Raw genomic sequence first — 64,441 nt, forward strand, 5'->3', positions numbered from 1 at the left:
TGAAGTCTATTCATCTTCAAGCGGCCAAGACTGAGAAACATTGGTTTAATGCATTGTGTCAATCTCCCCTAGTGAAATAAAATAACTTAGTTTTTTAAAAATTGTGCAGTAGTTCATATTTTGATGGATAGCAAACATATTTGGGCTTTAACAGGTCGGTTGAAAACCTAGGATTGATTTGCACAGCTTGCAAATCTTGATTAATGTTAACCTTGGGAAGATTTTACAGCACTAGCCCAGTGCTCTTAATTAGCTTCTAATTCAATGAACAGCATGAATCTAGCAGAGGTGCTAATTCAGTAAATAAGTCAAAATTGTTATAAGAACTCATTCATTGAATAGCCTTAATATTCTGGGGGAATGGAGAACTGCAGAGAGCAAACCCTAGATTGATTGATTGAACAAAATTATATTAGCTGCCCAACTCATACACAAGTGACACACACATCACACACATATGAGGTTAAACCTATTTTAGGACTTACAACTTGGCCTTTTTATGTTCCCACTTCAGTGTGGTGAGAAAACTGTTGTTGGTTTTTGACAATCACAGTCAGAAGTTTATTTAGCCCATGAGCTTCCGAAATTCAACAATACTGTTGACCCAGCTCAGAGGCTCAGCCATGAAATCTCGTTTAGCTTCTTTTGATCGAGTGGAACTGTCTTAAGGTGCATGACAGAAGTGCTGAAAGAATTCTGTTGCTTTGTTTTATGTATCATTTTTAGAAATTTATTTATTTCTTTATTGAATGGCCACCCATCTTATGAGAATATCTAAGACTACTGAATATCTAAGAACAATGCACCCACTAATTTTGGGGAAATGGTTGCTTTGGGCCTGTCATATTGTTTGCTCATTCTTTTTGTGTAGAGATTGGCCAGATTGTTCAGTCAAGAGGGTAATGGAGCATTGCTGATAGATGATTTACTTGAATGATGAATGAGGTTAAATGTTCAATAGTATTGCTATAAGGGCAGAGCTGTGATTTGGATCTGTTGAAAGGTTTGGATTATGTGCTTTGTTTACTTCTGTGAATCAAGAAAATTGAAAAGGTATGAGAAACTAATGAATCCAACCAGATATGATGGACTCCAGTGCCACCTAGCTACTAACCTATGGTAATGCACTATCCATGCAAAGTGGGTGAATGAACACAGAAGAATGGTGTTTAAACCAAAGTTTGTAGTAAAGTGTAAGGAATGACTCCACCCACTCAATATTCAACAAAAACAAAGTGATTGAAATAACATATTCAGCAGCTTTGCCTAATCCCTGTATTTTGACCCTCTGCTCTCTTTGCTCCCCAGAGACCAGCCAACCTGTCGACCCCTTCAGTTATGGTGAGTGGTGTTAATTGAAAGGTTGCAGATATTGGTCTACCTGGGTGGAATGAAGTTTGGCGTTTCTTCCTTCCAGGAATGAAGAAATGTGGCATGGCTTGAGGTGATGGGTGGGCAATCCAGGGTGTTCCTGATATGAATGTGCTGGAATGGTCATGAATATCTGACTTTTGAACCTCCATATTTCCCCTACAGACTATGATACGTTGCGCTTGGTGGGGATGATCCTGGCCTCCATCATGTTTGTGCTGGGAATCTTGATAGCACTGAGTGAGTCACCTCTTCTAGATGCCTGCATCTTTTATGCATGCTTGGATCTAACTTTGATTGGCCCCTAGAAATCCCACCCTGAGTTCTTCTCATATTCCTAACTCCTGGATTCCTTAGAAAAAGATCCTACTTTGTATATGTACGTATGGACGTGTTCATGAGTACCATTTGCAGACTTATTACTGACATACACAATTGTTGCCCAGTGCAACGTAGAGTCCCTTTCTTTTGTGTTTCTTACTAAAAGAATGTAAATGGAAAAAACAAATCTTTTTGCTTGCTTTTTTTTTTTTTTTGCATTTTAAGTCTTACGGTGCTCCTCTCTTCCTTCCTTACCTGAGTTTTCTTTTCTTCCTCTCACTCTACCCCTTTCTCTTTTGCAGGTAAAAAATTAAGATGCAAAAAATCAGATCCTGGGTAGGTATTTCCTTCCTTCCTTCCTTCCTCCCTCCCTCCTGTTCTGTTACCCCTGAAATATTGTTCCCTTGGCCCACGAGTGTCAAACCATTGCCTGAACTGGGTGGGCGGGGCCTCCATATGACGCAACCAGCCCACAGGCCAGCAGTTTGACACCCCTGCCTAACTTCACTCGCTGATTCCCTTTGTGTTTCTTCTCTTCTGCAGACTGTCAGATCCCAGGGCGACAGGCAAGAGTCCCAGTAAGTGTCGCAAGACTGAGGGAGAGGAAGGCCCAGGCAAAGGGGGCCTTCACTGGCATGCTTGCATAACTTTTGCGTAATTTTAGGTCACTTTTTCAGTGCTGTTGTAACTTTGAACGGTCACTAAATGATTGGTTGTAAGTCAAAGACTGCCTGTAGGGCACTGGTAATATTAAGCAGTTATTGGGAAAGGTTTCCATGTTTTCGTGTGATGAAACCAAGGTGAACATTGGAATGTCTGACTGTACTAGCACCATTATATGACATCCCTTTTTAAAAAAAAAATAAAATATTTCTGGTAGTTTCTCTGTTCCAAGAGCTGAGTTCCCCCAAAATGGAGAACATACAACAATAATTCACTTTTTCCTTGGGCGGTTTTTTTTTTTAAAACTCCTTAATAATTTCTGCTTAAAAGTAACCCAGGGATCCTACCTTAATCAGCCTTTCTATTCTGCAGAAACTAGGTTGGGCATTCATGTTAATGTAAGGTTAAGATAATGTAAGGTTAGGATAAGATACCAGATACAGATGTCCTCTCCAGAGCAGGCCTATCATCAGTTTACACTCTGTTGATGAAAGCCCAGATGCGCTGGGCAGGCCACGTTGTAAGGATGCCAGACCATCGCATCCCTAAACAGCTCTTCTATGGTGCGCTGTCTCAAGGAAAGCGATCGCACGGGGGACAAAAGAAGCGATACAAAGACACGCTGAAAGCCTCTCTCAAGTCCCTGGATATCGACACCATCTCTTGGGAATTTTTGGCGCATGATCGACCGACATGGCGTACCCTGGTTTACCAGGGGTGCCAGACATATGAACACAGAAGGACAATCTTGGCACAAGAGAAGCGAGCACTCTGTAAAGCCAGAGCTGCAAATGCTGAAGCAACAGTGTCCACATTTCTCTGTTCAGTATGTGGCAGAACATTCCGTGCTAACATCGGTCTCATCAGCCATCTACGGACACACCGCTGATGGCCCATAATCCATAAGATGTCAAGGTCTTCATCGAAATCGATGGACAAACAACAACAAGGTTATCTGTTCATCCTTCGCTAAACTTTCTTCTTGTGAAGAAAGTCAGCCACTGCCTGGAGCTCCCACACCTGAAGTCACCTCCCACCCACCTGGGGTTACCATGGAGCTTCCTTGACATTGCCAGGAGAGCTGAAGACTCTATGGTGATGCCGTGGCAACGGACCGCACGGTTCCTTGAGGAGCTGCAAAGTCCTTGGGGAGAGTTGTTTTCAAAGGCTTCTGAATGGCAGGACATCTTTGTTCCTGCTTAAAAGATGAGAGGCTTTGGGGAGCAGGAAAGATGGGATGGGGATAAGGTACAGAAAAGAACGGGGGAGGGGGGGACAGAATTGTTACCATGTACCGCAAGTCTAAATCATACGCATAAAATGGGCAGCTACATAAATTCAATAATTAAAATTACATGCATGAGATGGGCAGCGATGAATAAAAATAATTAAAAGGAAAGAAAAAGGAACCTGATTGGGAGAATTTAAAAAATTCCCTTTTTTCCATGGCTTTTTTTCAGTTGACTTTTAGCCAAGTTTTATTCTTCTGAACTTCATTCCCTCCCCGCTTTCTCTAAGGTTTTTCTATTTTGTGGGTTTTCACATACAGGTAGTCCTCAACATAGGACTATAATTGGGCCTAGAATTTCTGTTGTTCAGCAGGGAGGTTGTTAAGTAAGTCATGCCAAATGTTAGGAACCAGATTCTGATCTTCATGACCATGGGGATGCTGCAACCGTTGCAAGTCTGAGGACTGGCTGTCAGTCACTTTTTTACAGTGTCGTCGTAACTTCGAACGGTCAGTAAGCAAATGGTTGTTAAGTCCAGGACTACCTGTATTTACTATACCTTAAATACTCATATTCCTCCCTTTCTCCCTCCCCCCCTCTTTCTCTTCCCCAGCTCCAGCTGGCACCGTGTAGGCACCGTCCTGAAGATGTCCTGCTCCCGAGTGGCTGGCAATGAACTGCGCCCGGGACCTTTCTCCGGAGACCTTGGCACTGACTGCCTGGGTGGGGGAGGGGCTCTCCTGTCTAACCTCAAGGAGGGAGGGGCACTTTTATAACCAGTTAGCTCTTGCGCTTCCATTGCATGATGGGAGCAGGCCACCCGGGTGGGGTTAGGGCACAGAACAGGCCACGGGGTGTGATGCAGCCCATCTGCCAGTCAGTGTCAGCTGACTCCCGACTCTACTGGGGGCTGGTTCTTATAATCCCCCCCCCTCTCTTACACAGGGTCCTCTTGAAATGCAATAATGCTGCCTGCTGCTGCTCTCTGGGAAAACAAATCACCAAGATGCTTCCTCGCTATTGGGCATAATATAGCCCTCCATTGCTGTTGCTGCTGCTGCTGCTGCTTTGCTATCTGAGCCTCTTGCTGTGCTGTGAACGCCATTAGCCACAAAATGAGGTGGCATAGTCCAAAGAGGGTCCCCCCCCGCCTTGTGGGAAACTAGCCTTTTCTTGGAGTGGGGCCACTGTAATGGATTCCATCCATTCTAATGGATCGGACTCCTAGAACTAGGATATAATATTACTGCTGACCACTAGAAGGCGGCAAAGTGAAGAGTTCTACAGCTTGTTCCTGCCATCTAGTGGTACAGTGTGGGTTTGCAGGCCTGATCTAGTACCGTAGTTGGGATGATGAGTAAGCAAGCTAGGGAAGAATTGTTAGAAAGGGAAGGGTTGCTTTCTTGTCATTCGGTCCTATTCCTGCCAACCGACGCTGACCCCAGCTTCTCCATGCGGTACCATCCACATCTCCATGTCGCATTCACACATGGAGAAAAATTTGACCAATGAATAAAAATCATGGTGGTTTTTTTAAAAATGAATCTCTTGGTTTGGTGATTTATTTATTCTTACTCTGAAGAGTTTACTATTCCTTAATTCCCATCTTCAGACTCTTGGGCTGATGGTGAAGAAACTATGGTCTTTCCTAGCTTCCCTAATCTTACTTGGGATGGCTGGGTCTACTTAAGGTTGTAATTTTGCTACATTTAGATATTTGCAAACCTGATTTTTATGGGAGGGAAGACGTGAAGCTATGTAGCTCGTATTATTGAGTGGAGAAATTGGAGCTCTTAAAATGCAGAGATCTTTTTCAGATATTAGAAAATTACCTCTTTCTGGTAGATTTCTCTCTGTGTTGATAGCACAGACAACACTCTGGCTATAAAATTATGAACAGTTAGCATGTTTGTTACTCACTAAAGCCTCTGCAACCCTTTTTGGCAAATACCCCCCCCCCCACACACCCTACCTCTCCCAAAATGTAGCCATGAATAGTGATTGATTTCGAATATTTTTTTCTAACATTTAGCTATAAGAAAGCAGAACAAATGTCACATAAATAAAATCAAAATACAAAATACAACGCTTTAAAACTTTATAAAATGGTGATGGGATGCTTCAAATAACACATCACATTATAAACTCAATTCTAATGTGCTGTGAAAAACAACTGTCCTTTCTTCATTCAGCTTGTCCCCCCCCCCTTTTCTGCAATTGCACTATGGGAAATAAAGAACAAGGCGTGTGTAATCTACAGGCAATTGTGTGTGACGATAAAAGAAAAAAAAAGATGAAAGTCCCCAATAATGTGTGTCATATTTCTCAACCAGATTGCTTGTTTTTCAGAAAGATATGTTGCAATGCAATAATAGTGTTTTGTCCTATGGTGGGCCACATCTTTTATAGTGCCTTCAGGGGAAGGGGGGGTGTTCATGATTTATTTATATATTGGATTTTTATCCCAGCTTTATTACTGTATAAGTAACTCAAGGTGGCAAACATACATAATACTCCTTCCTACTCTTATTTTCCCCACAACAATCCTGTGAGGTGGTTTGGGCTGAGACAGTAACTGGCTAAAAGTCACCTAGCCGGCTTTCACTCCTAAAGCAGAACTAGAACTCACCATCTCCTGGTTTCTAGGCCAGAACCTTAATCACTTGCTGTACAGGTTGTATGGATGGGGTCAAGGTTTGAAATGGAGAACTTAGCTTTGTTTTAAAGGCTATGATGGGACTCTTGGGATACATGATTGCTTTTATGTTTCTGCTTTAAAATGGAAGGAAAGTACCCCCAAATCATACTACAGCTTTATTAAGGAGATTGACCAGACACCCAGTATAATAAAACCTAATCAAATACAATAGGCAAACATCAGAAAACCTTTAATTTAAAATTGAAAGGTGAAGTCTTGACGCTGATGCTACTTCTTGATTTGGACATGGATTTCAATGAGTTACTTAAGGCAAGTCTAAGGATTTTCATGCCCAGCTTTCTTTCTTTCCTTGTTATGTATCTTTTCTCCTTAAATGGTACCCAATAGATCATTAAAGTACAAAATTGTTTAGCTTAAGTTAGGTACTCAAGCTTTCTTGTTCCTTCTTTTCTCCCATCCTTTTTTTTTTTTTGTATTATGCCTTTTAGATTTTAAGCTTTTAAATAAGGATTATCTCACTTCCCTAACTCATTGTGCAATATAAGCCTTTGGGAATAAGGTGCTCAGAATAAATTAACCTTCCTCAAGCAGGTGCCCTTCAGGCATATAAAACTACAAATCTTATAACACCTGCAGCAAGACCAGTGGGAATAACGGCACAGCACATCTGCCAGATTAAAGAAAGCTGCTGAATTTAGTGAAATGGCCATTAGCAATGGACTCGGAAAAGGGAGGCTGAGGAATCCATAAATCACTCAAAATTTAATCCGTCTATATTTGGTGAATATATTTTTTACTACAATACTGCAAAATAAAAGTCTACAGTTGAATTCCAAAGGTAGATCATTTAAGATGGAGTCTCCTTTCATAGTAATAGTCTATCTCCTGCCACTTTCAGATTGTTTGGAAGTGGCTAAAAAAAAAAAAAGAATTTGTTCAGTTTGGCTATTTTTACTTTTCTTTTTAAGGAGCTGAAAGAGAACAAACATGGTTCCCTTTGCTAAGTAGCCTCCTTTGGAGTTCAGAGATGATCCAAAGGTATTACAGGTAGTTCTTGACTTACAACAGTTCATTTAGTGACCAAAGTTACAACATCACTGAAAAAAGTGATTTATCACCATTTTTTACACTTATGACCATTACCGCATCCTCATGATCATGTGGTTTACATTTGGATGCTTGACAATTGGTTCATATTTATGATATTTGCAGTGTCCCAAAAGATCTGAAAATCTTTTGTGACCTGACAGTCAATGCAAAAGCCAGATTCATTTAACCATGTTACTAAACAACTGCAGTGATTCACTTACAAATGTGGCAAGAAAAGTCATAAAATGGGGCAAAACTCACCTAACAAATTTCTCACAGCAACATAAATTTTGGGCTCAATCGTAGTCATAAGTCAAGGACTACCTCCGTTATATATTCAAGATGGACAGTGTTTAATATTCATGTGTATATGTAGGGGTGTAGGTCTATACATATGTTGTATATAGTATGTTTAGGTGTATGTCATGTGTGTGTTCACTTTGAGAACGGGCAACTAAATTTCATTTTTGATGTGTGTTGTGCCCACAGTAAAAAATGACAATAAATGACAATAAAGGTTAAAGGTTATTTTTGAATTGGGCTGGTAGGGAAGTAACATTAGCCCCGATTTGCTTAGGAACTAATCAATTAACCACAATTAATAAAAACACAGTAAGTATTGTATGGTGCATCACATAAGGAATTCAACTTCATATTTACATCAGAAAGCAGTCCATAACCTTAGAAAAGAAATCTATAGTTGCCTAATACCCATACACATTACTTTACCAACTCATTTTTGGTTTCCAGCTCAGTCTCCAAGTCTTTATGACAGTGGTTCTCGAACTTTTTAATGCTGCGACCCCCAACTGGTCGTAAGTCGAGGACTAAACCGGTCATAAGTCGAGGACTAAACCGGTTGTAAGTCGAGGACTACCCAACCGGTCGTAAGTCAAGGACTTTCCCTGCCTGGGAGCGCCGCGCATGCATGGTTCCGCCCCCTGCGCTGGCCGAGGCGTTGCTGGCAAGCGGCAGAGACGGAGCAGGCCGACCACCAGCTGGCCCAGCCCAAGGGAGGTAAGGCACCCGCCGGAAAAGGGGAAAAAAAAATGGCGGACAGCCTTGCTTGGCGACCCCCGTGAAATGGTCGATCGACCCCAAATGGGGCCGCGACCCATAGGTTGAGAACCGCTGCTTTATGACTTTATTTCTGCTGTTCTTGCTTCTGTTTTAAAGATTTATTCTGCTCCTCTTGTTGCTGGATCTGCTCTAGCAAATCAGGCTGTTTGTTTTGCCAGTGTTCTATCTCCTTGGTCCAAGTTATTTTCTAGGTGTTCTATCTCTTCTGCAAAGACAAGCAAGCCAAAAAAATGATGTCTAGAACCTGAAGGAAGGAAGATTGTTCTGGGTTTATCAGATTGTGAGATCCCTTTTATGCAACACCAGAGGAATTATGAAGTTAACAAGGAAAAAAAATAAGCATGTAACATTTCATCATGTACATGCTGTGCTCACAGGTGTTGCTGGATTACAACCCCTGGCAGACCCTGCCACCATATCCATTGGCAAGGAGTACTGAAGTCTATAGAGGTGCAATATCCGAAAGATCAGTTTCACCATTGCAACTTTATTCTAACACATGACACAGAAAGCAGCTGATTTTGTCAATACCTAAGTGGGTTTGCCCAACACAAGGAATCAGTCACTCACTTCTAACTCAGGGTGCTCTGTGAAAGTAGGCCATATGGGTAATTTATAGTTCATTGTCATTGAAGGACAGAAAATCTGGCTAGTTCCATAAACCACATTTAAACCATGAATAAAGTATAAAATAATAAATGTGTTTCTACTCAACCAAGACAGCCATTTATTTATTTTGCACTTTTGGACAAGCACCCCCTTTGAAAACATTTAACTGGGGATGGGGAGGGATGGTAGAGTTCCTGTAATGGAGAAAGGAGGAAACAGTTTTGAATTTGGGTCAATTTCTTTCACTTTCAGGGGGCTAAGACATCATGTATGAAAAACTCCTCAGTTTGTATCCTTTAAGAAGAATTCTTAGAAAACACACCAAAGAAAACCAGTCCTGGAATCTTCTTTTAAAAAAAACTGGAAAAAAATAAATTCAATCTTTGCACATGAAAATAAAATCAAGGGCTGCTTGGCAAGATTGTAACACGGTGGGAAAGGTGCAAGCAAAACACAAAAACACAGTAAAAAAAAACCCAGGCTTGAATTTTAGGTGGGGAGGACCCAACAGCTAGAGGGGCAATCTATTGCAAGAGAGATAATCCCCATCAGCCCCCACCCTGCAAAGCTAACTAATGGGACCTGTAGTCCAAAGCATTTCCTATACTCTGTGTGTGTGTGTGTATAATCATAATTTTATTTTTTTATTTATTAAATTTTCAGATTTTCTTTAAACAATGAGTATTTTGAGGGGGGGGCAACCTGTTCAATTTCTTGCTCTCTGTTGCAAGAAGGGACACACCCCCACCCTGAAGGTGGGTTATGGGACTTGTAATCCAAAGCATCGCCAGTATAAGCCCTAGTCTCCTTCTGATTTCTCAGTCCTCAAAGCATCTCTGCAGAGATAATAAAGATAATTTAAAAACTGGACCTTTGCAGCGGGGGGGGGGAGGGGAGGGAGGGGGGAGGGAGGGGAAGGCAGCCTCCAACCGAAGAAAAGCTAACATTAGCCCAGCCTCTCATGCAAAAGGGCGATGGCAGCTGGCGGATGGGATTGGTAATGCAAAGGGTCCCCAGGTGGGGCGAAGCCTAGAGGAGAAAGCAGTACACGTGCATTACACGTGCCTCCAATCGCCCTCACCTGTGCGGCCGCGGCACATCTGTCCATGATGAGCCGCTTCCCGTCCAACTCTCTCGGACCGCCTCCCGGCCCTTCTCCTCAGCTGTGATTGGCTTCTTTTAAAACCTATCCCTTGGATTGGCTGGGTGGCCTTTCTTTCCCCTCCTCGAGGGGTGGGGACCATTTAAAAAGTCGGCGGGCTCCTCAGACGGAGGCAAAAGAGCGAGCGCGTTGCAGAAGCAGCAGACGCCGCTCCTACTGCATCTCTTGGTCCTCGAAAGAGACGCTGCTGCGGGGCGCGGGAGAGCGAAAAATCTCTCCCAACTGCGCCTCCGTAGCCAAAGACTTCGCACCTTAGACCGGTACGTAGCCTCTCGCGTTCTGAGGTAATTCTAGCTGAGACTCTTAGATCTTGTGGAGTATGGAGGGGCGGTAATTAATAATATATTTTCGGGGAGTAAGGATAGCACCTGTGGTAATTTTAACTACGGTGTATATTAGGAGTAAAACGCCAGTGGTGGCTGAGGCTGTCTCAACAGTGCCTTATTTAAAGGACTCCAATACCACAGCTCACCTATGGCGAGTTACCTCAGTCCCACGAAGTGGTTTCCCTCAGGGAATAAGGCAAATTTCTGGGTCCTGAACAATTTTAGCCAAGGCTCAAGTTTTTAGGAGTAAAATATTGGTGGAGTCTGAGGTAATCTCAGCCAGGTCCTGTTAAAAGAACCAAACCACCACAGATGAATAAGAATTAAAATTAGCTTAGGAATAAAGCTGAGGCAATTTTAGCCAGGTGGAGTTAAAAGGGCTAAACTAGCACAGGTGGATAGGTTAAAATTAGCTTAAAGGCAATATTGCTTCAGTCCAGTTCAATGCAGTTGACCTTATTTTCTGGAATAAAGTCAATTCTTGGGACCTGAGGAAATTTTAGACAAGGTTCAAGTTGTTAAAAGAAACAAAACAGGTAGAGGACTAGCTACTTCAAGTAACTAAAGGCAAAAGTTAAATTACTTTAAATTACATGAGTTGACCTTACTTTCTTGAAATAAAGTCAACTCTTGAGGTTTGAGGTAATTTTAGCCAAAGTCTAAGTTCTTAGAGTAAAATACTGATAGAACCTGAGGTAATCTCAGCCATGTCCTGTTAAAAAGGACCAAACCACCATAGTGAGTCAGATTTAAACATACTTTTAAAGGTAAAATTACCTCAGGAGCTGACCTTGCTCTCTGGAATAAAGTGAATTCTTGGGACCTGATGTAATTTTAGCCAAGGTTCAAGTTCTTAAAACAAATTTATTGTGTGGCTGATCACACTTGGCCAATAAAGCCTATGCTATGCTAATGATATGCTATGCCAATGCTATTCTCCCCTGCCTTCCATTGTCTGTTCTACTCTACTCTAAACTAAAAAAAATCAAAATATGTAGAGGACTAGCTACTTCAGCTAAGGCAAAAGTTAACCAAAAATTACTTCAAGTCCAGGAACTGACCTTGCTCTGGGGAATAAAGTCTATTCTTGGGATCTGAGGTAATTCCAGTCAAGGCTCAAGTCCTTAAAGCAAAACATGTAGGAGACTAACTACTTCAAGGAAATAAAGGCAAAAGTTAACTAAAATTGCTTCAAGTCCAGGAACTGACCTGACTTTATTGCAGGAAAGTAAATTCTCAGGGCCTGAGGCAATTTTAGGGATGCCTTCCTATTCCTGGAGAGTAAGAGAAACTCCTGGGGCTGGAGGCCATATCTTTGGGAACAGTAGAAACCTGTAGTTTGAGGGTATTCTCAAGGGCACAACATTTTGATTCATTGTATCTTGCTTCTTTCATTCCTAGGATAAAGCACATAAAAGCCCTTTCATAAAATTGCTGAATTGGCTTTCTAGTCTTTGAACAACAGGTGAACATTTGGTGATGTTGATTTTTTTTTATTTCAGAGGCACTCACTGTGTGGCATCAGTCAAAACTGAAGACATCAAAGGTAAGTCAGTTTCATTATACACACATTTAGCCAAGAAGCCTGACAGGTACTGTTAGCAACATGTGGTTTATTACTACAAAAACGTTTGGACCTTGCTAAGCTTACCTTAAGGCTTGCTTTAGCGAAGTTTTGCAAAAAAACAACATAAAAACTAATGATGGCAAAAACAGTAGGCAATATATGAGACAAATGTATCTAAAACAATTTCTAACCTGAGTTAATTTTAGCCATTGCTTGTGATTCTTAGAACCAGAGAAGGCCCCACAAGCATTCTCCATACCAACACAGCGTGGAGATGGGGGTGATGCCCCTACATTGGAGGTCATTCAGTCCCTGAGCTTCAGTCTCTGACACTCAGACTGAATGAGCCTGGGAGTCAGCTGCTCCCTGTCTCATTCAATCACTGCACACACAAACACCCTGGAAGACTCACACTGGATGACCTCTCTGGGGCTCCACTGGGTAACCCTTTCAGTCCCTGAGAGACCAGTGAGGGCGAATCACCCAGGAGGAGTCAAGAGCACTTAGCTACAAGCCTCCTCCAGTACCTGAGTACCCTCAGTACTCCGACTAGAAGGGAGTCCTTTTGGATGACCTCCCTCCCACCATCAGTGCCGGTAGAGTACCAGTCAGACTTCTTAGCACCAAAAGTAAACCTGGTGATGCATTTTATAGTTTGCTTCCCTGGCGTAACTTTGGCCATGGCGATGGTTTTTAGAACCAGAAAGAAGACCTCAACATCCCATTTTAATGCTAGGTGTGGCTGTTGAGTGATATTAGATTTTATAGTTTGCTTACCTGGCGTAACTTTGGCCATGGCGATGGTTCTTAAAACCAGAAAGAAGAGCTTAATGGCCCATTTTAATGCTAGGTGTGGTTGTTGACTAATAATTTTTATACATTTTCTTGCCTGGCATAACTTTGACCATGGCGATGGTTCTTAGAACCGGAAAGAAGAGGACAATGGCCCAATTTAATGCTAGGTGTGGCTATTGACTTATATTAGATTTTATAGCTTGCTTGCCTGGCATAGTTTGGCTATGGCGATGGTTCTTAAAACCAGAAAGAAGAGCTCAACCGCCCATTTTAATGCTAGGTGCGACTGTTGACTTATATTAGATTTTATAGTTTGCTTGCCTGCCATAATCTTGGCCATGGGGATGGTTCTTAGAAACAGAAAGAAGAGCTCAACTGCCCAATTTAATGCTAGGTATTGCTGTTGACTTATACTAGATTTTATAGCTTGCTTGCCTGCCATACCTTTGGCCATGGCGATGGTTCTTAGAACCAGAAACTAGAGCTCAATGGCCCATTTTAATGCTAGGTGTGGCAGTTGACTTATACTACATTTTAGAGCTTGGTTGCCTGGCATAACTTTGGCCATGGCGATGGTTCTTAGAACCGGAAAGTAGAGCTCAACATCCCATTTTAATGCTTGGTGTGGCTGTTGAGTGATATTAGATTTTATAGTTTGCTTGCCTGGCATAACCTTGGCCATGGCGATGATTCTTAGAACCCGAAAGAAGAGCTCAACATCCCAATTTAATGCTAGGTGTGGCTGTTGACTTATACTAGATTTTATACCTTGCCTGCCTGGCATAACTTTGGCGTTGGTTCTTAGAACCGGAAATAGAGCTCAACATCCCATTTTAATGCTAGGTGTGGCTATTGACTAATAATAGATTTTATAGATTTTCTTGTCTGGCGTAACCTTGGCCATGGCGATGGTTCTTAGAATCCAAAAGAAGAGCTCAATGACCCGTTTTAATGCTAGGTGTGGCTGTTGACTTATACTAGATTTTATAGATTTTCTTGCCTGGCGTAACTTTGGGCATGGCAACGGTTCTTAGAACCAGAAAGTAGCTCAGTGGTCCGTTTTAATGTTAGGTAGGGCCGTTGATGGGTAATAGAGTTTATCCTTTTCTTGCCTGGTGTAATTTGGCCATGGCAGTTGTTCTTAGAACCAGAAAGTAGCTCAATGGCCTATTTTAACATTAGGTGGGGCTGTTGATGGACAATAGATTTTGTTAGGTATTTTGCCTGGCATAATTTGGCCATGGCGATGGTTCTTAGAACCAGAAAGAAGAGCTCAATGGCCCATTTTAATGTTAGGTGGGGCTGTTGATGGCTAATATAATTTATAGTTTTCCTGCCTGGCGTAACTTTGGCCATGGCAATGGTTCTTAGAAAGCTCACTGGCCCATTTTAATGCTGGGTATGGCTGTTGATTGCTTATATAGTTTATACTTTTCTTGCCTGGCGTAATTAGGCCATGGCAATGGTTCTTAGAACCAGAAAGAAGACCTCAATGGCGCATTTTAATGCTGGGTGTTACTGTCGATTGCTAATACAATTTAAAGTTTTCCTGCCTGGCATAACTTTGGCCATGGCGATGGTTCTTAGAACCAGAAAGAAGAGCTCAACGGCCTATTTTAACTTTAGGTGTGGCTGTTGATGGACAATAGATTTTGTTAGGTATTTTGCCTGGTGTAATTTGGCCGTGGCAACGGTTCTTAGAACCAGAAAGCTCATTGGCCCATTTTAATGCTGGGTGTGGCTGTCGATTGCTTATACAGTTTATAGTTTTCCTGCCTGGCGTACCTTTGGCCATGGCGATGGTTCTTAGATCCAGAAAGAAGCTCAATGGCCTATTTTAACATTAGGTGGGGCTGTTGATGGACAATAGATTTTGTTAGGTATTTTGCCTGGCGTAATTTGGCCATGGCGATGGTTCTTAGAACCAGAAAGAAGACCTCAATGGCGCATTTTAATGCTGGGTGTTACTGTCGATTGCTTGTTCTTAGAACAAGAAAGCTCATTGGCCCCGTGATCATAGCCAATTCATCTAGGGAGACTTACTCCTGCCCGATTCGTGGTGCGTGACAATTAAATGCCAATCGTCGAGAGATGGTCCTCTGTCTTCTCAATGGATGGCAGCACTCTCAGGCACCGTGAAGACATGGACAGAGTGACGGAGTCTGGAAAGGAGTGTGGGGGCTCGTCCGGCACCACGCTTCTGTTGCTGCTGCCCTGTATTTTGCATGAAACTCCACTTCCCACGATGCTGGCCACTTTGCCCTCTCAAACTCTCCTGCGCTGGGTTGAAGGCGTTTTGGGGCTTGTGCAAAGTATACGGCAGTAGTGGGAGAATTGTGGTGCTGGACCGCCCCCCTCGGCAGACCTTTCTAAACCCCACTGCTCTGTCCTCCACCTACCCAATGCCCATGGCCACTGCCATCCATTAAGAAAACAGAGGGCCATCCTTTGGCGCGGCTATTGACATTTAGTTGTTCCGCACTGCGAATCAGCCAGAAGTAAGTCTCCCTGGCTGGATCGGTCGTGATTAGCCGGGGAGGGGAGGGCCAGCTGCGAATGAACATCCAAGGTAGGTCAGCTGCGTTGGGGACACGGGGCTGAAGTGGATGCAAAAACGTGGCCACGATCAATTGTCCCATTCCGACATTTACTTGCTGGTTGAAAGAGCAGCAGAGGGCGCAGTGGCACAACAAGATGAATGAAATGTGCAGCCAATGTAGTGGTGGGATTCAAATCTTTGAACAACTGGTTCTCTGCATGGATGCAGGCCTGGGCCTCTGAGGCCTCAAACAGACTTCTGGAAGTGGCATCCCCGTACTTCCAGCGGGCTGTTCTAGGCCTGGGAGGTCTCCTCCAGGCCTCCGAGACCTAGAATGAACTTCTGGAAGTGGTGTGCATTCAGCCAGTTCTCTGAACTCAATAAAATTTAGCTACCGGTTCTGCCGAACTGGTGCGAGCCGGCTGAATCCCATCACTGAGCCAATGGATATTGTACAATTGCCCTGATAGCTATAAATAGACATGTTTTGCTATTCAGAGATATACATCGGGAAGTTGGAGGGATTGGAGGCATTTTTTGTGCATGTTGTTTTGTTTTAAAATTATGTATTTAAAACAATCTTGTTTTCCACTCCTGTTTTTTGTACAAAACAATCTGATTAAGAGTTTGGAAGCTCTTGTGACATGCAGGGCTATCCTAGTAAAGATATCATCCAATTGTGGATTCATTCTAGACTTGCTGCTGTAGAAGCATTTTTGATTATTTGCTGATAGCTATGCCCTATTGGATATCTGATACCAGCAGCAGATCTGAGACAGATTCAAAAACATTGCCATCCATAACACAAGAAATGACAGGTGCTGCCACATTGCAGTGGCCATTAACCATGAGATGGTTTCAAAAGACTTTCAAAAGAATACTGTATTGGTGCCCAAAAGTTATGGGATTTAAAATGCAGACTGTAGGTCTGCAGGGAATAAATACCCTCTCATTTTTTCATGTTATTTTTTTTTTAAATTGCTCAGTGGTCCTGCTTTCCTTAACTCTTGATCTTACCCACTTTCAGTGTATAGTCTTCTAATTCTGTGTGATGGACCTCACTTAAATTGTGCGCCCTTGATATAGCCAATACTTGGTCAGGGGAATCACCATGCACCGTCACTTTTAAATGAACCATAGTCACCTGGATCACATATAATTCTAGTCTCAAATGGGTGATTTGTGGTGCTGAGCCCTATCATAGCTTAGCAGAATGGACAAACAGAACTATATTATCTAACTCAGATATTATATTCACAAAAGCAATTTCTTACGAAGAAAGCAAATGAAATTTGGGGCCTTTTTTGAGCTGGTAGGAAAAAAACCACAATCAATATTGGTTTCCTATAGCAAAACTCCATTTCTGAGGTCAACCAGAATCAAAGTGAACGGTGCCCAATAGTTTGGGGATGGAAGAAAGGAACAAAGGAACAAAGAAAAGAATCCAGCAACTATCTTTCCACATCCACAGCAGGAAAAAACAGTATCAAATACAGAAAAGCAAATTGGGATCTGCTTTTCCCCCTTCGTCTAAAATCTCCTACCTGAGGCAGCTCTTTCACTTTGCCTAATGGTAGGGCCAGCCTGATCTGGTTTTCACAAAACGTTTGCTAATAGGATATGCAACATAAATGTACCACCTGTTTCAGTTTGAAGGCCACACCAGCCAGGACAAGGGCATAGGTGATTTCTAGGACAAAACTAAACTCCATTAAATTTATATTAATGAAATATAGTTCCGATAATTATTTTGCTTGTGTGGCCCTGAGGTCAGAATTTGGATGCCCTTGATTAAAATGTCTTAAAGCTCTCCTTTAAGTCTGAACCCACCTGCCTTGAATACATACACGGTTAGAGAAAATGACAAAAAAACATATAGAGTTTAAGCCAGAATTATTTTTGTTAGGCATAATCGTAGGTAATTATGAGAATGTATATATTTAATTTTACATACACTAACTGCAGCAACAATTGTATTCGCTCAATACTGGAAAAATGAAGATTTACCAGCGGAGGAAGTGTTAATTAAAAAAATGTTAAGAGTGTGCAGAAATGGATAGATTGACATTAAAAATGAAAGAGAAAGAAGACTCAGTTTATTTTAGAACATGGGATACTTTTTATAATTGGCTAGAAAAACGAGGTAGAGAGAAAGAAACTGAATATGTATTAGAAAACTAGACATTGAAACCCAGACAATATGTTGCTGATAATATTTTAAGCACTTGTGATTATAAAAAAATAATAAAAATATATTTAAAAAAAAAAGTCTGGACCCACCTGCCTTGAAACATTTCCTGCATTACACTTTCTGTCTTCTATCCAACACCCATTTCTTTCCATACCCATTTTGTCTTCTTTCCATACCCATTTTGCAAAAAGTCAAGAATGGGTGTTATAAGAATGGGTGTATATACAGTTTTCCCTGTGTGCTTTGGGCCCCATTCAGACCTGATCAAGTGACTTGTCTGGTTTTGTTGCTGCTGCCATGGGGATGAAGGAGTTTTTAAACTGTAGATTTTTAACTCTGGATTTTTAATGTTATACACTGCCTGGTCACTGCATGTGAGTTGGGAAGGCTATATAAATTTGTTAAGTACGTACGTACCACTTGGTGGTTCTGATCATCAGTTTAGTTCTGGTTTAGTTTGCCTCACCAACCTGCTCCTTGGAAAGAGTTTTTTCAGTGTTCTTGCACTGCATCACAGTGCCCAACATTTGAACCCATCAATGTCGCGGAAGAACCAGGCCACTTTTCTGCCACTCGCTCAGCCCTGCAGAGAAACGGTGAAGAAAAACCAGATTGCCTTTGTTCTCCTCTGATGAACAGCCTGAGATTGGATTAGCGTGAATTGTCTTGAACAGAGAACGCTTGTATTTCCGGCCAAGGCACTGGTGCCTTCTGAAAGGCACATACTGTACATGTATGCTGCTGGTCTTTGTATATACATACCCCACACACTTAGAAATGTCGGAGCACGTGCCTTGTGACTCACACACCCACTCTCCGGGGCCAGGAAGTGGCAAGAAGAGGAAATGATTGGTGCGGCCTTTCGTTCCCTTCCAGATGCTCGACATGCCACACTCCAAAGGCTGTGAAGCAGCCGCCATGAAGGTGAGCGACCCCTATTCCCAGTTTTCTTTCTAACAATAACTGACAGCCCCCGTCCTTCGGTTTCCTGCCTCTGGAACAATGTGCTAGCTGGGAAATTCTTTGCTGGAAGTTAACTCTTTGGGTTGAAGAACCTGACTCTGGATAAAAGAGGTGGCGGGGGGGAGGGAGTAGTGGCAATAAATGAAAACCACATGTCCCACCGAGAAAATCTTGGGAAGAGATGGAAGGTCAGTGGTAAGCAGAAAAGCAGAGTTGTAAGCCAGAAGACAGACAGAAAAGCACAGTGAGATGCATTTCTCCCCACTTTTGTTGGCCCTGAAATGCCCTTTTTCCCTCCTCCTTCGCTTTGCTCGCAGGAAGTTTTTTTTTCATACAAGAAATGAGAACTTTGCGTTATAGTTAATGATGGGGGGAGAGAGTGTAACAGTTTAGCTGTAACAGTAGATTCCAAAACTTTAGGCTTCAGAGTTAGAGCAGTTTAGAACTTCAAAACTGCTGCTGTGTATTTGTGTGCGTGTTTGTGTATATACTATTGAGAAAACAAATAAGAGCAGAGAAAACTCATTTGCCTTCTCGGTTACAAAGCTAACAGTCAGGAAGGGGATAGTTAAATTTCAGGGATGTGTAGGCTACAGTAGATTGGCAGGAATCCCGTAGGAGAGGGTTTAGCAAATCCACCCAGCCTTATGATGCAGAAGTGAGAGGCCACACTAGGTTTCTGTCAACCCCAACGGTCTTTTGTGATGAGGACGTTGGCTGGCTGACAACGCCAAATGGCCTTTGCAGACGGCAGTACTATGGCACGGACGTTTTGGGGAGTTTTTCCTCCAGCAAACTGCAATATCCTCAGCTGTCTCAGTGAAAGGAGAATCTGTTCCACTGGCTGGAAATGTCGGTATTTTTCCAGCTCAGGAAACTTGGATCTACATGGGACTGTGAGCTTCATCAGAGCTTTTGAACAAACCAGAAATGCCTGTTAGGTTGTGAAGCGGTCACTTAAGATAGAATCACGCAACATGTAGGGTAGGAATTTTGTGAGTGTGTGAGTGTGAGTGTACAAATGTTGTTCCCCCAACCCTGTTCTATTATTTGCTTTCTAAATGTCAGATTTATGTGATCAGGCATTAGGAAGTTTTGTTTGTGTTTAGCGCACTGCAACACAGTGCTAAAAAAGGGAGGGAATATTTGAATTATCTATATTCTGATGGGAAAATATTTTCTCTCCATGTGAGTCTATTAATGTAAGGGTTTGGATGGACTTCTAGATTGAGGTGTTTTTGTTAAGAAAACATTTCCTTTTTTTCATTCATGGGTGCCACGTTGGTAAGCATTCAGAAACAATTAGAAAAGAAATGCCACTCATTTGTTGGCTTAAAGGATGAATTTGATTCCGTTTTTAAAAAAAAGACTGCCGTTTAAATAGATGAGAAGAATTAGATTTTGCTGGTTCATTACAGAAATGATAAATACATGATCCAATTTTTGATTTCACTTATTTTCACATGTTGGAATTAGTAAATGTGCATAGAGAAAATAGGTTGATTGCATATTGTTTAATCCAAGCTAATTTTAAAAACAACTGGTATGTTAATGGAATATGGGCCCATTCTGAAAATCTGGGAAGCTTTCATAATGAAAAAAGATCTTTCTTTAAACATAGAAATATCTGCAGATGAGGAACAAGACAGTGTATTCCCACCACTCTAAAGCCATTAACATTCTTTATCTTGGCATCTGCTATTCTGAATATGGACAAACTAAAATGTATGACTCCCATAAATTATGTCTAGAGAATCCTATACTAAGGCAGTTACCTACTCTGTGACGTAGGTGGGATCTGCACTTGATTTATAACTGTAACTTGCCCCATATTGGTTTTATTGATAAATCTGGGTTGATTATGTGGTGATTCAGGGGTGGAATCATGGGACAGAGTTAGAAAATACATCACAGTTGATTCATAATTCTGTTTTTTTTCCCCCAGCTCATTTTTTTTGTCCTACTTGCCCTTGCAAATCTCACAGTTCCTGTAGTCTCACAAGGTAAGAAGCTAGCTATTTTTTGACATGGGTCTAAATATGTGTGTCCCCTCATCTCCACAGTAGTGACCAGAAATGGGTTTTGTTCATTTATTTCACTCTACAGTGAGATGAACAGCATATAAATTTAATAAATAACATTTCCTATGACTGTCGACCTTTCATACTATCTGATGCATGGGAATCTTTCAGAGTTACAGGAAAACCTAGCAAAGCCTTACAGCTTAGAGCCTGAGATCACCTGGGTGATCCAAAGGTCAGTTATTTATACTTTCTAAAGCCATTTTATCTGCGTCCCAGCAGGAATGACAAAATGTCAAGCAGAGTATGGCTCTCCCACCCTCCACAATGTAAGAAAAAGATCCCGTAGTATAATTTTGCATCTCTTAGTTGGAGTGTTTGCTTACTGGCATTATGACAGCAATTCAGTCCATATCCATGCAGTTCTCTTATACAGATCAGAGATTCTAAAAGTTCCTTTTTACTTAATTGTAGTACTGGGCTTTTTGTTGTTATTGTGCTTTTCTTAAATTCACAGAGAAATGCTTATTTATCTGGAAGTTACCCATTGATTTATCCTTGGTCTTAATCAATGTAATTTGTAGCTAGCGTGGGACAATTTTTGATGGTGTATGTAATTTATAAAGATGCATTCAGATAAATTAAGATGGGGAGAGGAACAAGAAAGAAAACTAAGCAGGGGACCCCCTTTTATCACCTCCTGTTTTTCCTTTTTCCTTTAATATCCACAAGAGGTGGGAAGGAAGATATCTGGAGGAGCTAAAAAAATATTGTGATTCATTTTATTCTTGAGATGAAAATTAATTCTCTTTAAACAAGCCAAAACATATGCTGGCATTTTCCATATTTCTTTTTTTAAAAAAACAAACAAACCCCATAGCGACAATTTTACATCTTTTCTTGCATGCGTTGCAAAGCCGAGAGCCAGATTGTATTTTTAAAAATTATTTTTAAATATTTGCAAACTGCTGGCAGAAAGAAAGGTGAGGAAATGTACCCAACTTGGGATCATAAGCTTACTACAAAGGATGAGAAGAAGAAGAAGAAGAAGGAGGAGGAGGGAGTATGGGACATGTTATGAAGGAAGGATGACCATTCTGGCATCAAATAATTGTACAGATAGTCCTTGACTTATGACCAAAATTGAGCTCAAAATTTCTGTTACTAACCAAGGTAGTTGTTAAGTGAGTTTGTCCCATTTTACAACCTTTCTTGCCACAGTTAAGTGAATCTGCTTCCTGGGGAATTCTGGGAGCTGAAGTCCACAGGTCCTAAAGTTGCTAAGATTGGAAACCCCTGGAGTAGAGCATTGATGAGGAGCCTATGGGACCTTGGGCTATCTTCAACCCATGAGAAATCTTTTTCTAAGCCATGTATCCTATTCAGGCTGGAGCGCACTCCTTATCACTTTCAGTATTAAAATCTCCCGTGCCTGGCTGCAAGATCTTACTTTTCCAATGACAGCTCTGTTCATTGGTGGTTTCCATTTGTTCTTTCAGTCAAGGTGGTGTTGAGTTTAAGCTATGCTTTTTATGGTTGCATTTTGTATTTCTAGTTTTATTTATGTCCTGTTTTCCCTATAACTTGATGGAAGATATTGGTAATTGGCAGGATCACTTTAGAAACTTTCTCCTAGCAAACCATGTTAGGCACCACCCAGGTCATCGCCAGTCTAGGAATTTATAGCATCTTCTGGAGTCCTCCAACTATTGTTTTGCCAAACTAACAGTAACATAGACAGGTTTTATGTCACTTCACTGATAGCTGGATGATGCAATGCAATCTACGTGCTGTAAATCACTATAGCAGAAATTAGTGATGACATCTGAGGAAGGAACAATCTTGGAAGTGACTGCCTTTAGGTCGTCAGATTGAAGTGAATTCAATTTGATTCCCCATTCAACTTTGGTGACCTCTGGAGAGTTTGACTTCCCTCTCTTTTCTTTTTATCTCAACTCAATCTGTTACTCAAGGACAATGTTTCTCAACCTTGTCAACTTTAAGACATGTGGACTTCAACTCCCAGAATTTCTGGGAGTTGAAGTCCACACGCCTGGAGTTGAAATCCATATGTCTTAAAATTGCCAAGGTTGAGAAACATTGCTCAAGGATGTGATAAGAATAAAAAGGGAAGTAAGCACTGTTCTGAACAATTTGGAGAAAAGATGAAGATATACCCCAAAACAGTTGGAGAATCAGACAGAAAAAGGATATTAAGCTGTCTCCATCTTGATTCAGTTTCAGGTCGTCCAACTTTGACAGTTCAGAAGGAAGAAGATGCTGAAGGAATTCAAACCACAACAGAATTTTTGCTGAGTACCGTGGGTAAGTCTCTTACCAAAATAGTTGGCAATAGCCAATCTTACTCAGCTAAAAAAAAACCTCCCTTTTTGTGAACCTGTAATCCCTTAATTTGAGGTAGAGTCAGGGCAACTGGATGGAGCTGACATTTAACCCTCAGTTGAAATGTAACCTTAGGATGAGAGAGAAATTCATCTATTTAATACATTTTTCCTTCTCTATGCTTTGTTTTTCTATGACAGGGGTGTTAACGAATGAAAGTCACAATGCAGAAAATCTAACCTTTCTGCAAGAGAATGTATCAACGAATGGTATGTGATATTGTGTACATTGTTAGATGTTTAGTCCACGTAGTTCACTTGTTCCTATTGGCAGTTGTCATCCAATTAAACCAGTCAAAGAGGACAGTTTTGATTGATGTCCAAACCCAGCATGAGATTTAAGTCACAATTTGTGAGCTGACATAAAAACATATTTGAATGTTGGAATTATGGTTAAGGATTCCCTTTCTCTGCTTAACGCTTAGTTGAAGAACCTGTATAGTGGATAGGGAAAATCCACAAAATAACAATTTTTTTCTAAGAGCATTCTTTTCTTGAGCTGTTATAGAAGTGATACCAGCTGAAGTGACAACACCAGCTGAAGTGACAATGGCTCTCGGCACAAGCATTGTGCAATCCAACAACACTCCAGGTGAGGTCACAACTGTGAGTCCAAAGAACACAAAGAATTTTGAAATAAATTCTGAAACGCCTTGAAAATCAGACCAAAAAAATCCCAGAAGTCTCTTTCACAGGGGAACATTACGTTCAAGGATGATGTTCTTGGCACAGTAAAATTTTCCTCTGGCATTATCTTTTCCAGAAGATTCCACACCTCAACTACCATCTGTTGACCAAGAAAAGAGAAGAGGTATTTCTTTAATTTATTTATGAAAGATTTAAAGATTTCTGAACTGTTTGCCATGCTGGGCAAACGTTTCCAAGATGACAGATTCTTATCAACATTAATGAAGATCTGAGTAACATATTAACATCTATTGAACAATAAAATCTACAGTCTTAAGTAAATGCTGAAGTAAATATAAGTATGTTTTTCAGTTCTGACATTTCCCCATCAATATGTTTCCGCCTCTTTCCATAGATGCTGAGATGAAAGAATATCATGATATCTTCATTTATGGTGAGTTTCAAACTGGACCAGGTTGAACAAAGGAGAAACCTTCAAGGGAGATTTCCAAATTCCTGCAAAAAAAAAAATGGCTTGAGGGAGAAAATATTAAAATAAAATGTATATGTTACTATCAATGTTTGAAATGAAGCATTTTACAGAATGCCTACAACTGCCTATAGAACGCCAAAAAGTGGATGTCAAAATATGAAATGCTTAATATTTCACACATTTCCTGGGCATTCTTTACAACGCCAAAAGGCAAACTGGCAAAGTATAAAATGTCCTCACTAAAATGCCACTCTGGCCTTCCTTGTTGCAACAAGTAGGTCAATACTGGTCTTTTTCTGTTGTTTCTTTCAGTAAGGAAGTCCTGTGATTTATTTTGTATTTCTTCTTTTATTTTCATATGTTTTTTTCAATGAAGGTTTAGGATTAGGGTTAATCCTAACCCTAACTCTTTTCATAACTCTTTTTATACGTTGCTTAAATAGTTTTTGTCATTCTGCCTAATGCCTAGGTACTATATACAATGCCTAGGGAAAGTATATAGCATATTAAAAATAACACATTTCATTCTTTGCCTAGAAATGTCACACATTCTATAGATTTCCTAGGCATTCTATGTACTATGCCACCTTTTAACACATTACTGATGCATGTACTGTATGTATGTATACACACACACACATATTGGGATGAGGAACCTGAGGTCCTCCAAATATTGATGACCAACGGAGAGAGATTCTGGCACTCGTTTGACCACACTGGAAGGCTCACAGGTGCTCTGATGCCCATGTACCCGATGGTTATATTTATACCACTTGTTAAAACCTGATATGCTGGAAACTTAGTGGCTACATTCACACAACGCTTTAAACTTGGTCAATGTTTGGTGTTTTTTTTAATTTGAGAGTATTTTGGTGGCTTTACATGTTGTGCAAACCCAGCTTATTTGGTTTGTTCATGATTCAAAATACTAAAGCCAGAAAAAAATGAATGATCTGGGAAGCAAGTTAGACAGGTATGAATGCAGGTATGAATGCAGTGCCTTCCATTAAACATCAATGGATGCTCTTGAAACTGTTCTCTCTTTTCAGTTCCAGATGTCCCAAATCTATTGACTTTTCTCCATTTGTCTTTCAGATTACGAATCCTTGCGCAAGTGGGGTTTGGTAGCTGCTGCCATCCTTTTCATCTTGGGCATTCTCATTCTTACCTGTAAGCCTGAGAGACTGGAATGAATGAATGAAATTTATCTTATTAACTAAAGGTGGAAAGAGAAGGATGAAATAAACGAACAGGACCATACAACCCTAGTTTAGTTTTAACAATTATGGTTAACATTAATCAGTTTATTACACTGGCCTTGTGTTGGCTTTCTCAGCAATATTATCTGCCTAACTGAAAATGCTAGAGAATAACATCACACTATTAATATCGCCATTTCAAATCAGAGGTACTTCAGAAAAATGGCAACGTTTAACACTTAACTTTGCTATCAATTTCTATGGCTGCCTATCCATCCAAAAAAAAATCTGGGTGGTGGATTTGAAATCAAAAGATTTTTAAATGTTATTTAATCTTATTTAATGTGCAGGAAAGGCCTTGGGAAGCACATAGTTAGGACACAGTCTTTTGTACCATGACTTGGCGATCCAATGCCTTGGTTGGGTTTAAAGATGCTATGTAGGCTGCTATTTTTGACCATAGGGCAAACTCTAGGGCAGGGGTAGGGAACCTTGGCTCTTTTATGACTCGTGGACTTCAACTCTAGGGCAAAGTGATGGTGGTGGTGGAGGTTCTATCTAGCTTACCAGATATGCTCAAACATTAGTGTTGGAGGCAGATGACGTGCCATCTCTTCCCATTCTGTTCTGAATTCTAGGAAAGTGCATTCCTCAAATACTTTGTTTCCTTTCTTTTCTCTTCCAGGTGATAAACATGGGAAATTTCCACGATGCCGAGGGAAAAAGCAGGCAAGGTAAGCCTACAACTGGGTTGCCCATTCTATCCCCTTATTTTGGTGCACTTGATTATACGAAAAATGGAATGGAGGAATAGCATCGTGCTTGAGAAATATGTCCGATTCTCATGCATGACTAACTCTGATCCTGATTCCTGATCTTTTACAGAACATATGTTGTGTCTCTGCCTTGAAACCTCTTTGCTGGAAGCCTCAAAAGACTTTTACTGGGAATGCTTTGGCTCCATCAGGGGGCATCCTTTCTTATGGCAAAGAAATGTTTGATGTTCTCCCAAAACCATCTTCCTGCCATCTGAGCTTTCCATTTGTGCTTATTATGATCTTGCAACATAAGTTCATTTCTATTGTCGTCTCCCTAAATTATCTTTCCGTTACATTAAACTAGTTCCTTGGCACAACCACAATTCATTGTTCCTTTCTTTGCCTGCCGGAGATCAGGGCAATATGAATTATGGCTATTGTTCTTGGTTGCTTAGCAAAACTGGTCTGTGCAAATTCTCTGCCAAGAAATCTCAAGTTCTGTTCTCTCAATAAATTTTTGGCGTGGTTTGTTGCTTCTAAATTTCCTGACATTGACTCTGTGCTGTTTTTGGCCTGGTGTGGGTGTCGGTTATATTTACATATCCTTGTTCTGAAAGAAGCTATGACAGCAGAGCTATTATCATGGGATCTGGAAGCTGTCAAATTACATGACAAGGTAGAAAGATTCAGAAAAAGGGAGGAGAAGGTTTTATAAGAGACCAAAAAAAAGTTCTCTGGGTTAACACATCATATTAAACTATAATCTGGTTTATTTGGCTTTGGTTCCTCATAATGGGGGGAATTCAGCTATCGTAGTTTGCAATCCATGTTGAATAACCCCAGCTAATTAAAATGTATTCAATAAACCCATAATTAAGCACATCACTTACTGCAGTGGGTGAATTAGAACTGGGATTTATGGCACTGCCATCTCTGCAAAAGGTAGGAGAAAATATATGAGTCGAGATCAGGCTTATGAAAATGCACAGTACTGTATATTGCTTTAGCTATGAAAACCGGTTCTCAAATCAAATCAAATCAACCTTTATTGTCAAAGTACAACATGTGTACAATGAGATTGGCTAAGCCTCCCTTCGTGCACCCCCCCGATACAATTCACAGTGATAACACACAATCTTATTACACCACGTGAACTTATTGCACAACGTGCCGGCCCCGCAAGTCTATCATATATGGAGTTATTTCCCATTCAGGAGTCTGACAGCCCTTGGGCAGAAACTGTTCTTCAGCCTGTTGATGCGGCTGGCTATGCTTCTATATCTCCTGCCCGGTGGCAGGAGAGTAAAGAAGTGCTGACGAGAGTGTGAGTCGTCCCTGAGAATTTTCCTCACTCTTCTAAGGCAGGGCTTTTCAACCAGTAGTACGGGTACCACCTGTGGTACATTGGCACCTGGCAGGTGGTATGCAACCATCCTAGAAAAGTGGTAGCAGGGGAGGGGAATGAGCTGAACCAGTGGCAGCACCGCACAAGCCTGAGCAAGAGATGGCTAGGGCTGTCAGGGCTCAGCGGAAGCGCCAGGATCAGTGCCGCTTTAAAGCTGATTGGCGCTTCGGGGCTGTCAGGGCTCAGCGGAAGCGCCAGGATCAGCGCCAGGCTCCAGCTGGAGCTCGGTGCTGATCCTGGTGCTTCTGCTGAGCCCAGAAGAAGCACCGGTCAGCTGGAATGTTGCAGTATCTCCAGGGTCTTGTGATTTACATTCAGATGCTTGGCAACTGATTCGTATTTATGACGGTCACAGTGTCCCAGGGTCATGTGAAGTGACCAAAACCTGCTGCAACCACCCAGCAGATGGGGGAGGGGAATAAAAACCAAACACCCCCCCACCCCACCCCTGCTGCCAATCCTCAACAGAAATGCTCACAACCATGAAAACCTCAGACAGAAGGAAGAGCGCCGCCGGGCGGGCAGGCAGGTGTCTTGCTTGGCTGTGGCTTGGGGGGCACTTTTTTCAGTGCCATTGTAACTTTGAACAGTCACTAAGCGAACTGTTGCAAGTCAAGGACTACCTGTACTATATCACTTTTTTCCTTTTTTTTTTTTTTTTGGTCATCAAGTTTTTGACATCTTGCTAGGCGACTGGTGGTACTTGGATGCTGCCATATCCTAAAAGTGGTACAATGGGTGAAAAGGTTGAAAAGCCCTGTTCTAAGGCAGCGGGCCCTAGCGATGTCGCCTAGTGGTGTCAGGGGACAGCCCACGATGTTTTGTGCTGTGCTCACCACCCTCTGTAATGTCTTTATATCCGTGGCTGTCAAGCCAGCATACCACACTTCTAAAATAAGAAGTGATACTTTAGCCAATGATTTTGGAGGAGATGTACCGAAAGCAAAATAAATCAGTCTCCCTCCTACTGCGTACTGTAGATCTTGTGGAATTCTTACCTCGATTGTTATTTAAGGTAGTTAGTTAATGGTTAACATTGGAAAGTTGAATATTTTTTTTTAAACACCCTCCAAAACTCAATCCTAGGAAGCTGATGTTCTGTAAAGCAACGTATCAGCCTACACAATGGTCCTACTGTACAGGCCAGTGTTTTTCAACCTTGGCAACTTTAAGACATGTAGACTTCAACTCCCAGAATTCCCTCACCAGCCATGTTGAAGTCCACACATCTTAAAATGGCTAAGCTTGAAAAACATTAATGTAGGTCCTACATCTATCCTTAAAAAAATAAAAAGCTGAATAGCCGAAGCCCAACATTTTTCTTGAAATGTTGCGCTCAAACTGTCGAGGTTAACGGAAGGTGATCCTGGGGAAGCATTTTAGGGGAGTTAACCAAAGCAACAGGGAATGAAAATTCTAGAAGATTTTATATCTAATACATATGCTATATGATTGTGCCTGTATTTCCTTGAATGTTTTTAAAATATTTGTGCAAGGCTTGCATGCAAATATCCATCCTTCCATCTCAGACACAGAATAAAACCGGCCCGAGCCTTCCTCGCATATGTCTGAGGAAATGTGCAGGAAAGTATAAACAGAACTTAATATGACTTTTCAAAATGAATCCCTGTTAAAAGTATGTGAAACAGAAAAACGCTAAACCTCGGGAAATAGCTACGAGAAAAGAAGACCTTGGAAGATTTCGACCAGAAGGTGGCAGCAGAAAGATTCTTGTAGCTTTTTGACTTTCTACATTAAAAAGATGTGCAACCAGGCTGCATTTAGAATTAGAGCTTTTTAAGTTACAAAATTCCATCTTTTCCTGACTCGGTCTTTTTTTTTTTTTAAACAGGTTGGCCTCTACAAAGAAAACATGCCAAATAGAGGCATACTGTGATTTTACATAATTATGTGTTTCTCCCATTTCTTTCCCCTCATCCATCAAGAAATTCCCGAGGGAAGGAATCTCTCGTGGCTATTTTATACAATGATTGAACAAGCCTGTTGGATCCTGAGTTCTTTATTAATAGACATCATTTTGCAACCACTGTTAAGGAAACAGTAAATAATTCTACATTCCAGTTTTATTATTGTAGGATAACCGGGGTAGATTGAACAATTGGCACAACTGGGCTTGACCCAAGATAATACCACTTTACAATGCCTTGGTAAGGCCACACTTGGAATACTGCATCCAGTTTTGGTCACCGCGATGTAAAAAAGATGTTGAGACTAGAAAGAGTACAGAGAAGAGCAACAAAGATGATTAGGGGACTGGAGGCTAAAGCATATAAGGAACGGCTGCTGGAATTGGGTATGTCTAGTTTAATGAAGAGAAGGACGAGGGGGGACATGATAGCAGTGTTCCAATATCTCAAGGGCTGCCACAAAGAAGAGGGAGTCAAGCTATTTTCCAAGGCGCCTGAAAGCAGGACAAGAAGCAACGGGTGGAAACTAAGCAAGGAGAGAAGCAACCTAGAACTAAGGAGAAACTTCCTGACAAATGAGAACAATTAACCAGTGGAACAACCTGCCTCCATAAGCGGTGAATGCTCCAACACTGGAAGTTTTAAAGAAGAGACTGGACAGCCATTTGTCCGAAATGGTATAGGGTTTCCTGCCTGAGCAGGGGGTTGGACTAGATGACCTTGAAGGTTCCTTCCAACTTTACTATTATTATTATTATTATTATTATTATTATTATTATTATTATTATTATTATTATTATTATTATTATTATAAGGTAAGAAGGTAAAATAACCTTTATTGTCATTTTTTTACTATGCTTACACTGGCACACATTAAAAATGAAATTCTGTTACTTGCTCTCAGAAGTGTACACATACATAACACCCACACAAACATGCTATATACAACATATGTACAGTAACTGTAAGAGGGACCTTGGAGTCCTAGTGGACAATCACTTGACCATGAGCCAGCAGTGTGCAGCAGCAACCAAAAAAGCTAACAAAATCTTGGGTTGTATAAACAGAGGCATAGAATCAAGATCACACGAAGTACTAGTACTGCTTTACAAAGCCCTAGGAAGACCACACCTGGAATACTGCAGCCAATTTTGGTCACCAAAGTTTGGAAAAAAAATTCAGAGAAGAGCAACTAAGATGATCAAAGGCCTGGAGACTAAAAACATGTGAAGACCGGTTGCGGGACTTGGGTTGGGCCAGTCTAAAGAAAAGAAATAGGGGAGACAGAATAGCAGTGTTCCAGTATCCGAGGGGCTGCCACAAGGCAGAGGGGGCAGATTGTTCACCAGAGCACCAGAGGAAAGGATGAGGAACAATGGCTGGAAACTGATCAAGGAGAGAAGCAACCTGGAATTAAGGAGAAACTTCCTGACAGTGAGGACAATCAACCAGTGAAACAGCTTACCCCCAGAAATCGTGGGCGCTCCATCACTGGAGACTTTTAAGAAGAAACTAGACAACCACCTGTCTGAGATGGTCTCCTGCTTGAGCAGGGGGCTGGACTAGAGGACCTCCAAGGTCCCTTCCAGCTCTATTCTATTCTGTACCTACACCCTTACAATATAAACACATATACATATTAATCACTGCCCATCTTGCACAGACAAAGATCAGATCGACCTATCACAGGCAAACAATCCACAGTTCTTCCAAGAATATTCTTCCAGTCTCCTTGATCCCACCCATCCACCTTATCCATTTCTCTTCCCGTTTCCATCACTCTTGCAAAGTTTTTCTAGTTCGTTATCCGCTTGCATTACAACACAAAGTGAGGCAATCGTCAGGAAGCAGAAACGCTTCCGAGAGAGCCCTACGGGCTCTATGTTGTAAAAACAAGACTGCCTGGGTGAATCACCACCACCTCCTCCTCCTCCCCGGCGGGCCTCGAGTAACGCTGGGCAGCGGCTGAGCAGGCCGAGAGGACGGAGCGCCGCCGAGGCGGCAGCCGGTGGGCAGGGCAGGGGGCTGCTCCGCGGGGACGGGCCGCGCAAAGAGGCGCTGCTTCTGGATCCGCTTCTGCGCTTCCTTCCGCCAGAGCGGAGCCCGCTTCTCTAACGCGCGTTGTGAAGAATCCTGGTTTCGCACGACCCGCGCGAGCAGCTGAGCGGGTCGTGCGAAACCAGGATTCTTCCACGCGCACCCGGGGCGGTAGATTGGGGGCCTTCGGGGTGGCTGTTGAGGTTTATACCCTGTTTGGTTTGAACCCAGAAGCTTCCTTCGCGCGACGCCCTCAATCCTGTACATTTTAAGATGGATTAGAGTTTTTGTTGTTGTTGTTTTTTTGTTTAGCTTTCTGCCGGGGAGGCGGGCTTGGCACCTGTGTGTTTCCAGCCCTGTTGGCGGCGTGGTTCAGCGTAGAGTGCACCAAAAACATGTGCGTTATAGTAAATTTCGCTCAGTGGTTGCTTAAGTGTGTGTTGCGTCAATGCAACACAAGTCCCGTAAATCTATGGCAGAGGGTGGATTTGGGGATGTTCAGCCTCTTTGAAATGCTGATGTCCGTCAGGGGTGAAGAAACTCTTGGGAAGTTGCTTCCCTAGCAGCTTAGGAAGCCCCTTGGATGGTGATATGGACCTGCAAACCGCATCCCTTGTAGCAGTGATGGCGAACCTTTTAGAGACCGAGTGCCCAAACTGCAACCCAAAACCCACTTATGCATCGTTGAGTGCTGAGTGGGTGTGGCCAATTGGGTGGGCATGGCTGCAGTGGTAACGGCAGATTAGGTGGGATTAAAAACTTCAATCAATCAATTACAACTTTGCAAGATTTTTTTTTCCCCGGCCTAGGACTGGGGCGACGGCGCGCGTGCCCACAGAGAGGGCTCTGAGTGCTGCCTCTGGCACCCGTGCCATAGGTTCGCCACCACTGCCTTGTAGGCTTCTTGATGCAGACATTAAATATTGAGCAATGGCAAATTAGAGGAAGGGGACGGTGTCTCTTATATGTTCCCTTTTTTTCCGTTCCTTTTCATGGTCTCCATCATTGCTGACTTGGCCGGCCTAAAGGACCCCTTTTTTGGAAAGCCCAGCATGGATTCTCCCGGGGTTATGGGTGCAGGCTTCCTGTCTTCCTCCACTGAGCCTGATCATCTGGTCCCAGTGAAGAAGTTTTATCAGGGTGAACCTGTGGCCCTGGGGGTGAGTGCGGAGATGAGTGGAATGATGGTGCCTCTCCTTTGGAATGACTCTTGGAATATAGTGCAGGATAATCTAGCTGTCCCCATCCTTGCAGGGCAATTAAATCAGGGCAATAGACATTCCTGTTTAGTTTGGTCACTGAATTTCTTGCCATTTTGCAAGATTGGGTCTTCCGAGGTGAATAAATGATTTCTAATGGCTGCAGTGGGGGATGCTGGGAATTGTATTTCTGGAGTGCCACCCAGGCTCATTCCTTCCAAGAGCAAGAAAACAATTGGGCAAAAGAGTGGAGAGACACAAAATGAGCTGATTCGTCTGACACAGGTCTCCATCCACTAGACTAGAGATAATACTTGCACTCTCTGACTTGCTGAAATAACAACAACAACAACAACAACAACAACAACAACAACAATAACAATAATAATAATAATAATAATAATAATAATAATAATAATAATAATAATAATAAAAAGTTGGAAGGGACACTGGAGGTCATCTAGTCCAACCCCCTGCTTAGGCAGGAAACTTTATACCATTTCAGACAAATGGCTGTCCAGTTTCTTCTTAAAAACTTCCAGTGTTGGAGCATTCACAGCTTTGGAGGCAGGTTGTTCCACTGATTAATTGTCAGGAAGTTTCTCCTTAGTTCTAGGTTGCTTCTCTCCTTGATTAGTTTCTATCCGTTGCTTCTTGTCCTGCCTTCAGGTGCTTTGGGGAATAGCTTGACTCCCTCTTCTTTGGGGCAGCCCCTGAGATATTGGAACATTGCTATCATGTCCCCCCTCATCCTTCTCTTCGTTAAACTAGACATACCCAATTCCAGCAACCGTTCCTTATATGCTTTAGCCTCCAGTCCCCTAATCATCTTTGTTGCTCTTCTCTGTACTCTTTCTAGAGTCTCAACATCTTTTTTACATCATGGTGACCAAAACTGGATGCAGTATTCCAAGTGTGGCCTTACCAAGGCATTGTAAAGTGGTATTAACACTTCACGTGATCTCACAGACAGGCTTTCTCTAGAGCTGGATTTGTCCTTTTCCTTCAGGAAGGACAGATGCTCCCTTAAAATTCATTATATGCTGACCACAATTGAATCATCTGAGCATGACTGAATTTGAAATAGAATTGGGTACAATTGTGAACATGTAATTGCTAAAATGTAAAAATATCTATTGAAATTTGAAACAAAAGAATGAGTGACAGAATATTATAAAGTGTATTGAATTTGAAAATGTCTGTGCCTGATGAGTCCGCATAGATCAGCGATGGCAAACCTTTTAGAGACCAAGTGCCCAAACTGCAACCCAAAACCCACTTATTTATTGCCGGGTGCCAGGTGGGCATGGCCCACTGGATGGGCGTGGCTGTGGTGGTCATGGTAGATTGGGTGGGTGTGGCCAAGGTGGGCGTGATCACCTCAATGTTGCTCGTGGGGAGGGACGTCTGTGGGGGCTGGGCAGGGTTGGGGGAGATCCAGGGGGTCTCTGGCAGGTGGGGCGGTAGGCAGGAGGCTCGTCCTGTGGAGTGAGGCGAGGCAAGGCGAGGCAGGGTGGGGGTGCCATTGTCACAGGGCAAGGCGAGGCAGGGGCCAGGCGGCTGCTGCCTGACACCATTGGCCCCTGCACACAGAGCCAGCAAGAGCATAGGTGCTGGGATGCATCCAGCCATGTGGGACCTCGGCGAGTTAGCGGGTGGCTGGTTGAAGAGGGACGGTTGCCATCTCCAGGGCATGGTGCGCGTGCCCACAGAGAGGGCTCTGAGTGCCGCCTCTGGCACACGTGCCATAGGTTCGTCACCACTGGCATAGATAGAGGAAACTGATTGCATAGCGCCTCCTACTAGCCAGTAGCTAAGATGACATGAAAGAAATAAGTTGTGCAGAGAACAGAACAAATATTGTTCTGTTGGTGAACAATAGTCATCCAAACCAGTGGTCAACACCGACAGAGGCTGGGAGTTGCAGTTCAGTGACATCTGGAGGATTGTTAGTTCTCCACATTGTGGGAAAGGTATCTGCAGGTGAATGGCATTTATAGTTAGATATCCCACTTTAAAATGTATTATTTCAATAAAGTTTAAAGTTTTGGGAGGCAATGGGATACAATGTAATCCCACTTTGGCATGCCCCTCTGCCCTCCTGCTCTGTTGGTTTGGTTGTGGCGTATGAGTTGAAAGTGATGGCTGAAACTGAAATTATTACTTTTCTCTGTTTACAGATCTCACAGATAATCTTAGGAATCACTGGAATAGCTTTTGCGAGTCTGGTCAACGCAATTGATGATTCGGTCTTCCTTACAAAGATACCCTATTGGGGTGGAATCTTGGTAATTTTACATGATGGTGTGTTTAAACAATTCAACAAGAAAACTCAGCATCCAGATGTTAAACTGCACATCACAGCAGCCTCTGAAATAAAAAGTCTGTAAGAAGATTTGGAGAAACCCAAAGCAGCTAAACTACAGCTCCAAGCGTTCTTCAGCAGTGGGCCAGGAGGCTGCTGTGATGTGCAGTTTAACATCTGGATGCTGAGTTTTCTTGTTGAATTGTTTAATTCTTGTTGAATTGTTTAATTCCATTTTAGTTTTATGCCTGGTCTCCAAATTTCAGAAAAACCTCTGAAGAGATTACAAAAATTAATAGAAGTAATCTCCTTGGCTCTTATTGTATAGATCAGGGGTAGGCATCCTTGGCTCTTTTATGACTCGTGGACTTCAACTCCCAGAATTCCTGAGCCAGCATGGCTCAGCATGGAAACCTCTCCCTTTCCCCTCAGCATGGCTGGCTCAGGAATTCTGGGAGTTGAAGTCCATAAAAGTCATAAAAGAGCCAAGGTTGCCTACCCCTGGTATAAATAGTTCTTACTAACCAACCAACCGCCACATTCAATGACTGTTTGAAGTTATAGTGTTGCTGAACAAAGGGGACTGATGACCAGTCCTGATGACCAGTGGCCCCATTGTCATGTGATCATGATTCAATCACTCAGCAACTGGAATGCAGTATCCCGTGACACATGATTGCCTTTTGTGATTTTAACAGTCTGCTTCTGAGAAGCAAAATCAATGGGAAAGCCAGCAGGAGGTTGCACGTTATGGGAACCATGAGGCTGAGAATTGTTGTTTGCAGCATCTGGAGAGCTTTTTTTTTTATTATTATAGAGACATAGTGTAAGGACCTGCTTCAAAACCTCATCCCAAAAAAGCAGGACTTTTGGAACACTTTCACTTCAAAAGGAACTTTTATTAGGAGAAGTTGATAGCAGGCAAAGAAGGCAGGATCTGAGGGTTTCCTGCTCAGATCAATAGGTTAAAGGAGCATCAAGCAAACCTCACCCCAATAGTTCATCCGGTCAGCTCAAACGAGCCAATCCCCAGGTGTTAAGTCCATTGTGGGAACGGAGCTGATAACAGAGTTCCCATGCCTGTGAAGACAAGACGTTGTTGGGTCTTCGCACCTTTCCCTTCCGCAGCGAGAGGTAAGCCAGATGGCCAGAGAATGACAGAACCCACAGAAAGAAACCGAAAAGGAACAGAACCATCCCCCCTAACAAAGAAATGGGTTCTGACACACAGCTGAAGACTACTGCTATGATGTGTTGTACAAAAGTTCTATGAAGGTGGCTCCTGGCAACTGTATCTTCCACTGGATTGAGGTTCAGCACAAAAAATGTCAGTACTTAAGGAGCAAATTAAGGTGGGAGAGAGATGATAGGCCTATGATGGAAGAGAGAAGTCTGTAACTTTTGTTCGCTGGGGATGGAGCCAAGAAGGTTGATTTGCTTTCTCTTTTCTTTCAGTACGTTATTTCTGGATCCTTAGCTGTGGCAGCTGCTCGGAATCCAAAGATCCCTCTGGTAATTAAGCCATTGGAGAGAAGCGAAGGCCATGGCTTTAAAAGCCTTTTATCTGAAGAGCTACAAGCCACTGGGTTACCAGTCATGAGCTTGGGGGACTTCTGATGTTCCTGGATCACTAACATCAAATGGAGGATCGTGATGCTTGTGGCTTCTTGTTTAAGAGCTTGTCCCCTGAATGCCCTTTTGGGAAGCTGCAGGTCTTTTGCAAATCTCTTTTTCCCACTTTTTGGCAAAGACGTTCCTTGTCTCCATCTCTGATTGAATATTCTAGTTCAGGGGTGTTAAACTCAATTTCATTGAGGGTCGCATCAGCATTGCGGTTGGCCTCGGGGGGGCGGGGGTGTGTAACCAGGGTGGGTGCGGCCTACTGGGTGGGTGAGGATGGAGTGGGTGTGGCCTACTGGGTGGGCGTGGCCAGCTCTACATCATTCACGTCAAGGGTGCCTGTGGGGGCCTGGGCAGGAGTGGGACAGATCTGAGGGTCTCTGGCAGAAAGGGGTGGGACCAGGGCAGAGCCCATCAAGCCGGATATGTGAAGTAGGCGAGGGCCATTTCCTGGCCACTTCCAGGCGATGGTGCATTTCTTCATTCCTCACAAAGGGTGACACCTCCCCAGCATGCACCCAGGGGGCGGGGCCGACGCGGCAGGGGCTGGTTCCTTGCTGTTTCCAGACAGCCTTGCGGAGCTAAGACTGAATGCATTTCAGCAAAAATGGCCACCACAAAATTGTACTTGGCTCCCGGCTGGCCTGGGCCAGGGCCAAGGCAGCGGGGGCCGTTCCCTCACTGTTTCCAGGATGGCTTCGTGGGCCACATGAAACCACTTTGCGGGCCACATCCAGCCCCCGGGCCTTGTGTTTGACATGTTTGTTCTAGTTAGTGGAAGCAGTTGCTTCCATGGAAGCAAATATCTTGAAGCTGTCTCTCTTCCTCCACGGTGATCAGGTGGAGGATCTGGCATGCAAATGTGTGTCCAAACAGCACCACTGGAGAGGAGTACGAAGGAGCTGAGCCATTCTTACAAGCAGGGCTTTTTTTCTCGGAGAAAAGGTGGCGGAACTCAAACCTGGCCACGCCCTCATCAAACCCTAGGACCGCCCCTTTAGAGAACAGGAATGCAAGTAAAATTTGGGAGGGGCTATTTCCGGTGTGGGAGGGGCTATTTCCGGTGCGGCCGGCCCGGAAAAAGGTGCCGGAACGCAGTTCCGCCGCGTTCCGGCTGAANCTTACAAGAGTGTAGAGGGTACCAGCCTCACTTTTTCTGGCTAAAGCAAATCCAAAACTGAAATCCACCTGAACTCTTCTGTTCGGAGAAATCTGGGTTGCATTATAGTCACTGTGTCTGTGCTTGTATGTGTTTGTGCTTGTGTGTATTTGTGTTTATTAATTTATTTTGTCCCTCCTAGGTGAAAGGCATGCTGGCAATGAATGTGATAAGTGCCATTACAGCTGGTGTTGGCATCGTACTCCTGTCTTTCATACTCGGCTCCATCCATCCATTTAATTTCGCCTGGAGCTGCAACTATAATAGTTATGACACTAAGGAAAATTGTGCTGAAATCGAGGTGTGCTTTTTTATATGTTTGTGACCTTCCAAGATCCATCAGTGAGAACCAGGTTTCAACAGGACAGAGAAGAAGAAGGGAGCTCATGGTGTTCTCTGGGTGGGGATGTAACACTTTGGGGTTTGTGGTGTCAAAAATCTATCCCAAAGAGATTTAGCCATAGAAAGGAGTGGCAGGAATGTTGCCTTTTAAAGTTTGTTTCTTCTGTTTGTTTTTCCCTCCCAGTCCTTTCAAAGCAGCTGCAATTAGCACATCCACAGGGCATAGCCAAGAATTCAAGTTGAAGCAGTAAGAGAACAGTCAAAGTTTTGCCAGAATTTTATATGTGACATAGAAAAAAAAACCCAAACCTGGCTGGAGCTTTGATTCCATTGTTGAGGCTTACATTTGATCGTTTTTGACCAAATCTTTTTTTTTGTTTTGTTTACAAAACCGGGTTGCAGTTTTTGCTTGTAGATTGTGACCAAATTTGATAGGTTCACCATGTCCTACCTGGACTATATACCCAGAAGGTATTTGTGAGTCCCTCAAGCTAGACTCGACTAGGAAATCAATTCTTCAGGAAGTCTCCAACTATTTTTATAGACATTGGCTGTAAACAACCGAACTTGTTGTTACAAGTCTGATTGGGCTGTCCCTCTTCCCCCTTCGTATACTGCAGTCAATTAGGGAGGTGTCTGCCTGAGCCACTTTTAAACAGTATTTCATTACTTTCAATTTAAAAAAATGCTTCATCCCTCTTTTTGCCCAGACAAGACAGAGCCCTGCATACCTCATCCAGGTCATCTTCCTCACTCTACAATTGGAGATACTGTATATGTGCCTATCTGTATGCATAAAAATGGCTATGTTACTTTTCTGTTTCATTGGTAGAATATCGGTAAAGGAATATTGGTTATTCTTACTGTGTTCACCATCCTGGAGTTTTGCATCGCCATCTCAGTAGCATCTTTTGGCTGTAACATGCTTTGCCGAGATCCCTTCGCTGAAACGGTAAGATTCCAAAGGAAGATGGGTAGTTAAAAGGATTCAGAAACATGGGCTTTCTGATGCTTTGTTGAATAATATAGAATAGTAGCATATGAGCAGTTAATAGCAGAATATAATAATAATAGTAAGATAGTAGCCAATCAACATATGATGCTAGATTACATGTTGTATTAAGTGTGCTCAAAGTAATCATTGGTCTTCACACAACGTTCATTCATTCATTCATTCATTCATTCATTCATTCATTCATTCATTCATTCCCACCTTTTATTACTTTACAAATAACTCAAGGTGGCAAACATATCAAATACACCTTTCTCCTCCTATCTTCCCCACAACAACCTGTGAGGTGGGTTGGGCTAGTAAGACTAGCCCGAAGTCACTCAGCTGGCTTTCATGGCTAAGATGAGACTTGAACTTACGGTGTCCCATTTTTCTAGCCTAGTGCTTAACCACTAGACTAGACCAAACTGGCACCATGCTATGTTGCAAATCGTGGATTATGAATACTAGTGGATAGATTCTCATATTGCAATAGACCTAAAGAAAGCAAACCAACTTAGAAAACTCAGTGAGCTCAGCCTTTATCTCTAGTTAGCAGGGGAGGATATAAGGTTTCCCCTGCCCAATGAAGTGCCACCTAATCTACACATGATTCAGACAGCACTTCAAAGTGAAATTCAAAAATTGCTTTGCAGTCTGTAGGAACTTGAACCCAGCAGCCGTGTTGAGGTCTTTAAAGCAGCTGGATCTTTTTCAGGGACTTGGGAGGCAGCTCCAGACATGCAAAATGGAAAAGGGTGCAGCTGCTTTAAAGAGGGGCAGTGCTATCTTTATTCTCCAGTGAGAATCCAGATTCCACCTTCGGAATGGAATCGAAGTGCTTTATTTGAAACAAGGACAAACAGAAGCAGTCAGTAGGCTGTTGGAAAGCTGAGGACCTCTATTCTGAGCTGTGGAATCAGAAATATATGGATACAAATTTAATTTTATTTGTTTTATTTATTAAATTGATATGCCATTCTTTCACTATCCAAAATGCATGCCTTACAATGCAATAAAAATAAAAGTACAAAAACAAATGGTCTTAAAACCTCCATCTCCCATTTCTTTAGGTTGTGGTCATTTATCAGAATGTGACACCTGCTAATGCCGAACAACACCCACCCTTTGACTGCAAACAGCCAGTAATTCACCCTTGAATTGCTTTTCTTTCATAGCAAGTGTTCCAGAGTGCTTTCGCCTCCTGCAGATGGGAGCCTTCAACATTTTAAAGGAATTACACAGAACTTTTTAATCAGTGGAACATAAAGGACTTAATGGACTAAGCAAAGGACCATCTGTAAAAGATCTTGAGGATGTGAATGCTCTTTGTTACTGGCTAAAGTATCACTTGTGAACTGGCTGGCATTTTATACCAAATTATGGTTGCTGTTGGAAAATATGCGGTTGGCTGGGTTTATACAACATGTTTATACAACAAGAGCTGTGGTGACACAGGGGTTAGAATGCAGCATTGCAGGATAATTCTGCCGACTGCCAGCAGTTCAATTCTCATCAGCTCAAAGTTGACTCAGCCTTCCATCCTTCTGAGGTGGGTAAAATGAGGGCCCAGATTGTTGGGGGCAATATGCTGACTCTGTAAACCGCTTAGAGAGGGCTGTCAAGCACTGTGAAGCGGTATGTAAGTCTAAGTGCTCTTGCTATGTTACATATAAACTATAATTTCTAGATCATAATGGCTTTGTCCCAGAGCAGGCTAAATCAAACGCCATCACAACAGGGCTCAGCAAAAAGTGTGAGTGCTCACAAAGGAAACTTATCGGGTCAATTACAAACTCGGGTGTATCCACACAGCAACTATGCCTGGTTAATTTTAACCTGGGCTAGTTTGTCTTTAGTGTCTTTAGTTCATGGTTCAATGCATTTTACTTAGGTTAGGTACATTTTTGAACTGAGTAGGATCCAGAACCAAGCAGGCTTTTTGAAAAGCATGCAGAAATCACCTTCTTTAAAAAGTAAATAGTATTTCCTAGTGTGGCCTGTAGTTGTGAAAAGAAATTAAGCCCGTTGTGTGAAATCATCCAATGTAACACATTTCAGAAGTTGATTTGTGGAATATAACAGTCTCCATGGGAACTGTTCAAACAGAAAACCGGGCAACCAAATATAGGTATTCCTCGACTTACGACTACAATTGAGCTCAAAATTTCTGTTGCTAAGTGAGACATTTGTTAGGGGAGCTTTGCCCCATTTTACGACTTTTCTTGCCAGAGTTGTTCAGTGCATCACTGCAGTTGATAAGTTAGTAACGTGGTTCTTTAGCGAGTCTGGCTTCTCCATTGATTTTCAGAAGGTCGCAAAAGGGGATCGCTTGACTCCAGGACACTGCAACCGTCATAAATACGAGTCAGTTGCCAAGCATCTGATTTTTGATCACGTGACCGTGGGGATGCTGCAATGTTTGTAATTGTGAAAAACGGTCATAAGTCATTTTTTTCCCCACTGCCCTTGTAATGGTTCCTAAACAAACTATTGTAAGTCAACAGTTTCCCCATGATATTCCTATGATAACTCATGAGCCAATTTTATTGGAAGACAAGCTGGTTTCCTGCCACTCCATTTATCTTACTGTTTATTTTAGCCATGGCCACACCTTTAATAAACCGCTGGATATGTTGCTTGCCGTTTTTATTTTCTCTGAACTCCATGGAAATAAAGAGGGCTCTGGGGGCTCTGGTGCTTTGTGTCTGATTCTCTTTTCAAAAGCATCCTTTCTTTTAAAAAGTCTTGGAATGTCAGAAGTGCTCCAATACAGTCCCGGTGGGTCTGTTCCTGGGTCAATGGAGAGGCAGATGTGTGGCAGGAACAGATGTGTGGCAGAAGCAACGGAGGGAAACTTATCAAGGAGAGAAGCAATCTAGAACTAAGGAGAAACTTCCTGACAGTTAGAACAATTAACCAGTGGAGCAATCTGCCTCCAGAAGCGGTGAATGTTCCAACACTGGAAGTTTTTAAGAAAAGACTGGACAGCCATTTGTCCGAAATGGTATAGGGTTTCCTGCCTGAGCAGGGGGTTGGACTAAATGACTTCCAAGGTACCTTCCAACGTTATAATAATAATTATTATTATTACTGTTGTTTGTTGTTTTGTTGTTTGTTGCTGCTGCTGCTGCTGCTGTTGTTATTGTTGTTGTTGTTGTTGTTGTTATTATTATTATTATTATTATTATTATAACATGAAAAGGCATTTCCCCTAAGGACATCAATGGATTCCCAAGCAGACCCCTTCATGCACAGAGTTAGATGAACTTCAACTACTCAGTGGTATCATTCACTGATTATATTGATTTTCATGTCAATATATCTGCATATGTTCAACCTGAAGATTATCTTGCTTGTCTTCTCCTGGTCCTATGTATTCTACCCAATTCAGCAAGTGGGCAGAGGACATGGGATCACTCCAATGAGAGGCAAATCAGACATATTCAAAGAATTTGCCCCTGTAGCCGATGAAAACCCAGCAAATGCTCACCTGAAGGAGATTGTGGCATTCCAGTGTAAAATTTACTCCACAGAAAGCAAATTTATCATTTATTTTAAAGCTGTCTAAGCTGGAACCATGGAGGATTAATTCAGCTCCAGAGGTAAATTAACTGATTCTGGGGCTTTCTTGACTAGGAGGAGATGTACTTACCAAAAGTTTACTCCTGTTCACTCTTACAAGCTCTCCGCTGACCATCTGGGGTGGGGGGAGGGGGTGGAGATAAGAACATTACAACATTCAAAAACACTTTACTGAAACATCATTCTGGGCTTCAGAAAACAAAAACATAATATACAAAATTGGGGAAAGTAGCCAACTTGCCCAGCCAACTTCTCAGCTGGTTTACATCTATGTCTATGATGGACTCCAGGATTTTTTTTTTTTATTGCTTCTGATGTAAGTTTAAAAAAAGAGTTAAAATGGTATAATTATTTATTCCAACCTTACCAAGACACTCCAATTTGCATCACTGTTGTTCTTAGAAGCATTTATTTTTTTAAAGCAAAACTCTTTTTTTTTAATTCTTCAATTCACACAGTCATTTCCCCCTTCTGCTTTTCTAAAGGGGAAGTGGGAATAACATAAAGGATTTCTGCCTAAATTCTGTTCTTTAAGCAGAAAATCGTTCTTTGTTTTGCAAAGATAGCCAAATAACAGTGCACACAAAAATCACTTTTGTGAGAATTTCTTCTTTAAAACGATTGGGAAACGTTTAGATCAAGAGTTGGGAAAGAGGTCTGGCAAGATGGTTTTTTGTTGAAATCTCTGAAGCCAGAAAGAACTTTATAAAGTTTCCTCTGTTTGGACAACAAAAATCTCAACCATTTATTTTACAAAACGGAAGGAGGGAAGGGAGGGAGGGATAAGCAAATAATATCAAGCAGGGCTGTCCAATGATTTCAATTTAATTCCAAAACTATGTTTTGCAATATGTAAGTGGGAAAACGATGACCCTTATCTCTATTTTTTTTTAAAGCAGCTGAATCTTTTCCCAGACTTGCACCATAATCCTGAGAAAAAACACAGGCACCACGTTAACATTCCCATGTATTCCGAAGCAGCTTTTCTCCATCTTTTCCAAAATACTGTACTGCATGAACATAAACAAGGCTTGCTTAGAATTTAAAAGAAATGCGTCACGTTTTCTTGGTCACTTGGCACTTCTGAAGACCATCCAGGAAGAGCATAATAGGACAGTTTATAAAAGGTGAGACTGTCCTGAACGCCAGTTCAAAGGAGAGAAGCCTCCCAGGGCAATCTTTAAGCTAATTTTTCCTAAACTAGAAGGCAGCAGCAACCGCGTTGTGATTTTGGAAACATTTTCACAGGCTGCAACGTCCCCAGCAAGCTCCCTCGTTCTTTACAGCAAACAAAAGTTTGGAAGTCTTTAAAAACAAATATGCTCCAAGATGCTGTGACGTCTCTGTAGCTGCAAAGATTAGGCTCGTGCAAGTTAGGCTGTTCCCTGAAATGGTCTAAGGAAGTGAAAACTGAGTTTTGGAAGAAGAGGAAGAACAGCAACCCCTTTGAACTCGAGCGTTAGAGAAGAACCCGTTCTGCTCCCTCGCAGCTATCAGTCGCTCGCCAAACTCTAAGAGAGAGGAAAGGAGCCGGAACGCCAGTCTTTCCTTGAAACTCCGGCTGGGTGAGTTACCCTGCTCTTCCCGGGTGGGCGTCGGGCAATGCTGGGAAGATAAGAGGCTGGAGGGCGCCAAGCTGAACGGGAGCGAATAGGTCAACCTCGGCGGGGTCGCTCCCCGTCTTCCTTCATGATAATAATGATAATAATGATTGATGATGATGATGATAATGATATTGATATTGATATTGATGATGATGATGATGATGATGATGATGATGATGATAATAATAATAATAATAATAATAATAATAATAATAATAATAATAATAATAATAATAATAATAATAGCGAATTTGTCGGTGCCAATGGTAATAGGTGCAATCCCAAAACAGCTGGAGCACCACTTGAACACCTTTGGCATTGACAAATTCGCCATTAGTCAATTGCAAAAGGCAGCCTTACCAGGAACTGCTTCCATCCTGCAAGGACATCTGTAATACCATCAATTCAAACATCCACATCTACCTATCCCAAGTCCTTGGTAAGGATTTGATAGGTAGACAAAAATGTCAAATCCAGACTGATCATCTGGCTGACTGTGGAATGATTAATAATCTTAATAGTAATATAATAACAGTAACAACAACAACAACAACAATAATAATAGACCAAACTGGCCTACAAGAAAGACCAAATGAAGAACAGAATGGAGGCATGGGAAGACAAAGCACTACATGGCCAGTACATTAAAAAAAAAAATAGCTGGGAAAGCAGATAATAACGAGACCTGGCAATGGCTAAGAACAGGAAAGTTGAAGAAAGAGACGGAGGGACTAATTCTGGCTGCACAAGACCAAGCCTTAAGGACAAATGCATACAAAGTCAAACTTGAGAATGGGAAATTGAAAGATGGGGATCATGTTTTTCTACATTCTCTCTCTTTTTCCTTCCTTTCTATGGTCCCCAGCATTGCTGACCTTGCTGACCTAAAGGAGCCGCCCTTCTTGCAAAGCCCAGCATGCATGCTCCTCTGGTCCCAGGGTCCTTGCCTTCCCCCACTCAGACTGATCTTCCAGTCCCATTGAAGAAATTTTATCAGGGTGAACCTCTGGCCCTGGGGGTGAGTATGGAGAGAAATGGAATGACGATTCCTCCTCGGGTTTGGCAAATCCCCTGCTCCCCTGTTCTGTTGCAATAGGACTTGGAGGATTCTTTGCTATGTACTGTACATATGAACGTTCTTGATCCATTTGTTTTATTGGCCAGGTAATGTAGCAGCTAAGAAGTATATAACCCCCTCCCCCTTAAGGGAAGGTGGTCTTGAGGGCTGTAGCATGAGGCCTAGAAAAATAAAATTAAAACAACAAAAAAATCCTGGTTCAGGGATATTTGGAATTTTGTTGGTTCCCAACTTCTGACTATCACTGATCTTGTGATTTCTCTCTCTCTCTCTTTCCAGATCACACAGATATTCATAGGAATCATAGGAATGATTTTTGGGATCCTGCTTGATATAATGAATGATTATTTCATCATCTATAGTGTTATAAAGATCGCTTATTGGAGTGGCATCTTGGTAATTTTACATAATGGTGTGTTTAAAAAGGTCAACAGCCCAACCAGGGATCCAGATGCACATCACAGCAGCCTCAGGGCAAACCAGTCTTAGCTGAAGGATGCTATAGTTCAGCAGATTGGCTAGTTCCAGTTTGTGGCTTATTTCAGAAAACCACTGAACTGAGAGATTACAAACCTTAATAGAAGTAACTACATTGACTCTCTTTCCTCACTTACCAACCAGCTCATTCAGCAATCACAATGTGCAGGGGGGGGACCTGTTTTCAAACATCTGGCCATCATAGTGTCTCCAAGGTCCCCATGTTTGCGATTTGGTTGCTTGGCAACTGGTGTGCATTTACAGTGGCTGTAGCATCCCGTGGTCATCAGATCACCAGCCTTCACCATTGGCTTCTGACAAGTTAAGTCAATGGGGAAGCTACGATCGCAGGAGGTTGCAAGTCACACCCATGTGAATTTGTGCTTAATGACTTATTTGATTTGCTCCATTACTGCATCTGGAACTGTCCGTATAAGTCAACACAGTCATGTCACATAACACTTAATAACTACACCAAGTTGCCCAATTCAATTTTGGTGGGTGAGGACTGCCCAGATAATCACTCTGAATATCTGTTGCCATTCAGGGCTACACTTCCTAGTGGTTTCATTCAACTTGACTCCCGAGTCTGAGAGTTGTTCACAGCCTCTGGAGAGCTGTGTCCTTGCCATAACAACATGGGGAAAATGCTGAATACTGCTGCAGTGCTACATACAGTAAAATGCCTGTGAATTTAGCTCCTTTCTTTAATGCCTCAAATCAGCTGCATCTTCAACTGGAATAGGGAATGTTGACTGAGTTTCAGCACAACAGATAATCAGAGAACAGTAGGCAGGAATTTAAGGTGGGAGAGATTATGGGTCTATATTGTTATCTGGGCATATAGCCATTGTGGTTCGCTTGCTTTTCTTTCTCTTCCAGTACATCATCTCTGGATCCTTAGCTGTGGCAGCTGCTCGGAATCCCAAGATCCCTCTGGTAATTAACCCATTTGACCCAAGTGAATGACATAGCTAAATCGGAAACCCTCCATCTCTGGGATCTTGGCCATGATCTCCCCCTTCTTCAAGAAAAGTTGGAAAAAAACTCTCATCTGAAGCCCTGGAGAGCTACAAGCCCTGGGTTGCCAATCAGGAGCTTGGTGGATTTATGATGTTCCTGGATCATTAACATCTATTGGTGCATCATGATGATTCTGGCTTGTTGTTTAAGACCCTCTCCACTCCAAATTCATGTCCTGGATTCCCTTTTTGGAAACTCCAGGTGTTTTGTGGGTCATTTTATGCTAACATTTGGCAAAGAGGTTCTTTGTCTCAATCTCTGATTGAATATTCTGATTAGATGAGTCAATTGCACTACTTAAGAACAACATGAAAAGAATTTAGCCATATCTGAGGGTGTAGAGCAGCAGTTCTATACCCCGCACCCCTAGAACGCTTCTGATATATTCTCGCACTCTTTACAAAAAATTGTGCATATATACTATAATTTTGAAACTTCTAAACCCAAGTTTTTGCACCCTCTGGAATATCGTCTTCCCCCCCAGGGGTTGCGAGCACCCCCAGTTGGGAACCCCTGGTGTAGAGAGTAAAAGTCTCAAGCAAATTCAGAGCGCAAAGCCAGCTGAATCTCTTCATATGTGTGCGCCCATTTTTGTATGTTAATTTATTTTATTCCTCCTAGGTGCAAGGTGCGCTGGCAATGAATGTGATAAGTGCTGTATCAGCTGGTATTGGCATCATATTCCTGTCTTTCAGTATCACCACCCGTTTTTCATATAATTTCATATATCCTTGCCGTGAATTTCAACACAATTATATGGAAAAGTGTTATGAAACTCTTGTAAGTCTGTGACCTTCCAGAATTCCTCTAAAAAGTTGGCTTCAATAGGACAGGGAAGGCAAAGGGAGCTCATGGTGACCTTTAGCTGGACATGCAAATCTTTGGAGGGACATGGTGGGGTCAAAAATATCTCTCAAACAGAGTTTTAACCATGGAATGGAGGGACAGAAATGTTGTCTTGGGGGTTTCAAGAGTTTGGCCTGCTCTAATTTTCTTTCTCCCAATCTTTTCAGAACAGCTTCAAGAGTGATGTCTTCAAGGCATGGGCAAGAATTAAAATGGCAGCTATATCAGTGCAGCCAAAGTTTTGCCAGAGTTTTAATGGAATTGTTGTGCCTGGCATTTCACTTTTTTTTGATCAAATGTTAACTCTTATTTTCACAAAAATGTAGTTTGCAGTTTTTGTTGTGTGGACTACGACCAAACTAGATGGTTTCAACAGGTCCGACCTTGACTAGGTGCTAGCTATGCTTCTTAGGATGTATTAGTCAGTCTGATGAGGTAGAACCAGTTCCTTTTTTGTGAAAAAAAAAAAAAGGTGTCGGAACTCACACATGTCATACAACCCGCCTTGCCTACCCTACAAGGTTCCATCCAAAAAAGTGCCGGAACTCCATTCTGGGCGTTCTATGAGAAAAAAAACCCTGGGTAGAACTGACCTGTAAACCATCTCTGCAGGAAAGCTACTACTACTGTTATTGAAATTGGCTGTAATAACAGAAACTTGCACTGCTGTTTGGGCTGTCTCTCCTCCCTGAATTACAGTAGTGGCTAAAATTGTGGAAACCTTTTGGGAAAAGTGTATTTTTGAGGTTTGATGGCTAATAACACCACTTTTTTTGGAGTAGTACCATAAAAGTATATATCAATGGAAAGATAATTTAATCAAGAATGTAATGCAACAAAGTTTGTTCAATTATCTGTACTATATTTTATGAAAAGGTATAGCCAAATAACCAGAAAAAGGAAGCATAACGTGCTTAGGTTGATATCAGGTACCTTTCCTTCATCTGATTGTAGCCAATGAGCATGAGTGTTTAGAGAGCCAATCAGGTGTCATCTTGTTTTGTCAATGAGCCAATCAGATCACAGTAGGATTCAGTTATTGATGTCATGTATTGAAGCTGAGAGGAGGACATTTGTCAGTGTGTTATGTGATCGCTATCAAGTTGGTTGGGTTTTTTTGTGTTCTTTCATTTATTGAGCTTATAAAACGTAATAAAACTAAAGTAATGGTCCAAAGAGTTGACTGGTTGCCCAGAAAGCAATATAAAATAGTATTATTAAGTGAATAAGGCTACAGTTATAAAGAAATTATAAGAAAAATTGGTGGAAACTTAACCAAAGGTGGCATTTCTACTGTACACTTTTCCCAAAAGTTTTCCACAATTTTGGCCACTACTGTAGGTGTTGACCTGAGCTACTCTTGAACTATTTAATTGCTCTCGACTTAAAAAAAACACTTCATCTTCCCTTTTGCCCAGGCAAAACAGAGCCTACATATCTAATCCAGGTCATCTTCCTTACTCTAGAACTGGAGATACATATGCCTATCTCTACTTATAAAAAAAGATATGTTTCTCTTCTGCTTCATTGATAGAATATCATTAATGGAATTTTGGCTATTCTTATTATGTTCAACATCCTGGAGTTTTGCATCACCATCTCTGTCGCATCATTTGGCTGTAAAATGCTTTGCCGAAATACCCTCACTGAAACGGTAAGATTCCAAAGGAAGAAGGGTAGTTAATCAAGGGAAGCAGATTCAGAAACAAATGCTGGCCAATAAGCTTAGTTTCTAGGGTAGCTCATACATTGTACTAAGTGTGCTGTAAAAGAAACAAAACAATCATTTGGCTTCACACAATATGCTATGTTGCAAATCCCAGATTATGGTTGATTCTCACATTGTGATAAACCTAAAGGAAACAAAGTACCTTACGTATCTCAGTGAGCTCAACCTTCATCTCTAACTAAGACTTGCTCAGAGTTGCCTTAGACCGGAAGATGGGTAGCAAATGAGTTTGATAATAATAAAATTAACAATAAGTACCACCTCATCTGCACACAGTCCAGGCAACACTTCAGGTAGAATCCCCAAAATGTGTGAGAGCATATAAAGCATTTTTTCCCATGTAAAACCAGAAAAGGATGCAGTTGCTTTAAAGAGAGAAAATGATGTCTTTATCCAGATTCCTCTTGGCAAAGGAATCAAAAGTGCTTCAGAGCCTTATTTGAAACAAGAAGAGACAGAAGCATTCAAGAAGCTGTTGGCAAGCTGAGAATTTCTATTCTGAACTGTGGAATGAGAAATGCACGCAAACAAGTGGCTTAAAATCTCATTATATGTTTCTTTAGGTTGTCGTCATTTATCAGAATGTGACTCCTGCCAGTGTTGAACATCCACCCATCGACTGCAAACAGCCAGAGTTCCCTTGAGTTGCTTTCCCTTCTTGGCAGCTATTCTGGACCACATTGGCTCCTGCAAAATTGAGTTTTTTAAGGATTTGGATGGGACTTTTTACTCAGTGGAACCTAAAATATTTAGTGGGCTAAGCAAAACACCATGTGTAAAAGATCTAGAGAACGTGAATATTCTTGATTGCTGGTTAAGACATGTCTCTGTGAACTGGTTGGCACCTTGTACCAACCTTATTATGTTTTGCTGTTGGAAAATGCACAATTGGTTGAGTTTATACAACACATTATGGATAAGCTATAGTTTCCACTTTACAATGGCTGTGTCACAGATTAAGCAAAGTCCAAAGCTTACTTCAACAGAACTTAGGAAAATATTTTTTTGCACTCAGCTACACTTATACAACAAATTATGCTAGTTGTGTGAAATCATCTAATGCTTGCAACACACTCCAGAATTTGATTTGTGGGATGTAACAGTGACCCTGGGAAGACTTCATATAAAAGGCTCAGCAGCCGTATATTCCAGTGAAAAATAAAGAGTCAAATTTATAGCCATAATTTAAAATTTTAACTTGTTTGTTCTAGTGGTTAAGATACCAGGAGACTGTGAGTTCTAGTCCCGCCTTATAAAGAAAAGCCAGCTGGGCGACTCTGGGCCAGTCCCTCTCTCAGCCCAACTAATTTCATAGGGTTGTTGTGGGGAAAGCAGGAAGAGGAAGGAATATTAGCTATATTTGCTGCCTTAAATCATTTATAAATATAATAAAGACAGGATACAAACTGATACAGAAGACAAAACTTGTTTCCTTGCCTGCCTTCTGCCCATCCAGCTTATCTCACTCTTTTATTTTAGGCAAGACTGCACTCCAGACTAATAATAATAAACTGCTGAGCACACATTGCTTGCTGTTTTTATTTTCTCTAAATTCCACAGAAATTAAGAGGGTCATAGGGGTGTATGTGTGTGCATCTCATTGTTTGGGATACTCTCTCCCAAAACAACTGGAGCATCACTTGAACACTATAGGCATTGACAAATTCACCATTAGCAAACATCCACATCTGCCTATCCCAGGTCCTTGGGAAGGACTCGATAGGTAGACAAAAATGCCAAATCCAGTCTGAACAACTGGCTGATTGTGCGATGAATAAATAATAATAATAATAATAATAATAATAATAATAATAATAATAATAATAATAATAATAATAATAATAATAATAATAATAATAATAATAATAATAATAATTTGGAAGGGACCTTGGAAGTCATCTAGTCCAACCCCATGCTCAGGCAGGAAAACCCTATACCAAGGGTTCCCAACCCCCGGTCTGCGGCATGCCTGAAACCGGGCGGCGCAAACAAGCAAAGCCCCATCCACGAGATGCAAGCAGCACGCGAAAGCACGCCCCCTCCTGTCCATGGAAAAACCTCTCCCCACGTAACCGGTCCCTGGGGCCCAAACGGTTGGGGGCCTCTGCTGTAGAGTGAGACACATTTTTTCAGCTTTCTGACAGACGCTTTTTATTTAGACAAGTTGACCAGAGTTTTTTTTTGTAAGTCTTGGTTTATGGTTTAGCTCAATATGTTAATTCAGACTATGGTGGCTTATTCAACAAACCGTGGGGTAAGCAAATGAGACCTCGATGCGCTGTATGAATCAAACCTTTTGGCTGCAGAGAATCTGTTTTCCGCAGCAGCTTCTTTGCTGAAGCATCCCGAGGAGATTTCTCAGGGTACCAAACTCCAGATGTGCAGGGACCGTTGCTGGTAGCTGGAAATCACCAAGCAACTTCCGAGAGAACCCGCCCATTTCCCCAGCAGGAGCCCTTACCGTCTCAGGCACAGGGCTTGGGGCAAGCCGTGCTAGTTCCCTCCGTGGAAGCCAAAGTGGGCCTGGGAAGAAGAAGAAGAAGAAGAAGAAGACAACGTGGCGCTGGAGGAAACCGAACTCGCGGCAATGAGGGACCCATTGGCCCGCGACTGCAAGGGCAAAAAAGGGCTGGAACGGGGACCGCCTTTCCGACTCACCTCCGCCCTCCTTCGGAAAACGCTGGAGCCCGCGGGGGAGCTGAGGCGGGGGGGGGGACGGAGGGTCGCCGACCCGAGTGGGAGCGAGTGGGCCAGCCTCGGCCCGAAGGGCGGGCGAGGGATTTGGCCCTCTCAACCTCCCCTTCCTCCTTCCAGACCCGCGGGAGGCAGGGAAGGGAAGGGAAGGGAGCTGCTGCGCGGCCGGAGAGCGCGGGGAGGCCGTCTGGGCGGGGGGGGGGCTGTTTGACCACCGCGCGTTGCCTTGTAGAGGAGGGATCTGCAACCGCGACAGCTTTAAGACTTGTGGACTTCAGCTCCCAGAATTCCTCAGCCAGAATTCTATGCCATGCTGGCTGAGGAACTCTGGGAGCTGAAGTCCACGAGTCCACAGCTTTCTGTCGAGGTTGCAGAGAATCCCGTTTCCCGGCTTCGCATCCCCCGTTTCGGCAACCGAGGTGATGGCCCGGCGCGTTAGGCGAGGCGCGGGCGGGGCTTCAGGCTGGCCCTGCAGACTCGACGCCTTTGTCCGAAGGCAGAAGCTGCGCTGAGGCGATGCAGCAGCCTTCGGGGATTTTAAGATCGATGACATTTGAGTTGTTGGTTTTTGTTTTGTTTTGTTTTGTTTGCTTAGCATCTGCGTGTTTCCAACTCCGTTGGGTTTTGGTTCAGCAGCGGGTCCTGTGCCTCGACAGCAGGTGAATTAAGGTACGGCCCTTAAGTGAATCCAACTGGGGTCCCAGGAACGGCAATCCGTCCTAGGGGTGGATTGGGGCGGTTCAGCCTCTTTGAAGTGCTGCGATGTCGAAAGTGGAGAAACTCTTGGCGAATGGCGAAAGGGGACCCAGCAGCCTTAGGACAGGGGTCCCCAACCCCTGGTCCGTGGACCAGCACCAGTCCGCAGCATGCCAGCAAGAGGGTCGCACAAACAAGCAAAGCTCCATCCTCGGGATGCAGGCAGTATTCAAAACCACACCCTCTCTGGTCCAGGAAAAACCTTTCTCCATGGCACCGGTCCCTGGTGCCCAAAAGGTTGGGGATTTCTGTCCTAGGAAGTCTTGAAGCTCTGCTGCAAGCTTTTTTCCCCCTAGGCTTATTGAGGCAGAATAAAACATTGGGGAATGGGAAATTAAAAGGCAGGGAATGTATCTTTTATACGTCCTCTGTCTTTTTCCTTCCTTTCTATGGTCCCCAGCATTGCTAAATTTGCTGGCCTAAAGGAGCCGCCCTTCTTGCAGAGCCCAGCATGGATTTTCCTGTGATCAGGGGCCCAGAGTCCTTGCCTTCCACTGCTCAGACCGCCAATCTTCCCATCCCAGTGAAGAAGTTTTACCAGGGCGAACCTCTGGCCCTGGGGGTGAGTATGGAGATGAGCGGAATGACGGTGCCTCTCTTTTTAGAAATTAGAAATGATTCATATTTATATGTTACTTACATGTAAGGGAGTAGGTCTATACATATGTTGTATATAGTATGTTTTATATGTGTGTTATGTATGTGTACACTTTGAGAGCAAGCAACTAAATTTCATTTTTAATGTGTGCTGTTGTGCCCACAGGAAAAAATGAAAATAAAGGTTATCCATCCATCCTATTCTGTTGCAATAGTATCATGAGGATTCTCTGTTGTGCACATATGAACATTCTTGAAACATTTGTTATTCTGACCAGATAATGTAACATCTACAAACTTTATAACCTGTCTCCGTTAAGGTAATCTTGAGGCCTGTAGCATGAGGTCTAGAAAAATAAAATCAATAGAAACAAATCCCTTCTCTTAGTATTTACAGTATCTTCCTTTTTAAAAAATCTTTATAAATATAAGAAAAAGTGTTGAAAGTAAGAATATCTATGCTTGAAGAAGGAGGAAATTGCTTGTTGTAGTGCATCCTACTGGCTGAGATGACATGAAGAAAGAATAAAGTTGCAAGTCCTTTAGATTAGAAGGGAGGGGATAAAATCTAAATTAACAGTGTATGTCATGTGTTTTGTTTCCCCTGCTGTCCTGTCCTGTTGATCTGATTGTGCAGTGTGAATTGTAACTGAAATTGTTTCTGACCCTGTTTGCAGATCACCCAGATATTCATAGGAATTATTGGAATCATTTTTGGGATCCTGATCAACATCGCTGAGGATCATTTGATATGCTACATCTTTATAGCGATACCCTATTGGAGCGGAATCTTGGTAATTCTACATCATGTTGTATTTAAAAAGTCAACTGAACATCTGGGGATCCAGAGGTTGAACTGCACATAATTGCAGCCACAGGGCAAACTGCCCTTTGCTGAAGGATGCTTTGAGCTGTAATTTAGTAGCTGTTGGTTTCTTAGGCTTTGCTTTAGGAAAGGGATCACTTGGCTAGTTCCATTTTTTGACATGTCTGTTCTCCAAATTTCAGAAAATCACTGAACTCAGAGATTATCAATATTAATAGAACTAACCTCGTTGGCTCTTTTTGTATGCAGTTCTCACTAAAGGGCTTGGTCACAATTTGCTCACTTGGCAGCTGGCCTCTGTTTACATTCACTTCATCAGCCTGTGGCCCCCATTACCAACCTTCACAGCTGGCTTCTGAGAAGCAGAAGTCAATGGGGAAACCAGCAGGAGGTCGCAGGTCACAGTCACCTGAATTTGGGCTTAAGGACTGTGTGCCATTTGCTTAATGACCACATAGAGAACCGATGGTGCAAGTCAGCATGGTCACATGGCAACACATTGAAGGACTGTACCAATTTGTAAGAGAGTTCCATCCCAACTGTGGCGGTTGGAGACTTGCCTGTATAACCATTCTGATACCAGTGGCCATTCCATGGCTATGGTTCCTAGCGGCTTCATTCAACTTGCACCATGAGGCTGAGCATAGTTCGCAGCATCTGAAGAGCTGCGGTCCTTGCCATAGCACCATGGGGAAAATGTTGAACACTCATTCCGAATTGTGTTGCCCAAAAGTTCTATGAATGTAGCTTCTGGCTGCAATGCCTCTTCAACAGGAGTAGGAAAAGTTGGTTGGGGTTCAGTACAAAAGATGATCAGAGAACCGTAGGGAGCAATTTCAGGTGAGAGAGAGATTATGGGTCTATACCAGGGGTGTCAAACTGCTGGCCCATGGGCCGGGTGCGTCACATGGAACCTGCGCCCACCCCATTTCCGGCAATGGCAAAACCGGCCCGATATGTTGCGCAACGTCATGTGACGTCACGAGTTTGACATGCCTGGTCTATACTGTCAATCTGGTTCTCTGGGGATGGAGCCATGCTGGTTGATTGGCTTTTCCTTCTTTTCCAGTACATCATCTCTGGATCTTTAGCTGTGGCAGCGGCTCGGAATCCCAAGATCCTTCTGGTAACTAACATTGAGACAAGTAAAGCCCATGGCTTAATGGGAAACCCTCCATCTCTGGGGTCCTGGCCATGATCCTCCACCCTCTTCAGCAAAGATTGAGAAAGTCTCTCTTCTGAAGAGCTACAACCCATTGGATTACCAATCATGAGCTTGATGGATTTCTGATGTTTCTGGATCACTAACATCAAATGGAGCATCATGATGATTGTGGCTTGTTATTTAAGCCTCCCCTCCAAATTCCCCTCCAAGTTCCCTTTTTGAAAGCTGCAGATCTTTTGTAAGGAAAAAAATTATTTGATCCCCTGCTGATTTTGTTTGCCCACTGACAAAGAAGTGATCAGTCTATGATTTTAATGATAGGTTTATTTTAACAGTGAAAGACAAAATAACAACAAAAAAATCCAGAAAAATGCATTTCAAAAAAGTTACAAGTTGATTTGCATTTTAATGAGAGAAATAAGTATTTGATCCCCTATCAATCAGCAAGATTTCTGGCTCCCAGGTGTCTTTTATACAGGTAATGAGCTGAGATTATTAAAGGGAGTGCTCCTAATCTCAGCTTGTTACCTGTATAAAAGACACCTGTCCACAGAAGCAATCAATCAGATTCCCAACTCTCTACCATGGCCAAGACCAAAGAGCTGTCCAAGGATGTCAGGAACAAGATTGTAGACCTACACAAGGCTGGAATGGGCTACAAGACTATCATCAAGCAACTTGGTGAGAAGGTGACAACAATTGGTGCAATTATTTGCAAATGGAAGAAACACAAAATAACTGTCAATCTCCCTCGGTCTGGTGCTCCATGCAAGATCTCACCTCGTGGAGTTTCAGTGATCATGAGAATGGTGAGGAATCAGCACAGAACTACACAGGAGGATCTTGTCAATGATCTCAAGGCAGCTGGGACCAAGAAAACAATTGGTAACACACTATGCCGTGAAGGACTGAAATCTTGCAGTGCCCGAAAGGTCCCCCTGCTCAAGAAAGCCCATGTACAGGCCTGTCTGAAGTTTGCTAATGAATATCTGAATGATTCAGAGGAGAACTGGGTGAAAGTGTTGTGGTCAGGTGGGGCCAAAATCAAGCTCTTTGGCATCAACTCAACTTGCTGTGGTTTGGAGGAGGAGGAATGCTGCCTATGACCCCAAGAATACCATCCCCATCGTCAAACATAGAGCTGGAAACATTATGCTTTGGGGGTGTTTTTATGCTAAGGGGACAGGACAACTTCACCGCATCAAAGGGACAATGGACGGGGCCATGTACCGTCAAATCTTGAGTGAGAACCTCCTTCTCTCAGCCAGGGCATTGAAAATGGGTCGTGGATGGGTATTCCAGCGCCAAGGAAACAAAGGAGAGGCTCAAGAAGAAGCACATTAAGGTCCTGGAGTGGCCTAGCCAGTCTCCAGACCTTAATCCAGTGGTGGGATTCAGCCGGTTTGCACCACTTCGGCAGAACCGGTAGCTAATTTTTTGTTGCCCAGCCCAGAATGGACTTCCGGAAGTGGAACTGATTGCTCACATATTTGAATCCCACCATTGCTTTAATCCCATAGAAAATCTGTGGAGGGAACTGAAGATTCGAGCTGCCAAACATCAGCCTTGAAACCTTAATGACTTGGAGAGAATCTGCAAAGAGGAGTGGGACAAAAATCCCCCCTGAGATGTGTGCAAACCTGGTGGCCAACTACAGGAAACGTCTGACCTCTGTGATTACCAACAAGGATTTTGCCACCAAGTTCTAAGTCATGTTTTGCAAAGGGATCAAATACTTATTTCACTCATTAAAATGCAAATCAATTTATAACTTTTTTGAAATGCGTTTTTCTGGATTTTGTTTTTGGTATTATTCTGTCTCTCCTTGTTAAAATAAACCTACCATTAAAATTATAGACTGATCATTTCTTTGCCTGTGGGCAAACGTACAAAATCAGCAGGAGATCAAATATTTTTTTCCTCACTGTTTAAGCCTCACTTTTTCTAGCTAAAGCAAACCCAAAATCTGGGTTGCAACACAGTGTCTCTGTGTATTTGTTTTATTAATTTATTTTCTCCCTTTTAGGTGAAAGGCATGCTGGCAATGAATGTGATAAGTAGCATTGCAGCTGGCATTGGCATCATATGCTTGTTTGTAACCCTCAGCTACAACTTAGTATTCTATGTCAGGCATCTTTGCAATCATGATGATACTGAAGCTAAGGAAAAATGTTACGAAACTATGATGTCCTCTTTTGTAAGTTTGTGGCTTCCCAGAATTCCTTTGTAAGGTTGATTGAACAAAGCAGAGAAGGGAGGTCATGGAGATCTCTAGCTGATGGTATAATTCTTTGGAGAATGTGGTGGGGTCAAAAACATGTCCCAAACAGAGTTTTAGCTATGGAAAGGAGGGCCACGAATTTTGCCTTGGGATTTCTAGAATTTGGTCTCTTATATTTTATTTTGCCCAACTTTTCAAAGCAGTTGCAACAAGGGGCTGTCTTTGGGCATGGCCCAGCATTCAAGATAGTGGCTGTGATAGTGCAATCAGATTTTTGCCAGATTTTTTATGTGTGGCATAAAAAAAAATCTGGCCAGAGCATTGTGCTGTTGTGGTTTGCATTTGACTTTTCCCCCCATCAAATCCTAACTTTTTTTTTTTTGACAGAACTATGGATTGCAGCTTTTGTGTAGTCTGACAAAACTAAATGGTTTTAACAGGTCCCATTCTGATTTTGGGCTACTTATACTACCCAGAATTCTGCATAAAGGCTACAATTACTTGGGTTGAAATTGGCTGTAAATACAGAATCTTGCAAGTGATTGGGCTCTCCCTTCCCCCCCTTCTTAAATAGCAGTGAATTAGGGAGGTGTTGGCTTGAGCCATTTCCAAGTCAAGTATTATCTCATAGCTCTGGGCTTCAAAAACCCTTCATTTCCTTTTTTGGCCAGGCCACAGATCCTGCATGGCCACAGATCCTGCATATCTCATTGTCATCTTCCTTACTTTATAATTGTACAATTGGAGATAAATGTGATTATCTGTATGTATAGAAAATGACATGTTACTTTTCTGCTTCATTGATACCTGTAGAACATCTTGAATGGAATAATAATTATTCTTACTGTGTTCACCTTCCTGGAGTTTTGCATCACCATCTCCATTGCATCTTTTGGATGTAAGATGCTTTGCCGAAATGCCTTCCCTGAAACGGTAAGATTCCAAAGGAAGAACGGTAGTTAATCAAGGGAGATTGATTTTGGCTTGCCAATAAACTTATGTTCTAGTTCACATGTTGTACTAAGTGCTGTAAAAGAACAAAATTATTAGGCTTCCCACGATATGTTACATTGCAGATCTGGATTATCAATAGCAGTGGATAGATTTTCGTATTGTGATAAAGAAAACAAAACGCCTTACAAATCTCAGTGAACCAAGCCTCCATCTTTGATTGACAGAGGAAGAAGAATGAGTCTCGCCATCCAATTAAGTACTGCCTAATGTAAACACAGTCCAAGGGGACTTTGGATTGAATCCCCCAAAAATGCTTTGGAATGTGCAGGAGGGTTTGAACCAGCTGCATCTCTTTCTGTGACTTGGGAAGCCATGCAAAACCAGAAAAGGATGTGGCTGCTTTAAAGAGAGGTAGTGCTAGACAGGGACAGACTTAGTCAATAGGCTGTTGGAAAGCTAAGGACTTGTACTCTGAGCTGTGGAATGAGAAATGTACGCACAGCAGATGTCCTTAAAGCCTGCATTTTTCCCCCTTTAGGTTGTAATCATTTATCAGAATGAGACTCCTGCCAGTGCAGAACACTCACCTGTTGACTGCAAACAGTCAGAATCCACCTGAATTGCTTTCCCTTCTTAGTAGTTATTCTGAAGCGTATTTGCCTCCTATCAATTGAAGCCTTAAATTTTTAAAGGAGTTGCATATAACCTTTTCATCAGAGGATCACGAACAATACAATGGATTAAGCAAAGCATCATGTATAAAAGTTCTTCAGAATCTGAATGTTCTTTATGGCTGGCTAAAGTGTCTCTTTGTGAGCTGGTTGGCATGTTGCACCAAGTTATGGTTTGCTGTTGGAAAATGCTCATTTTAACCTGGGTTTGATCATCATTAATGTATGGTTTGATGCATTCGGCAACCTGTTCTTGAATTGAGTATGACTCCAAGTTATGCAGTTATTTTGACCAATGTGCAGAAATAATTTGCGGCTATCTTTTTTTAAAAAAAAATAATAATAGTATTTCCTAGCATAGTCTACAGCTGTGAGAAGAATTTAAAACTGAAGGCCTTGTGTCCATTTAATGTTTGTAAGACATTCCAGAAATTGATTTGATCATGGAGATGCCACACCTTCTAATAAATTGCTAAGCTTGTCACTTGCCATTTTTATTTTCTCTGAATTCCACAGAAATAAAGATGGTTGTAGGACTCTGGTTTAGACAGGTGTGGCACCAATTACATTGTTCTCCTCACCCTATGGAACATTCTACTGGTTTTCCAGAAGCAGTTCAAGATCTGGTTTTGTCAACTAGCAGAGGGATCCAAGAACGATAGGTAACTCTGGGGGTGATTGGTAGTTTGGGGGTATATGTCTCTTTAACTTTGTCCTTTTAACTTTTTCTTTTAATTTTGTCCTTTTTGTATGATTTTAGTTTTTTTATCTGCATATCACTGAAAGTCACTTCAATAGTAGAATGGATTGTGTATAAATTTGATTAATAAATAAATAAAACAGGGCACTTCTTTTAAAGCAGCTGTGTCTTTTCCCAGAATTGTGCAATGATCTTGAGAAAAGACATGGTTGCTTTAAAGGCACCACATTAACATTCCCATACATTCCAAAGCACCTCGTCGGAATCTTTCCCAAAATACCGGAATCCCAGAAGTGGGTACCCTTTTGGAAGGAGCCACAGTTCTTGCCATCCGAAAATTGAGGCTGCTGTCAAGATGGTGCCCACTTCTGAGATGGCGCGGCGCAGCCTCTGAATAGAAAGACTACGTGGTGGAACAACTGCTTCTCTTTCTGAAAGTCGATCGGGACAGAGGTGGGTGGGAAGGAGGCCAAAAGTTATGGGATCCAACAGGGTAGGAAGCTGTGCAAAGGGTGCCTCGGAGTGGGGGAGGTCTAGGATGGGCCATTTGTGAGCTGGGCAGGTGCTGCCATGCTGGCCAGGGCTTCTCCCAATCCCTAAAGCACCCTCTGCTCTACTTAATGACCGCAGGAGGGAGAGCTTGGATTCTTCCCAATGGATTCTGTTTCTGCATTTGGTTATTTGGTCAACCCATCCATCATGAAGTGTTCACTTTCTGATAAATGTATACCAGGACCACTCTGCTCTCCCAGACATTCAAAGGGGAAGAAGCAGAAAGGTCTCCATATGTATATATAAATGTATGTATGTATGTATGTATGTATGTATGTATGTATGTATGTATGTAGGTCTTGGCGTATTCGGGTCTTTTCCCGTGTAAGATGAAAAAAGACCTGAATATGCCAAGACCTACATACCTGTACCCATGAAAATCTACGAAAACAAGTATGTATGTATGTATATATTAAAAAATTCAAATAGATACCATTGTTTTGGAGACTCTGTTCTCTCTCTCTCTTTGCTGGCCCTTGTGCTTTACAGCAAGCACGTTTGGAAGGCTTAAAAGATACCCATATGCATTGGACAAAAATACATACTTGGTTAGAAAAAAAATGTTAGGGAAACACGTAAATTTTAAACCTGAACTTTTTTTTATTAGGTATAATTCCAGAAAAAATCAATAAACAAAGTGCATATTTAATATTACATGTATTAATAGCAGCGAGGATTGTATTTGCCCAGCACTGGAAAAATGAAGAAACACTATTGGGCGGAGAAATAATCAGGAAAATACTAGACTGTGATGAAATGGGCAGACTTACTTTAAGGATTAAAGAAAAAGAAGATACAAAAACATTTTCAAACGTGGAACTTATTTTATCAATGGCTGGAAAAACGGACTAGACTCGCAGTGTTTCTCAACCTTGACAATTTTAAGGCATGTGGACTTCAACTCCCAGAATTCCACAGCCAGCATTGCTGGCTGTGGGATTCTGGGAGTTGAAGTCCACATGCCTTAAAATTGTCAAGGTTGAGAAACACTGGACTAGAGAGTAAGAATTTAACTTGCATAACTAAATATAAGAGACGAACCCAAAGAACACCTTGTTTACTAAGCACTAATGAAATATAACAAATAGAAAATCAATAAAATATTATTTTTTAAAAAAGATACCCAGGTGCTGCGATGTTTTCTGCCGATCAGAGTCAAGCAAACCATGGCCATCATTCCCTGGAAGGGAAGCCAAAGTTGGACATGGAAGAAAGAAGCCGAGGGGAACCAATGTCGGCTTCTTTGAACTCGGCGCTGGAGGAGGCTCCGCTCCGCTCCCTCGCAGCACAGATCGCTGGCCTGACTCTCCCGGGAGAAGGGTAAGGAGCCGGAAAGCCCCGCCTTTCGATGCCATTCCGGCGGGGTGAATCACCGCCTCTTTCCCGGACGGGCGACGCTCAGCTCCGCGGTTAAGCAGCGGCTTCGCCGGACGAGGAGACGGGGCGCTGCCGAGCCGAGCCGGAGCGGATGGGTCAGCCTCTGTCCGAAAGGCAGGGAGGGAGGCAGGGAGGGGAGGCAGCCGGCTGGCTCCCTCTTCTTCCCCTTCCTTTCGAAGCCGCCTGGGGGCGATAGTCGGTGGGCAGGGAGAGGGGTTCTTGCGCGGCAGAAGCTCGCAGGCAGACGCCGCCTCTGGATCCGCTTCTGCGCTTCTTTCGGGCAGATCCGAGCGGCGCGTCTTTGCGCGCGGGGAGGGAGAGAGCGGGGCGCTTCTCGAAAGCGCGTCGCTTTGTTAGAGAACCCCGTTTCCTGGTTTCTCACGACCCGTGTCAGCCCCCGAGCGATGGCCCGTCGCGCGCTCGGAGCGCTACTTTGCGGGGCTTTTTCGGGGTGGCCGTTCAGGTTTAACCTGTTTGATGGAACGCAGCAGCTGCATTTTCAATGTGTGCGTTTTATTTTATTTTTTGGCCTCGGCGCGTTTTTTTAGCCCTGTTGTTGGCACGATTCGGCGTACTTCGCAAGCAAGTAAATGAAGTAAGGGCGTTAAATCGTGTTGCGTCAATCCAGCCGAGGTCCCGCGAACGCCAAACTGTCTTGTGTGTGTGTGTGTGTGTGTGTGTGTGGAGGGTGGATTGAGGAAGTTCAGCTTCTGAAGTGCTGGTGTCTAGAGTGGAGAAACTGCTGGGGAATTGCTAAAGTTATCTAATGTTGGATCTGTGTTGGCACAGATACTTGAGATAAACGTGGGATCTGGCTGTGATGGGACACACTTGACCCAACGCACTGAATTGTTGATCTCTCTCCTTACCATTAGCATGAATTTGGCATTTGACTGGTATCTTAGCCTATTCCTTCTCTATATTATTATTATTATTATTATTATTATTATTATTATTATTATTATTATTATTATTATTATTATTATTATTATTATTATTATTATTATTATTATTATTATTATTATTATTATTATTATTATGGTTGGTTGCACAATCAGCCAGATGTTTATAGATTGGATTTGGCATTTTTGGCTAGCTCAGGACCTGGGATGGGCAAAAGTTGTTGTTTGAAGGTGTCACTGCAGGTTGTAAGCTGTTCCCAGGAAAGCTGTTTTTCTATGCTTCCTGTAATAGGGCTCTCCTGCAGTTAATTTGTTTGGCTCTTGATAGAAGATGGAAGCTGCATTGACATTAATTAGGCTCCAATCTATCATCATATTTGTGTAGGCTACCTGGAGTCATCAGAAATGAATTGGCCGGCCATATAAATTTTTGAGCAATAACTTTTAAGTCTGTGGAAGAAGCTGTCAGTCATGCTTCACCAAACGCTAAACTGGGTCTAAACATGGTTTGCAAATTGCAAAGATTCTGTTTGTGCAGTGAATAAACCAAGCTGATCTTCAGGCCTGACTTTTCGTAATGTTTCTTATCCTCAAAAATAGTTCCTATCCTCAATTCAATCAGATAAATACACAGTCACGTGTCATTTAGAAGTTCATTTGTCTAATATTGTTGGAGGGGCAGACCTGAATGCCCTTTCTTGCCTTAGATGGAAGATTCTCTTTTTGCTCTTATCCCAAAGATATGAGAGTCTGGCTGTGAAGATTCTGAAAATAACTGCATTTCCATCTTAGGAAAATGTAACCACTAGGCCACTGTCTACTATTGTAGGTGAAGAAAAATGCTGCCAATTAAGGATAAAAAATTATGTAAAGTACATTCCTTCTAAGCTTCCTGATGCAGAACCTAACTACTGGGAAATTAAAAATGGGGATCATATGTTTTATATTTTATAATACTTACTATGTTATTATACTCTCCATTTTCCTTCCTTTCTATGGTCCCCAGCATTGCTGACTTTGATGTCCTAAAGGAGCCTCCCTTCTTGCAGACCCCAGTATGGATTCTGTTGTGGTCATGGGCCCAGAATCCTTGCCTTTCACCATTAAGAGCGATCTTCCAGTCCCGGTGAAAAAGTTTTATCAGGGTGAACCTCTGGCCCTGGGGGTGAGTATGGAAATGAGTGGAATGTTAACTTCTCTCTTTTTGAGAATCCCATGGTCCCCCCTTCTGTTGCAATAGGAGCAAGAGGATTCTTTGTTTAGGCCCATATGAAAATTCTTAAACCATTTGTTATTCTGACCAGATAAGGAAACATGTAAAAACTATATAATCCCCTCCCCCTTAAGGGAAGGTGATCTTGAGGCCCAGAAAAATAAAATTAACACAAAAATCCCTTCTCTTTGTATCTCTCTCTCTCTCTCTCTCTCTCTCTCTCTATATATATATATATATATATATATATATATATATATATATATATATATATATATATATATATATATATATATATGTTCGAAGGGTCACAAGCAGTGAGACCACCAGGAGATTAAAAAGTTACAAAAATTTATTGCTATTAAAACATTAAAACACCTAGCTTTCGCCGGCCTCCTGCCGGCTTCGTCAGGGTGACTAG

The 64,441-nt window shown here is 42.3% G+C and overlaps 5 protein-coding genes across 10 annotated transcripts in view; all 5 read left to right on the forward strand.

Annotated features, from left to right (window-relative positions):
• Positions 1-18,300: 18,300 nt before the first annotated feature.
• LOC107298684 (FXYD domain-containing ion transport regulator 5) lies at positions 18,301-26,447 on the forward strand. Of its 3 annotated transcripts, none has more exons than XM_015828077.2 (10): positions 18,301-18,525; positions 20,510-20,567; positions 22,824-22,910; positions 23,129-23,197; positions 23,487-23,579; positions 23,751-23,798; positions 24,030-24,068; positions 25,203-25,277; positions 25,992-26,040; positions 26,192-26,447. In XM_015828077.2, exons 1-10 carry the CDS (start codon positions 18,478-18,480, stop codon positions 26,214-26,216), a joined length of 591 nt encoding a protein of 196 aa, XP_015683563.1. In that variant the 5' UTR covers positions 18,301-18,477; the 3' UTR covers positions 26,217-26,447. The 3 variants fall into 3 exon arrangements, with proteins under 3 accessions (XP_015683563.1, XP_015683548.1, XP_015683556.1); XM_015828062.2 differs by lacking the exon at positions 18,301-18,525 and adding an exon at positions 19,209-19,460; XM_015828070.2 differs by lacking the exon at positions 18,301-18,525 and adding an exon at positions 19,212-19,460 and having other exon boundaries at positions 23,496-23,579.
• A 6,031-nt stretch (positions 26,448-32,478) lies between these two features.
• LOC114923545 (membrane-spanning 4-domains subfamily A member 4A-like) lies at positions 32,479-59,224 on the forward strand. The gene is made up of 6 exons (XM_029286637.1): positions 32,479-32,594; positions 34,814-34,921; positions 36,394-36,450; positions 57,457-57,627; positions 58,465-58,584; positions 59,144-59,224. The coding sequence occupies exons 1-6, from the start codon at positions 32,487-32,489 to the stop codon at positions 59,222-59,224; spliced, it is 645 nt and encodes a 214-aa protein (XP_029142470.1). The 5' UTR covers positions 32,479-32,486.
• LOC107298721 (membrane-spanning 4-domains subfamily A member 4A) lies at positions 37,858-40,517 on the forward strand. Its single transcript, XM_015828098.2, has 3 exons — positions 37,858-38,018; positions 38,892-39,011; positions 40,124-40,517. The coding sequence occupies exons 1-3, from the start codon at positions 37,869-37,871 to the stop codon at positions 40,208-40,210; spliced, it is 357 nt and encodes a 118-aa protein (XP_015683584.1). The 5' UTR covers positions 37,858-37,868; the 3' UTR covers positions 40,211-40,517.
• Positions 44,066-50,653, forward strand: LOC107298707 (membrane-spanning 4-domains subfamily A member 4A). Of its 2 annotated transcripts, none has more exons than XR_001549161.1 (7): positions 44,066-44,200; positions 45,105-45,257; positions 45,597-45,713; positions 46,677-46,733; positions 47,439-47,445; positions 49,198-49,317; positions 49,956-50,653. XR_001549161.1 is itself a non-coding variant. In XM_015828087.1 (7 exons), the coding sequence occupies exons 2-7, from the start codon at positions 45,156-45,158 to the stop codon at positions 50,034-50,036; spliced, it is 636 nt and encodes a 211-aa protein (XP_015683573.1). In that variant the 5' UTR covers positions 44,066-44,200; positions 45,105-45,155; the 3' UTR covers positions 50,037-50,653. The 2 variants fall into 2 exon arrangements, 1 of the variants encoding a protein (XP_015683573.1); XM_015828087.1 differs by having other exon boundaries at positions 47,439-47,597.
• Positions 59,225-61,980: 2,756 nt separating the features above from the next.
• The window catches only part of LOC107298753 (membrane-spanning 4-domains subfamily A member 15), a 9,710-nt gene continuing 7,249 nt past the window's right edge, over positions 61,981-64,441 (forward strand). Inside the window, exons 1-2 of one of the 3 annotated variants that reach the window (XM_015828127.1) lie at positions 61,981-62,000; positions 63,814-63,972. In XM_015828127.1, the coding sequence (XP_015683613.1) occupies positions 63,865-63,972 (108 nt within the window). In that variant the 5' untranslated portion in view covers positions 61,981-62,000; positions 63,814-63,864. Of the gene's footprint in view, positions 62,001-62,439; positions 62,501-62,788; positions 62,802-63,813; positions 63,973-64,441 lie in introns of those variants that run through there. The other 2 variants (XM_015828119.1, XM_015828135.1) reach the window with 2 other exon arrangements.

This window comes from Protobothrops mucrosquamatus, unplaced genomic scaffold, assembly GCF_001527695.2.
Source record: "Protobothrops mucrosquamatus isolate PMUCROS unplaced genomic scaffold, P.Mucros_1.0 scaffold_220, whole genome shotgun sequence".
Lineage (NCBI taxonomy): Eukaryota > Metazoa > Chordata > Lepidosauria > Squamata > Viperidae > Protobothrops > Protobothrops mucrosquamatus.

Excerpts from the sequence above, each read along its gene's own strand:
- LOC107298684 (XM_015828062.2), top strand. The coding sequence starts at position 19,299 with ATGGCCTTTGCAGACGGCAGTACTATGGCACGGACGTTTTGGGGAGTT. Across the intron at positions 23,580-23,750 it reads GCAATCCAACAACACTCCAG|AAGATTCCACACCTCAACTA; the intron begins GTGAGGTCACAA and ends TATCTTTTCCAG. Across the intron at positions 23,799-24,029 it reads TGACCAAGAAAAGAGAAGAG|ATGCTGAGATGAAAGAATAT; the intron begins GTATTTCTTTAA and ends CTCTTTCCATAG.
- LOC114923545 (XM_029286637.1), top strand. The coding sequence starts at position 32,487 with ATGGATTCTCCCGGGGTTATGGGTGCAGGCTTCCTGTCTTCCTCCACT. Across the intron at positions 32,595-34,813 it reads GTGAACCTGTGGCCCTGGGG|ATCTCACAGATAATCTTAGG; the intron begins GTGAGTGCGGAG and ends CTCTGTTTACAG. Across the intron at positions 36,451-57,456 it reads GGAATCCAAAGATCCCTCTG|GTGAAAGGCATGCTGGCAAT; the intron begins GTAATTAAGCCA and ends TCTCCCTTTTAG.
- LOC107298721 (XM_015828098.2), top strand. The coding sequence starts at position 37,869 with ATGCTGGCAATGAATGTGATAAGTGCCATTACAGCTGGTGTTGGCATC. Across the intron at positions 38,019-38,891 it reads AAAATTGTGCTGAAATCGAG|AATATCGGTAAAGGAATATT; the intron begins GTGTGCTTTTTT and ends TTTCATTGGTAG. Across the intron at positions 39,012-40,123 it reads GAGATCCCTTCGCTGAAACG|GTTGTGGTCATTTATCAGAA; the intron begins GTAAGATTCCAA and ends CCATTTCTTTAG.
- LOC107298707 (XM_015828087.1), top strand. The coding sequence starts at position 45,156 with ATGCATGCTCCTCTGGTCCCAGGGTCCTTGCCTTCCCCCACTCAGACT. Across the intron at positions 45,714-46,676 it reads CTTATTGGAGTGGCATCTTG|TACATCATCTCTGGATCCTT; the intron begins GTAATTTTACAT and ends TTTCTCTTCCAG. Across the intron at positions 47,598-49,197 it reads AAAAGTGTTATGAAACTCTT|AATATCATTAATGGAATTTT; the intron begins GTAAGTCTGTGA and ends CTTCATTGATAG.